Source organism: Triticum aestivum, chromosome 4A, assembly GCF_018294505.1.
Source record: "Triticum aestivum cultivar Chinese Spring chromosome 4A, IWGSC CS RefSeq v2.1, whole genome shotgun sequence".
Taxonomy (NCBI): Eukaryota; Viridiplantae; Streptophyta; class Magnoliopsida; order Poales; family Poaceae; genus Triticum; species Triticum aestivum.
The window spans coordinates 58494642-58565067 of record NC_057803.1 but is presented as its reverse complement, the minus strand read 5'-3'; the positions used below and the strand labels follow the sequence as shown (position 1 = coordinate 58565067).

Sequence of the window (70426 nt, the reverse complement as noted above, 5' to 3'; positions counted from 1 at the left end):
ATGAAAATTCTTGTGCTCATGTAACCAAGTATGAATCTTGGCCCAAAATGTTGCGCCCTTTTTCTCCATGCCATGGATCATAACAATGCTAGTGGCCTACCACACATCGCAAAACAATTCATTATCCATCATGTTGAAACTTTCTTCTCTACCCTTCTTCTTTGGATCGACCGGCCATTCCTCCAGACCAAGGTCGTCGTCGTCCTGCTTTGGCTAGCTGATGCACTAATGGCCTGTGAGTGCATATGATTTAGTTGTAGCCTTTTCGAAGTAAGAGTATCAATTCTACGGGGAGCACGAGAATTGGACTTTGTCTCTTATAGAGGCTTACGATATACTATATGCAAGTTAGTTGTAGGGACGGAGCAAAATGAAGGCGATAAGTTATAATGTAAATTAGATTGAGTGTGATATATATGTCATAGCATAGTTCTAAGTTGTATACTTGAGCCACTCTTGATGTTTGTGATTTGGTAGATCCGGATGCAGAATACGTTCTACTTGGGGTAGATTTCATACCACACACGCCACTACCATAGGTTCCCCGCCCCGGTTCTCAATGCGATAATTAAGGGTTTATCCGTGGACGCGGCCTCTCCAAGAGTTCTTTGTTATTCCCCTATCAATTGTAAGGGCGTGAAATTGAGGATTTTACTACCACCTCAAATTACCTCGATATCTTAACCTTTACAACGACGGTAACATGCTTCGTGGCCTTGTGGCAAAAATGTTGTGTGGAGCCCCTTCACAACATTCACAAAGGCTATTAAACCAAATATTCAATAGAGAATTTCATATCCTTATTAACGTTTTAGCTCCAATACATACCAAGGTTCATTCATGTCCTCGAGGACTAGGGGGTATACTCGCACATGGAGACAATAACCACCATATGAATAGTTGTGGTAAACATCAAAAGAACAAACGAGTAATACATGTAATGATCCATGAGTGGTTCAGTATTACAACAAGATGGAGATAGATGATGGTGAAGATGATTGATGCCAACGTCCCCTTGCACGAGGTGGGGAGATGACAATCTCCTCCCTGCTAATTCCCTCTCCTGATGCCTTCAGGAGGCTAGGGTTCTGTGTTCTGGATTAGGTTTTAGAGTCAGTGTGTGTATGATCTCAGATCCAATTGCATGAAGGAGTAGTCGACTACGAGGCGTTGGCGGCAGGTGCTTCAACCAGTGGTATGAGTACTTGCGCTTGCACCAAAGGCCATCGAGCGCTCCATTGCCCTGCACAGCCCCCAACTTCTCCCAAACACTTTTTCTTTTATGGTAATCATTTATCATGTTGATTGACGTGATTTCATCACCCTTTCTTGACATTTTTTCATAATTCCAAAAGCGTCCAAAACCCACATCCTGGGGAAAACAAACAAAAAGAAGTGCGCAGACGCGATAAAAACCAACAAAGCCTACCGTGTAGACACAAAATAAAGGGCAACACACTACTAGGGGAAAGCTTATAGGCAGACGCTTACTAGTACCGAGGGTTTATAACCCTCGCTACTGCTACTTACTAGTAGCGCGGGTTTTTACCCCTCGCTACTACTAAGTTGATACTAGTAGCGCGGGTTTTTAACCCTCGCTACTACTAAGCGGTCTCTACCGTGCCCTCCCGGGACATGCCATAGTAGTACTGAGGGGTACAAACCCGCGCTACTACTAAGTTGATAGTAGTAGCGCGGTTTTATACCCCTCGCTACTACTAAGTACGAGGTAGGTGAAATCCCCGTATCCTCAGCCGAATCCCTCCTCTCTCCCTCACTTTCCCCCTCTCTCACTTTCCTCGTCTCTCCCTCATACTCCAGCGGTGGCCGCCGCTGGTACACTCTGCTTTCTTCCCCCTTCCCCTCTCCGAGATCCCTCCGATGGGCGGTCGCCGGAGCTCCTCGCCGCCGCCAAGATGCGGAAGCGCAACCTCGGCATCCTCCTCCTCGTCGCCTTCACTGTCTTCTTCTTGCTCCAGGTCAGCCCTCCTCCTCCCCCCTCTCCGATTCGATCCGGAACGCTAGCTGAGCCATCCCCCTCCTCCTCTGGCAGCACGAGGGCGACTTCTTGTTCCGGGAAGCGTGGTACCAGCTGTCGGACGACGGGTTCCCGATCAAGCACGATGTGGACCGCCTCCCGCCGCCGCTCGTCACCGACCTCAACGGTGACGGTCGCCGCAAGGTGTTGCTCCCCACGCATGATGCCAAGATGCAGGTCCTCCAGCTCCCAGCCCACGCCGGGCTGGCCTCCGCGGCCGCCCTCGACGGATTCCACGAGGCACGCGTCATGGCTGAGATCTCCCTGCTCTCGGCCAACGTGCGTGCATCATGGGGTCGAGAATTTTTTTGGGGGGTTTTCAAATTAATAGTAGTAGTGTGGGTCACAGACACGTGCTACAGATAGTTAGTAGTAGCGCCTGTCGAACTCGCACTACTACTAACACCTGTACTAGTAGCGCGGGATGCACCACGCTACTACTACTAGTTAGTTGTAGCGCCGTAGTAGTAGCGCAGGCACCCGCACTACTACTAGCTTTTAACCCGCGCTACTACTAGGCTTTTTCCTAGTAGTGACAACATCACATAGTTTTGACTCGTCATGTACGAATAGAGTTGCTGGGTGTACGGGTCTAGCTGGGTGTAGGTTCCCGACTTCTAGGCGTGCACCTCCGGCTTCGAGTCATCCACTTGCCCGTCCTCGAAGCAGCCTCCATGTCCGTCGTGGATCAGCTCAAACATCTGCATGTCTGCGTCCTCATACGTCGGCTCTCCCAATTGAGACATAGCGGCGAAAAGAGAGCGGGCACCATGCTGATCCACGCCCAACGTCCACGAGCAGAAAAGTTGTTGCGATGCCGACTCGGTGAAATGGGACGTCATCGCATTGGCATCGACGTAACACGACACATGCCCGGAGGCAGAGACCAGGACCGTCGCCCGAGCTACTTGGCGGCAAAGAAGTAGCGAGGTTGATATTGCTCAGGCTAGGACGGCGTGTGCGTGTACGACGATGGCGGTGTTGTCCCGCTTCCGAGGCCACGCTCGCCTCACCCGCCACCCTTCTTTTTTGCATGCCGCCACGTTATTTACCTTCGCTTTGAGGTGGCAGGTTTGTCGTGTTGCCTAGTTGATGTTTAGGGCGGCCACCTTCTTAGGATCCTCCACCTATGTCGTCTCCGGTAGCTTTTCGTACGGGTCCATGCATTAACGGTGGCGACGAAAAAGGCGGGAATCGGGGTCGAGAGCGGCATGATTGTATCAGAGAGGGTGGAGAAAGGGGATTTTGCCGTGAAAACAGTGTGGATCGCTCCAATTGCGCGGGCTCCGCCTTGCTTTTGGGTAGCCCAGGGGTCTCAGGGTCCTTCGTAGCGGGTGTCCAGCCTCCCGTAAAGTCCCCTCGTTTGCTTCCGGTTTGCAGGAAAATGGACACCTAGTCTGGTCCGCGAACAAATGCGGGACAATATTGGATGGCTTGTGGTGGCCGGACAGCTCGGTCCGAACGTTTGCGGGCGATTTGAGGGTCTACCCTGAAGATGCTCTTATCACTGATAGCATCACCAGCATTTGTTGCGCCTTTCGAAATACATCCGGATCTCATAAATCCTTCTCAAACGTTAAGATGGACACCCCTCAAATCCTTCCCAGACGACTGGATAAAAAACGGCATCCAACCGAACCCTCAAAGCCATCCCAAACAACATCCTTTGGCCACTTCTGTCCTCGAAATTGCCTTGTGGTAGCCTCTTGTTGGCTGGCTGGAGGCGATGGGATCTCTAGGTTGTGCCCCACTCCTCCCCTGGCCTCCCTCCTTCCCTCCTCATGTAACTCCCAGACCCGAAGCCTAGTGACGGGTTGCTGCGGCGCGCGTCCCTGCTGACTGAGCAATGTCATACAACGTCTGCTACTGCCTGACGGCACATAGCAAATGAACCCATGCTTCAGTTCCCCCCCATGTCGTATCTCCAGGAATCAAAGGCATGATGTTCATCGTGTCTCTTTTTGGACGCCGACGTACGACAGTTGCGTGGAAAATGAGTTCCAACCATCCCACCTAAGGCTACAAGCCATCTCCTATCGCTCACCTTGTGCTGATCCAGGTCGGACAATCGGCGGCCTCGCTGGGTTGCGGTGGCCACCGAAAGTTCTTCATGAGTGTCCCCCCCCCCCCCCCCCCTCGAGAATCGTTAATGCAGTGAAATGCAAAATGTTGACGACGACTTGACGTAGAGGGATGGTTGTGCAACAACGGCAATCACATCACCTGAGCTACTATGTCACGGAAAAGTGGTGGTGACAACACGTGAGTGACTTCATTGGTGGTGCTACTCAATCACCCGGTCTCGAGCTCCGGGGTGAAAGCCTAGGTCTAACCCGAGGTGGTTATACCTGACAATGATGATGCTTTTATGTCGTACCTTGTTGTAGGAATAGCTTGGACATGCTCGGACTGGTTATTGAGGGTGAAAACTCTGATTCCGGCCTTCAGTGGTTGGATCCGGTGACTGGCGGCGCTTCAAGGTCTCGCTCCGTTTCTAAAAGCATTGTCACTCAAAAAACTCATCGTCTTTGTGGTTTCATAAGATGATTGGTGTTGATATGGTCACTGTGTAGTTTGCCGATCACGGATCTAATTGATTTAGGGTTTTTATTTCCTCGCCTACACATAGCTTTGGTCGTGTATGATTTTGCTTTGTGAGTATGTTCATTTATGCGTGTGATGATATTAGTTGTGTGCATCCTAATTATGCAAATGCAGGGTGTGTATTTATTATATGTTTGTGATGCTTCATTTTAAGCCTTTTTAGGGATGCTTCATTTTAAGTTAATGAAAATTCACCATTATTAAAAAACAGCTTAAACATTGAGATTGTCTGGCACACCTGATAGCCAGCCCTGTCTGGGGCGGACACGCCAAGGCACGTCCAGTTCACCCCGACCCACGTATATCTCGTTCCTATGGGTACCCAGGATCAGATCCTAGGTACGAGTGGCAACTACAGGTGCTATGCACGTTTGCTTTGATCTTTTGCTTTCGACGTGTTAACAAAAACGTGCAAAAAACGTGCACGAACTCGTGAATCTGGCCGAGTCCTCAATCTTGACAAGGGTGCAACGCTTTCGTGGCCGAACCACGACACCAGGACTGAGACCAACCTTTTTAGCCATATCGATACAGCGCGCGCCGGCGTGGCACACGACGGAATACGACACATGAAGCATGGCCAGGGCCGCGGCGTCGCATGCAGGGCCAATTACAGCTGTTTTTGGCGGGATGATCATGATCTGTCCACAATTGGCTAGTACAATAATGGATGTGTGCAATCTTCTTGGGACCATCAGTTTTGTGGGAGCACCCATGCGTGAGTTATATGATATGATTTTTTTTCCAGTTCAGTCGGACTAATCTGAACCGTTGGATAGGGAATGGAGGGCCTTCAGATCGCCTGCTCAGCGAAAATTGCGATGCATTTCAGGAGTTTTGTCATGCTATAACAAAGATAATTGACATGCGTTTCACGGTTTTGCTATGCTGCAACAGCGAGAATTGCCGAAATAAAAAATTAAAAAAAGGGGGGGAAGTAGCCCACATGTTGAAGATTTGTCATGCTACATCAGGTTGAATTTCCATGCTACCCAAATTAGTTGTCATATATGCTTCCAGTAATTACCAAGCTAGATCTAGGGGTTGTCGTGCTAGAGCATCTCTAGCATATCCCTTAAAGTGATCAAACCCGTAAAAAAGAGGTATGTACAGTTTCGAACGAAAAAACGACACCTAGCAGATCCCGTGAAATTCGTTCGGCCCTTAAACTTTTTAAAGGGCATTGAAAATCCATCCGCGAGAACATCATATGTATAGTTTCGAAGGCAGTATACATTTCAATTTGTAAACCGGTCAAACCTCGTCGGAGCAGAAACGTCGCCGCGGAACTCGCCGGAATATGCCGCAACACGTCGGAAGAAGCCGCCGCACGACGGAATTTGTTGCTGCCGGTCCGGATTGCGGCCGGCTCGACATCCACTGCCGAGGCGAGGCCGTCCATGGAGCGGAGCAGGCCACCGACGGCCTGAATCGGGGCGGGCCGGCGCCGGAGAAGGGCGGGGGGAGGGGGGAGGGGGCGCAGGGGAGCTTGCGTGGCGGCGGGCGGTGCCGGACTCAATGGGGACGGGCACGCGAGCCAGGTAGCACGCGGGGTGAGGCACGCCGTGGCCGAAGGCGGGCTTTGCCGGGACGGTAGGAAAAGAAGAATATAGTGGGATACAATTTTATTTACGGGGCCTGCTTTGCCTGGGGCAATTTCACACCTAAAAATGGTTTATAGTGCACCTTATACACGTTTTTAAGGGTCAATTTTTAAAGAATCTGCTAGAGATGCTCTTACACACGGGAAACGTTCCCCCGGAAGGGTATATAGCTGCGAGTGATTGCCCCGTTCTTTATGAGGGTGCATGGGAGCGAACAATGTGCCCCACGTCACTATTTTAATATTCGAGTGTGGAATCTGACGCATCATGGAATGTCTATTCTATAACATTATCATAAATTATGGGGCAATTTTTAGGAGAAGTTAGTTTTAACCAATAAAAATAACACATGCATACATTAAGTCCATATAAAAAACGTCCCTATGGGTCTGCGTGGTTCAATGTTTTAAGTCCCCAAATCAGCTCCTTTCACGGCCCGCTCACGTCGAGCCCAGATATGGGTCCAGCTGACCATTGGGGCAATCGGATAAACAGCCCACCTCTGCCACTGGAAATTTCTAGTCAGCGGGCCGTGAAAGGAGCTGCATTCTGGAGTTTTGATCTGGTAGTCTAGACTAACCTCTAAAGTGGACGCGCTTTGCATCAAACTGTGGACGCTTCGCACAGGGAGACAGAGCAGTGGGCAGGCCCAGCTTTTGCGTAGACAGTGCACTGGCCAGCCGGTTTTGGGAACCTTCTAGAAGGTTCCTTGAACCGGGTTTTCTGTTTTTTTTTTCGTTTTTTTATTTCTGTTTCTTTTTCTTCTTTCTTCTTTCTTTTCCTTTTTTCATTTTATGTTTCTTTTTTATTTTCTACTTTTCAAGGTTATTTTATCTTTTTCAAACTAAGTTCATATTCGAAAATTATTCCAAAATTTTAAAAATGTTCGACATTCCAAAAAATGGCTCTTTTCAAAAAAATGTTTGTCAATTCAAAAAATGTACATGATTTCAACAAAGTTCTTGTTTTTCAGAAAATGTTGTGAATGCTTTTGTTTAAAATTTTCACAACTTTTTAAAAAAATGTTCGGGTGCTAAAAAGTGTTCCTGTTTTTTTTAAATGTTTGCAATTGCAAAAAAAATGATCGTATTTACAGAAAGTGTTTGCTTTTAAAAAGTACGTAATTTTTGAAAAATGTTCGGTTTTTCAATTCTGTTTTGCTTTTGCAAAAAGCGTTCGCAAATCCGTTTTTTTCTGGTATTCATTTTCTTAAAATGTTTGAAATTACTAAATCTATTTTTTAAAAAAATTAACCAATTTGGAAGTGTTCGCATTTAAAAACAAATTGTTCGCAATTTTAATTTTGTTCCTTTTTATTCCTATTTTTTTTTGCGTTTTCATACAATGTTCTAGTTTTTTTTTAAAAAAATCACAAATTATAAAATGGTTGCGTTTCAAAAAATATTTACTTTTTTCAAAAAGGAAGTCACGTTTGATTTTTTTTTAAATACGGTCTTTGTTGCGGCTTATAGTTCATATATGCCAGGCTACCTTTTATGACATGAAATCTTAGAAACTATAGTGGCTAGGTACTTGTGTTGACTGATGCGAGGTGCCGTGTTCGATCGCTCGCAACGAGCGGCATATAGGAGGTCCCCTCTAAAGTAGAGTTCCCTTTATAGACTAAGGGCATGTTCGGCGACTCTCCAGCGCCTAGAAATCCTCAAATCCGGCTACAGGATCTCACTTCCAGCTTCCCAACGAAAAACACGGATTCGCTGGTGCTGGGCTTGTAGCTGGCCGGCCCATTAAGCTTGTTTCTGGCCTAGTAGGGAGGGAAGGGAGTCGCTCATGTTTTTTATTCGCTGGACGTAACGTTTTCTTTCACTTCGCGGTGGCAGCTCGTCTTAAATAAGTCAAACTCCAAGTTTTATGAATTTTGGGATCCATGAACCACCAGCTCCCCGTTTTTGTACTACGACCCGTCTCAGATCCAGGAGCTAGCCTCCTGGAGCCAGGTCGTTCGGGACAGATCCGCTCGCGGATTCAAAGAAGCTGGGAGTTGGGCAGTTGCCGAACAGGCCCTAACTAATAACCTTTAAAGTAGAGTTCCTCAAGATTTCTCAAAAAAAAAAGTAGAGTTCCTCAAACAAACAAAAAACTCTGAAGTACTATTTCTAAAAAAAAAACTCTGAAGAACGGGGTAAACCTCATGCACAATTTGTTCCTTTATTGAATGTTCATTTTACAATAGGCGTCAGTACACATAAACACACAATACAAACACAACACGGTGGATGAGCTACTCGGAGGGCTTCATCTCTTGTTTGATGGCCGCGACCAGTTGGTCGTAGGCCTCGCCCCACGCGTTCCTCATCTCCGGCCCCCACATGTCCGCCGGAAGCGCCTCCTTGATCGTCTCGAGCAGAGCGAACCGCGTCACCTGTGACCAGAAGAAGAAGCGTGTGAGCGGACAAGTTGAAATGCAATGCAAAATCAAACACGAACCCTGTTAGACTATGTATAACTTCTGTAACTATATACGTATTGTAACACGATCATTATATATAATGAGATAAGCCACCCCTAGAGGGTTGTGCTGGTTTACAAAACTTATTGTCTTACATGGTATCACGCTACGTTACGATCGCTTCCGCTTCTAAACCCTAATACCCGCACCGCCGCCGCAGCCGCCGCCGCCTTCACCGCCGCCGCCGCGCCACCGATCGCGCCGCCGCCATGTCGAGCGCCGCCACCACCGGTTCCACTGCTGCGGGCTTCCTCCCGGCCTCTCTTGCGGCTCTGCTCAACCTCCCGCTCGATGCCGTCTCCGTTCCGGCTCCGATCGGGACAAGGAGCATCGGCTCCGTCTTCTCCACGCCGCCGGTGCCCTCGCTCGGGCGTGACCTCGTGGTCCACACCGCGGTGCCGCCGTCCGCTGCGGATTCCGCAGGCGTCGTCCCGCCGCTCCTGCCGCGAGCGGATCACACCGCCCCGCTGGCGGGGTTGGCGGCGTCCGCCCCGGCCGCGGGCCTTGCGGCGTCCGCACCGGCCGCGAGCTTTGCGGCGCCCGCCCTGGCTGCGGTCCCGCCTCCTCCCGCATCGGCTTCGGTGCCTCCGGCTGCCTCCATGGTGTTTGCACCCCAGGCAGCCTCCTCGATGGGATCGTCTTCGCCGTCGCCTTTTCACTTCGGTCATCTCATCACCATCAAGCTCTCCGCAGACAACTACATCTTCTGGCGTGCGCAGGTTCTCCCGCTCTTGGGGAGTCACTACCTGCTAGGCTACGTCGACGGATCGCTTCCCTGCCCACCCGCGCTGGTAGACAGCGTGCACGGTCCGGTCTACAATCCGGCCCATCGCGTCTGGACGGGGCAGGACCAGGCGAACCTCTCCTCCATCCAGGGGTCGCTCTCGCCGGCAGTTGTCGGCCTTGTTGTCTTCGCGAAGACGTCTCATGAGGCCTGGACCATCCTTGAGCGCACCTTTGCAGCGCAGTCCCAGGCTCGTGTCTCTGCACTCCGTCGTCAGCTTGGAGAATGTTAGAAGCTTGACTCCACGGTCACTGAGTTCTACAACAAGGTCAAGGGCCTTGCCGACACATTGGCCTCCATTGGACAGCCCCTCACCGACTCCGAGTTCAACTCGTTTATTGTCAATGGTCTTGATGAGGAGTATGATGCCTTAGTCGAGATCATCAATGAGCGGGGTAACTCGACACCCATGTTGGCACACGAGGTTTTCTCTCGGCTTCTTCTCACTGAGCAACGGGTCGAGACTCGCTGCACCAGGGGCACTGGCTCTCTCTCGGCCAACGTCGCCACCAAGGGTGGCCGCTCTTCTTCATCACCCCGGTCTCCCTTGGGGCTGCCACCGTCGCCCGCCTCGGCCCTCCCACCTACTGCGACCTTATCGGGGGCTGGCGGTCCACGTGTGTGTCAGCTTTGTGGCCGCGATGGGCACTGGGCCTCCAAGTGTCATAAGCGCTTCCAGCGAAGCTTCCTTAGTCTTGGCAATGACGGCAAAGATACACGCAACAATGCCCGTCAGGTCGCCATGGCTGATCGTCCCGCGCCGCAGAAGCACCAGGGACACACTCAGTCCTACTCCATCGATCCACACTGGTACATGGACTCTGGGGCGACAGAGCATCTGACCAGCGAGATGGGGAAGCTTCACACTCGTGAACCCTATCATGGCTCCGACAAGATCCACACCGCCAATGGAGCAGGTATGCACATCTCTCATATTGGTCAAGCATCTCTTCTCACTAGACATGCCAATAGGAGTCTTCAGCTTCGCAATGTTCTTCGCGTTCCATCTGTGACCCGCAATCTTCTTTCAGTTCCTAAACTCACACGTGATAATAATGTACTTTGTGAATTTCACCCTTTTGATCTTTTTATTAAGGATCGGGGCACGAGGGACATTCTTCTTAGTGGGCGGTTGTGCCAGGGCCTCTACCGTCTGGAGCATCCTGGCGTCGCTCGCGTTTTCAGTGGAGTTCGGGTCTCTCCGTCACAGTGGCATGCTCGTCTTGGTCACCCGGCCACACCTATTGTCCGTCATATTTTGCGTCGTCATGAGCTTCCTAGTTTGTCTAGTAATAAAGATGTAGCAGTGTGTGATGCTTGTCAGCAGGGGAAGAGTCATCAACTTCCTTTTTCGGAGTCCAGTCGTGAGGTGAAACATCCGTTAGAACTTGTGTTTTCAAATGTATGGGGTCCTGCTCAGACTTCTGTCAGTGGTCATAATTACTATATCAGTTTCGTTGATGCTTATAGTCGCTTTACCTGGCTTTACCTTATTAAACGCAAATCTGATGTGTTTGATATTTTTGTTCAGTTTCAAAAACATGTTGAACGTCTTCTCAAGCACAAAATTGTTCATGTCCAGTCGGACTGGGGGGGCGAGTATCGCAACCTCAACTCCTTCTTTCAGTCGCTTGGGATAGCTCATCGTTTAGCATGTCCACATACACATCAGCAGAATGGTTCAGTCGAACGTAAGCATCGTCATATTGTTGAAGCTGGTCTTACTCTTTTGGCCCATGCATCTGTTCCGTTTTGGTTTTGGAGTGATGCTTTCACCACTGCATGCTTTCTCATCAACCGTACTCCTACTCGTGTTTTAAACATGAAGACTCCCATTGAGGTTCTCCTTAATGAACAACCTGATTATACCTTTCTCAAGGTATTTGGGTGTGCTTGCTGGCCGCATCTTCGTCCATATAACAAGCGCAAGCTTGAGTTTCGTTCTAAGAAGTGTGTTTTCCTTGGCTATAGCTCTCTTCATAAAGGTTACAAATGTCTTCATGTTCCCACTAATCGTGTCTATATATCTCGGGACGTCGTGTTTGATGAGCATGTTTTTCCCTTTGCCAACCTTCCTGTGTCCACTGTCGAACCACCATCCCTGCATTCATCCTCTGTTGCTTCTGACCAATTTGATGATGTTGCATACTCTCCTTTGCTGTTACCTAACCATGGTGCAGGAACCGGACGTGGAGCTCGTTTGGAGCTGTTGGAGGATTCACCATCATCATCGTCGTCTTCTAGTGGGCACGTCGATCGCCCTATGTTGCATGGCATCGATTCGCGTGCCCATGCATGGTCACCCGACGAGCCCGTCACGCCGAGCATCTCCACTGCTCGGTCTGCTACGCCAGTGATCGCCGAGTCTCCAGCGGCTCGGCCTTTTTCACCAGCGGCCGCCGAGTCGCCCGTGGCTCGGCCCGTCACGCCGTCTTCGCCCGCGGCTCGGGTCCTCACGTCGCCTTCATCAGCGGATCGGCCCGCGACACCGGCCGTGCCACGGCCCACTATGCCGAGCTCGCCATCGGCCCGGTCTGGGATGTCGGAGTCGTCAGCTGCTTCGTCTGCTCTGCCGGTTTCGCCGGTGGGCCGGCCTTCTTCGCCGACTGAGTCCGAGGCTACCGTGCCTGGCTCCTCGTCACCGGCTGACTCATCAACGTCGCCGTCCTCCAGCCCGTTGCAGGCTGCTCCGTCGACCTCGGTGGTTCCTGTGTCTCGACCACATACACGCAGTCGCAGTGACATTTTCAAACCTAAGGAACGTACGGATGGTACGGTTGCTTGGTTGGCTGCTGCTGTTGCGGATCCATCTTCTGAGCCTCGCTCATATCAGGCTGCCCTGCGCATTCCACATTGGCGAGAGGCTATGGAGCAGGAGTTTCATGCTCTTCTTCGTAACAAGACATGGACTCTCGTTCCTCCACCACCACGGGTAAATGTTATTGACTCAAAATGGGTATTCAAAGTGAAGAAGCATTCGGATGGATCTATTGAGCGTTACAAAGCGCGACTTGTTGCTCGCGGTTTTCGGCAGCGTCATGGTCTTGACTATGAGGACACCTTCAGTCCTGTCGTCAAGCCTACCACTATTCGGCTTCTTCTCTCCATTGCTGTTTCTCGTGGTTGGTCACTTCGTCAACTTGTTGTGCAGAATGCCTTTCTACATGGATTTTTGGAGGAAGAGGTTTATATGAAACAGCCGCCTGGTTTCTCTGATCCTGATCGTCCTGGCTATATCTGTCGTCTTTCCAAAGCACTATATGGTTTGAAGCAAGCTCCTCGTGCCTGGCATGCCCGCCTTGCCTCTGCCCTTCGTGCTCATGGGTTTGTGCCGTCCACTGCTGACACTTCATTATTTCTTCTACAGAAGCCAGAAGTCACTATGTATCTTTTGGTATATGTCGATGATATTATCCTTGTCAGCTCTTCTCAGTATGCTGCTGATGCTCTTGTCTGCTCTCTTGGTGCTGATTTTGCGGTCAAAGATCTTGGGAAGCTTCACTACTTTCTTGGAGTTGAGGTCACTTCTCGTGCTACTGGTCTTGTCCTTACGCAGAAGAAGTACTCCTTGGAGTTGTTACAAAAAGCCGGCATGCTGAAGTGCAAACCGACCACCACACCCATGTCGTCTACCGACAAGATAACAGCTGTTGATGGTGAGCTTTTGTCTCCTGTGGATGCCACAGAGTACAGAAGCATTGTTGATGGACTTCAGTACTTGACGATCACGAGACCAGATATCTCTTATGCTGTTAACAGGGTTTGTCAGTATCTTCAGGCTCCCAGAGATACTCATTGGGCTGCTGTTAAACGCATTCTTCGTTATGTTCAGTTCACTCTGACTTTTGGTATACATATTCGGCCGACTTCCTCTCGGGTCCTTTCGGCCTTCTCTGATGCAGATTGGGCTGGTAACCCAGATGACAGGCGGTCCACGGGGGGTTATGCAGTATTCTTTGGCTCTAATTTGATCGCCTGGAGTGCTCGGAAACAGGCTACTGTGTCACGTAGCAGTACTGAAGCTGAGTACAAGGCTGTGGCTAATGCTACTGCAGAGATTATTTGGGTGCAGTTTTTGCTTCAGGAGTTGGGTTTGTCTCAACCACAGCCTCCTATTCTTTGGTGTGATAACATCGGTGCTACATACCTTTCTGCAAATCCAGTATTTCATGCCCGAACGAAACACATTGAAGTTGACTATCACTTTGTACGGGAACGTGTATCACAGAAGCAACTCCAGATCAAGTTTATCTCGTCTAAGGATCAACTTGCAGACATCTTCACTAAGCCTTTACCACTGCCACAGTTTGAGGCTTGTAGGCGCAACCTTACCCTTCTCAGTTTTTTAAAAAGTGGCTAAGATTAAGGGAGGGTGTTAGACTATGTATAACTTCTGTACCTATGTACGTATTGTAACACAACCATTATATATAATGAGATAAGTCACCCCTAAAGGGTTGTGCTGGTTTCCAAAACTTATTGTCTTACAAACCCCATGCTATAACAAGTCACGAGGCTGACGGTGCAAGTGAACATACCTCAAAGTGGCCATCTGCCACGCCGTATTTCAAGTGCGTGCCGCCCAGCCTCTTCAGGGTGATCTCCCTCACCGTGATCTTCCCGGCTTTCCGCAGCTGCGCAGCCGCCTCGCACGTCTGCGCGATTCATCGCAACACATGGATGCACATACACATTGGTCAGCCATGGAAGCATATGTAAATATAGTAAGTAGGAGTAGATCGTTGGGAGATCCATGGTGTATTACCATGACGAAGACGGACACGGCGTGGGTCTTGAGCTTGGGGTTGGTCTCCAGCGGCACGTCGGAGTCGCGCAGGAACGGGAACATCTGCCTCGCCGACGGCGCGATCTCAAAGATCCTGGAGGCACCGGCACGCAGCATGTCAAGGAGATGCATCGGGGCTTCATTGTGCCTCTACATGTAATGTAAGAAATGGCAGGGTACGTACTTGAGGAAGAAGCGGAGCCCGAGGTTGGCGGAATCCTTCTTCATGATGGCCCATGACTTGAGCACCAGCGCCTCCTTCTCCTCGCTGAACACGACGGCTCCCTCCGCGGCGGACATGGCTTCCTCCCTTCCCTCCTTCCCGCTTAACTTGGCTATGATCCGTGAGTGGTCAAGATCCAGTGCGTGTTGGTCGTGATTTGATCCCAAGCTGGAGCGGAGGCGCTTATATAGGTCGACTTGCGCGACCTTTGGAGCCCCTGACGAGACAGAAACGGACGCCGTAGCCATGTTGTGTTGGTCCGCTTAGCTCATCGATGATCTAATATATACATACGGAGCACTGAACAGGCATGGAGGTGGCGGATGGTTGGGTTGAATTCAAGGCGAAAACTATGTGCGGCGGCAACAAAAGGGAAGCGGGTGGTTTCGTGCGCACTGCGCGACGACGTCTTAGCTCCGAGGTCTCAAGCGGGTCAATAACGTGGGCGGCTCGGCGCGCGCAAAACAGCAGCCGGGTTTAAAAATCCAAGTCAAACCAAGCGAAGCTCGTTTCTTTCTTGGACGCCAAGAGGCAAACAAAAAACAGTCATGGCCGTTTGCGTCCGCAATCCTTTTCCCGGCGTGGATGATGTGGATGTAAAAAGAAAAACTGATTTTAACATCACCGAGACATGAAAACGATGCTCCAACAAATGACGTAGATGCAAATTTTACTCGGAATTTGCTCATGATGTAAAATAGGGCATCAAGTGCAACAGTTGGGCCACTCAAGCAAAACACGCGCAACCCCAATTGCTTCCTGAAACTTCCCACGCCACGCCTGCTCCTCTACCCACCTACTGCCGTCGGAGATTTCGTTCGGAAAATCTTCCGCCGCCGCTCATTCGTCCACCCCTGACCCCGCCACTATCCAGCCACCTAGCCCAGCCGCCCGGACGCTCGCCACACCAATTTGGATCCGTCACCGCACCATGATTCGGCTGTTGGCCAGAGCGCCGGCGCCCGTGATGGCTCCCCCAGCTCGTGGCCGTCGTCCAGAGTAGGGCTACGGGCGGCCAGAGCTACCGCGGGTAGTGCCGTGACCACCATGATCGAGCTGAGCGGCCACTGCTTCGGTCGGTGTCGCCGCCGTTGCATTGTCGAAATTAGGGTCAGCCACCAGCCGGCAGGGGTAGAGGAGGCGCGGGAGGGCTTTCGCGAGCCGCTCGTCACCGACGCGACTGCCATCTACACTCCAACATGCAGCCACCTGGTTTCTTCCCACCTCGCACACAAGGTGTTCGACAAAAATTGCACAAGGTATTGTACATCATCTATTGGAGTGGTTGTCATGCGGTTGCCCTATTCTACACCATCTGTTCGAGTTGGATGTTTTTGGTGATGTGAAAAAACCACGTCTTAATGATGTAAATTCTATTTGAACCACTTTTTGATGATTTATTTTACATCATATGTTGAAGTGCTCCAACGCAGGGTGCTGAGCAAACGCGCACGCCTGTGCTTACATGGTCGGCTCACGACTATTTTCCCTTCCGATTTTAGGAAGGTCGAGGAAGGGGCTGCTCACAGTGGCGGAGCCGGGAAAACTTAATGCGGGGGGGGGGGGGGGGGGGCAAGTACTGTTAAACATGTTGGGGAGAGCCAAAGCCAACCAAACCATGGCAATACGCCATATTACTACCAAGTAATCACTGATGTAGTGGGAAAATCTTAATGTTGGCCGGGGTCGGGGCCCCTGACAACCCCCCCCCCCCCCCCCCCGCGCGCCCCTCTGTTACTGGCTGCTCTTCGAGACAGAAACTTTGGAGGTCGTGGTCATGATCACGCAAATGTCTACTAACCAGTCGTCAGTTCTGATTCAGGTTAATTAATGAAAGTTCGTTTCCCCTCCAAAAGAAAACTCATATACCCAAGAAATGTAGGCTGATTTTCGAAAATGTTCAGGAAATAGAAAAAAATGTTGTTAATTGGAAAATTGTTAACAAATTTGAACAAATACTCGGAAATTTAAAAAAAATTGTTAGTTTAAAAAAATTCACGAATTTTAAAAAAATCGTAATTTTAAAAAATGTTCAATGATTTAAAAAAATGTTCTCAAATATGAAAAATGTTCCCGAGTTGATAAAATAAAATTTTCATAAATTGATAATAAAACTACAAATGTTAATAAATTGATTAAAAATTAATAAATAATAAAGTAAAAAGAAGGACAAGCCTAATTAAATAAATAAATAAGGCCGAGAATTTCTATAAGCTTCGCAAAATCGGTTGAAAGGAACAGTATGAGCCGGCCAACTTAAGGATATGACAACTGGAGCAGTGTACACTATGTACCAATAAGCACCAAATAGTATTGTCCCCCGCAAGGTTCCAGTTTGTTTGTTTTTCTACTGGTCTTCTTTTGTTTTCTTCTTTCCGCATTTTTTTATTTGCTTTCAAATAATTGAATATTAGAAATATTTCTAAAATTTCAAGAAAATTTTTAAACTTCAGATATTTTTAAATTTCAGAACAATCAATAAATTCCCAGCAATTTGTTAAAATAATATCATTTTCTAAAGTATTATATATTTTTCTGAATTTCCAAATATTAACATTAATGAACACTTTCCAAAATTTGTTGGCATCTTTTTAATTTTTAAAACTTTTTAAATGCATGAACATTTTTTTAATTCACAAACCATTTGATATTCCTGAATATATATTTTTGAAATTTAGAGACATTTTTAAATTCTGGAACATTGCTTTTAATTATGGGACATTTTTTAGAACTCACAAACATTTTTCATTTCCGCAAAAAGTGATATTGTTTTCCTATTATTGCCAATTATTTATATTTTTTCCCTCCTTTTTCTAGTTTCCCTTTTGTGTGTTTTCCCTTCTCTACTCCGTATGGACCAAGGCCCACATAGATAGACCGGCGAGCTGTCGAAGGGACGCCTGGAGGCGTGCGCATTTGTTCGCCATCACGTGCTCTATGCGCTAACAAGGAGCTCTAATGTCCACCTGAAGGCTGAGTGGCCGACGATGGAACATTCCATGGCAGGAAGACAAAAAAGGTCCGGTCTATTTAGTCAAGGTTCACTAAGTTATGAGGCTAGACATGCCATGTTTTTTGACATAAAAACTGATCCAACTCAACCAGATTAGATAGAACTAGCCTCTTTCGAAATAGGCTTTTGGCCCGCTCTTTAGGGAAAACACCAACATGCTTGTGAAATTTTGTTAGTTTTTTGGCCGAGTGCCGAGGGGAGCTCGTGGGACATTCGAATATGTAGATCCAGAGTAAGGCATCTTCTCTCTTTCTCGTGAGCTTCATACATTGCAGCTTTGTTTAGTTTCTTTTGGAAATTGAATTGTTAAACTTATATACACGTCTTTTTATTGTTTTGATGAGCAGGCACTATATGTCTGGCCAGCTAAGTGAGAAGAGTAGCATTTATTGTTCAATACAAGTAAAAGCAAGATTGGGGTCCTCTGTCCTCTGCCGATGTGGCCGGTTCAGTCTTTCAAAGGTGCACATAGGGATATGATGTGTGTTCATAGAGGTGAGTGCGCGTGCGTGTATGTGAGTGTCTGCATCTCTTGACATAAAAAAGGATATCAAAATCGGTGCATATATTTTATGTATGATATATTATCAAATCTAATTGAGCACTTACGTGTTTGCATGTGAAAAGCCTAATGTATTTTCACGTGATTTTAATTTCATCGGTGTTTCACAAATTTAAAAGCCCGGTGTTTCTACTCTTTTCTTTTACCCCAAAAGAATGTAAGGTATATGGTCCACCTCGTCCTTCACCCAACCTTAGGTACTTTCGGCCCTCTCTCTTTTTTGGTTTTTTTCCTCATATATCTGGGTCGTTTCATCGATTTTCCTTAAAACAAAACTACCAAATAAAGTTATAGTGTATTTAGTAAGCTAATAAGTGTTAATCACGAGCAGGATTCGATAAACATATATTTACATAATCATATTAATATAGGCAAATAATGTTGGAAATATGCCCTAGAAGCAATAATAAAATGTTATTATTATATTTCCTTATTCATGATAATTGTCTATTGTTCATGCTATAATTGTGTTATCCGGAAATCGTAATACATGTGTGAATGCACAGACCACAGCATGTCCCTAGTGAGCCTCTAGTTGACTAGCTCGTTGATCAATAGATGGTTACGGTTTCCTGACCATGGACATTGGATGTCGTTGATAACGGGATCACATCATTAGGAAACCCCTAAGTGGGCTGGGCGCCACCCCCCTAGGGCCCATGCGCCTAGGGTTGGGGGGGACCCTAAAGGGGGAGCCCCCCTTGGCTTGAGGGGCAAGCCCCTCCCTTTTGAAGGAAATATGCCCTAGAGGCAATAATAAAGTTATTATTTTTTTCCTTATTTCATGATAAATGTTTATTATTCAAGCTAGAATTGTATTAACCGGAAACATAATACATGTGTGAATACATAGACAAACAGAGTGTCACTAGTATGCCTCTACTTGACTAGCTCGTTGATCAAAGATGGTTAAGTTTCCTAACCATATACATGAGTTGTCATTTGATTAACGGGATCACATCATTAGGATAATGATGTGATTGACTTGACCCATTCCGTTAGCTTAGCACTTGATCGTTTAGTTTGTTGCTATTGCTTTCTTCATGACTTATACATGTTCCTATGACTATGAGATTATGCAACTCCCATTTACCGGAGGAACACTTTGTGTGCCACCAAACGTCACAACGTAACTGGGTGATTATAAAGGTGCTCTACAGGTGTCTCCAAAGGTACTTGTTGGGTTGGCGTATTTCGAGATTATGATTTGTCACTCCAATTGTCGGAGAGGTATCTCTGGGCCCACTCGGTAATACACATCACTATAAGCCTTGCAAGAATTGCAACTAATGAGTTAGTTGCGGGATGATGTATTACGGAACGAGTAAAGAGACTTGCCGGTAACGAGATTGAACTAGGTATTGAGATACCGACGATCGAATCTCGGGCAAGTAACATACCGATGACAAAGGGAACAACGTATGTTGTTATGCGGTCTGACCGATAAAGATCTTCGTAGAATATGTAGGAGCCAATATGGGCATCCAGGTCCCGCTATTGGTTATTGACCAGAAAGGTGTCTCGGTCATGTCTACATAGTTCTCGAACCTGTAGGGTCCGCACGCTTAACGTTCGTTGACGATATAGTACTATATGAGTTATGTATGTTGATGACCGAATGTTGTTCGGAGTCCGAGATGAGATCACGGACATGACGAGGAACTCCGGAATGGTCCGGAGATAAAGTTTGATATATGGGATAGTAGTGTTTGATCTCCGGAAGGGGTTCCGGATGTTTCCCGAAATGTTTGGGCATGAGAACACTTTATCTGGGCCAAAGGGGAAAGCCCACGAGGCTTTTGGAAAGTGCAAAAGGAAGTTTCGCAGAGACCAGAGGCTAGACGCCAGGAACCCTGGCGTCTAGGGGGTAGACGCCGGGAACCCTGGCGTCTAGCCCTGGAGTCCGAGAAGGACTCTTGCCTTTCGGGTGAAACCGACTTTGAGGAGGCTTTTACTCCAAGTTTCGACCCCAGGGCTCAACATATAAATAGAGGGGTAGGGCTAGCACCAAAGACACATCAAGAAACACCAAGCCGTGTGCCGGCAACCCCGTCCCCTCTAGTTTATCCTCCGTCATAGTTTTCGTAGTGCTTAGGCGAAGCCCTGCGGAGATTGTTCTTCACCAACACCGTCACCACGCCGTCGTGCTGCCGAAACTCATCTACTACTTCGCCCCTCTTGCTGGATCGAGAAGGCGAGGACGTCACCGAGCCGAACGTGTGCAGAACTCGGAGGTGTCGTGCTTTCGGTACTTGGATCGGTCGGACGTGAAGACGTACGACTACATCAACCGCGTTGATATAACGCTTCCGTGAACGGTCTACAAGGGTACGTAGACAACACTCTCCCCTCTCGTTGCTATGCATCACCATGATCTTGCATGTGTGTAGGAATTTTTTTGAAATTACTACGTTCCCCAACAGTGGCATTCGAGCCTAGGTTTTATGCGTTGATGTTGTGCATGAGTAGAACACAAGTGAGTTGTGGGCGATATATGTCATACTGCTTACCAACATGTCATACTTTGGTTCGGCGGTATTGTTGGATGAAGCGGCCCGGACCGACATTACGCGTACGCTTACGCGAGACTGGTTCTACCGACGTGCTTTGCACACAGGTGGCTGACGGGTGTCAGTTTCTCCAACTTTAGTTGAACCAAGTATGGCCAAGCCCGGTCCTTGCGAAGGTTAAAACAACACCAAGTTGACAAACTATCGTTGTGGTTTTGAAGCGTAGGTAAGAACAGTTCTTGCTTAAGCCCGTAGCAGCCACGTAAAACTTGCAACAACAAAGTAGAGGTCGTCTAACTTGTTTTTGCAGGGCATGTTGTGATATGATATGGTCAAGACATGATGCTAAATTTTATTGTATGAGATGATCATGTTTTGTAACCGAGTTATCGGCAACTGGCAGGAGCCATATGGTTGTCACTTTATTGTATGCAATGCAATTGCGCTGTAATGCTTTACTTTATCACTAAGCGGTAGCGATAGTCGTGGAAGCATAAGATTGGCGAGACAACAATGATGCTACGATGGAGATCAATGTGTCGCGCCGGTGACGATGGTGATCATGACGTTGCTTTGGAGATGGAGATCACAAGCACAAGATGATGATGGCCATATCATATCACTTATATTGATTGCATGTGATGTTTATCTTTTATGCATCTTATCTTGCTTTGATTGACGGTAGCATTATAAGATGATCTCTCACTAAATTTCAAGATAAAAGTGTTTTCCCTGAGTATGCACTGTTGCCAAAGTTCGTCGTGCCCAGACACCACGTGATGATCGGGTGTGATAAGCTCTACGTCCATCTACAACGGGTGCAAGCCAATTTTTGCATATGCAAAATACTCAGGTTAAACTTGACGAGCCTAGCATATGCAGATATGGCCTCGGAACACTGAGACCAAAAGGTCAAGCATGAATCATATAGTAGATATGATCAACATATTGATGTTCACCATTGAAAGCTACTCCATTTCACGTGATGATCGGTTATGGTTTAGTTGATTTGGATCACGTGGTCACTTAGAAGATTAGAGGGATGTCTTTCTAAGTGGGAGTTCTTAAGTAATATGATTAATTGAACTTAAATTTATCATGAACTTAGTACCTGATAGTATTTTGCTTGTCTATGTTGATTGTAGATAGATGGCACGTGCTGTTGTTCCGTTGAATTTTAATGCGTTCCTTGAGAAAGCAAAGTTGAAAGATGATGGTAGTAATTACACGGACTGGGTCCGTAACTTGAAGATTATCCTCATTGCTGCACAGAAGAATTACGTCCTGGAAGCACCGCGAAGTGCCAAGCCTGCTGCAGGAGCAACACCAGATGTTATGAACGTTTGGCAGAGCAAAGCTGATGACTACTCAATAGTTCAGTGTGTCATGCTTTACGGCTTAGAACCGGGTCTTCAACGACGTTTTGAACGTCATGGAGCATATGAGATGTTTCAGGAGTTGAAGTTAATATTTCAAGCAAATGCCCGAATTGAGAGATATGAAGTCTCCAATAAGTTCTATAGCTGCAAGATGGAGGAGAATAGTTCTGTCAGTGAACATATACTAAAAATGTCTGGGTATCATAATCACTTGACTCAACTGGGAGTTAATCTTCCTGTTGATAGTGTCATTGACAGAGTTCTTCAATCACTGCCACCAAGCTACAAGAGCTACGTGATGAACTATAACATGCAAGGGATGGATAAGACAATTCCCGAGCTCTTCGCAATGCTAAAGGCTGCGGAGGTAGAAATCAAGAAGGAGCATCAAGTGTTGATGGTCAATAAGACCGCCAGTTTCAAGAAAAAGGGCAAAGGGAAGAAGAAGGGGAACTTCAAGAAGAACAGCAAACAAGTTGCTGCTCAGGAGAAGAAACCCAAATCTGGACCTAAGCCTGAAACTGAGTGCTTCTACTGCAAGTAGACTGGACACTGGAAGCGGAACTGCCCCAAGTATTTAGCGGATAAGAAGGATGGCAAGATGAACAAAGGTATATGTGATATACATGTTATTGATGTGTACCTTACTAGAGCTCGCAGTAGCACCTGGGTATTTGATACTGGTTCTGTTGCTAATATTTGCAACTCGAAATAGGGACTACGGATTAAGCGAACACTGGCAAAGGACGAGGTGACGATGCGCGTGGGAAATGGTTCCAAAGTCGATGTGATCGCGGTCTAGATTAGTTTTAGAGCTAAATAATTGTTATTTGGTGCCAGCGTTGAGCATGAACATTATATTTGGATCTTGTTTGATGCGAGACGGTTATTCATTTAAATCAGAGAATAATGGTTGTTCTATTTATATGAGTAATATCTTTTATGGTCATGCACCCTTGAAGAGTGGTCTATTTTTGATGAATCTCGATAGTAGTGATACACATATTCATAATGTTGAAGCCAAAAGATGCAGAGTTGATAATGATAGTGCAACTTATTTTTGGCACTGTCGTTTAGGTCATATCGGTGTAAAGCGCATGAAGAAACTCCATACTGATGGACTTTTGGAATCACTTGATTATGAATCACTTGGTACTTGCGAACCGTGTCTCATGGGCAAGATGACCAAAACGCCGTTCTCCGGTACTATGGAGAGAGCAACGGATTTGTTGGGAATCATACATACAGATGTATGTGGTCCGATGAATGTTGAGGCTCGTGGCGGATATCGTTATTTTCTCACCTTCACAGATGATTTAAGCAGATATGGGTATATCTACTCGATGAAACATAAGTCTAAAACATTTGAAAAGTTCAAAGAATATCAGAGTGAAGTGGAAAATCATCGTAACAAGAAAATTAAGTTTCTACAATCTGATCGTGGAGGTGAATATTTGAGTTATGGGTTTGGTCTTCATTTGAAACAATGTGGAATAGTTTCGCAACTCGCGCCACCTGGAACACCACAACGTAATGGTGTGTCCGAACATCGTAACCACACTTTATTAGATATGGTGTGATCTATGATGGCTCTCACTGACTTACCGCTATCTTTTGGGGTTATGCTTTAGAGACGGCTGCATTCACGTTAAATAGGGCACCATCAAAATCCATTGAGACGACACCTTATGAATTGTGGTTTGGCAAGAAACCCAAGTTGTCGTTTCTTAAAGTTTGGGGCTACGATGCGTATGTGAAAAAGCTTCAACCTGATAAGCTCGAACCCAAATCGGAGAAATGTGTCTTCATAGGATACCCAAAGGAGACTGTTGGGTACACCTTCTATCACAGATCCGAAGGCAAGACATTCGTTGCCAAGAATGGATCCTTTCTAGAGAAGGAGTTTCTCTCGAAAGAAGTGAGTGGGAGGAGAGTAGAACTTGATGAGGTAACTCTACCTGCTCCCTTATTGGAAAGTAGTTCATCACAGAAACCGGTTTCTGTGACACCTACACCAATTAGTGAGGAAGTTAATGATGATGATCATGGAACTTCAGATCAAGTTATTACTGAACCTCGTAGATCAACCAGAGTAAGATCCGCACCAGAGTGGTACGGTAATCCTGTTCTAGAAGTCATGCTACTAGATCATGATGAACCTACGAACTATGAAGAAGCGATGGTGAGCCCAGATTCCGCAAAATGGCTAGAAGCCATGAAATCTGAGATGGGATCCATGTATGAGAACAAAGTGTGGACTTTGGTTGACTTGGCCGTTGATCGGCAAGCACTTGAGAATAAATGGATCTTCAAGATGAAGACCGACGCTGACGGTAATGTTACTGTCTACAAAGCTCGACTTGTTACAAAAGGTTTTCGACAAGTTCAAGGGATTGACTACGATGAGACCTTCTCACCCGTAGCGATGCTTAAGTCTGTCCGAATCATGTTAGCGATTGCCGCATTTCATGATTATGAAATTTGGCAGATGGATGTCAAAACTGCATTCCTGAATGGATTTCTGGAAGAAGAGTTGTATATGATGCAACCAGAAGGTTTTGTCGATCCAAAGGAAGCTAACAAAGTGTGCAAGCTCCAGCGATCCATTTATGGACTGGTGCAAGCTTCTCGGAGTTGGAATAAACGCTTTGATAGTGTGATCAAAGCATTTGGTTTTGTATAGACTTTTGGAGAAGCCTGTATTTACAAGAAAGTGAGTGGGAGCTCTGTAGCATTTCTGATATTATGTGTGGATGACATATTACTAATCTGATATAGAATTTCTGGATAGCATAAAGGGGTACTTGAATAAAAGTTTTTCTATGAAAGACCTCGGTGAAGCTGCTTACATATTGGGCATCAAGATCTATAGAGATAGATCAAGATGCTTAATTGGACTTTCACAAAGCACATACCTTGACAAAGTTTTGAAAAGGTTCAAAATGGATCAAGCAAAGAAAGGGTTCTTGCCTGTGTTACAAGGTGTGAAGTTGAGTAAGACTCAATGCCCGACCACTTCAGAAGATAGAGAGAAGATGAAAGATGTTCCCTATGCTTCAGCCATAGGCTCTATCATGTATGCAATGCTGTGTACCAAACCTGATGTGTGCCTTGCTATAAGTCTAGCAGGGAGGTACCAAAGTAATCCATGAATGGATCACTGGACAGCGGTCAAGAACATACTGAAATACCTGAAAAGGACTAAGGATATGTTTCTCGTATATGGAGGTGACAAAGAGCTCATCGAAAATGGTTACGTTGACGCAAGCTTTGACACTGATCCGGACGATTCTAAATCGCAAACCGGATACGTGTTTATATTAAACGGTGGAGTTGTCAGTTGGTGCAGTTCTAAACAAAGCGTCGTGGCGGGATCTACGTGTGAAGCGGAGTACATAGCTGCTTCGGAAGCAGCAAATGAAGGAGTCTGGATGAAGGAGTTCATATCCGTTCTAGGTGTCATACCTAGTGCATCGGGTCCAATGAAAATCTTTTGTGACAATACTGGTGCAATTGCCTTGGCAAAGGAATCCAGATTTCACAAGAGAACCAAGCACATCAAGAGACGCTTCAATTCCATCTGGGATTTAGTCCAGGTGGGAGACATTGAAATTTGCAAGATACATACAGATCTGAATGTTGCAGACCCGTTGACTAAGCCTCTTCCACGAGCAAAACATGATCAGCACCAAGGCTCCATGGGTGTTAGAATCATTACTATGTAATCTAGATTATTGACTCTAGTGCAAGTGGGAGACTGAAGGAAATATGCCCTAGAGGCAATAATAAAGTTATTATTTATTTCCTTATTTCATGATAAATGTTTATTATTCATGCTAGAATTGTATTAACCGGAAACATAATACATGTGTGAATACATAGACAAACAGAGTGTCACTAGTATGCCTCTACTTGACTAGCTCGTTGATCAAAGATGGTTAAGTTTCCTAACCATATACATGAGTTGTCATTTGATTAACGGGATCACATCATTAGGAGAATGATGTGATTGACTTGACCCATTCCGTTAGCTTAGCACTTGATCGTTTAGTTTGTTGCTATTGCTTTCTTCATGACTTATACATGTTCCTATGACTATGAGATTATGCAACTCCCGTTTACCGGAGGAACACTTTGTGTGCCACCAAACGTCACAACGTAACTGGGTGATTATAAAGGTGCTCTACAGGTGTCTCCAAAGGTACTTGTTGGGTTGGCGTATTTCGAGATTAGGATTTGTCACTCCGATTGTCGGAGAGGTATCTCTGGGCCCACTCGGTAATGCACATCACTATAAGCCTTGCAAGCATTGCAACTAATGAGTTAGTTGCGGGATGATGTATTACAGAACGAGTAAAGAGACTTGCCGGTAACGAGATTGAACTAGGTATTGAGATACCGACGATCGAATCTCGGGCAAGTAACATACCGATGACAAAGGGAACAACGTATGTTGTTATGCGGTCTGACCGATAAAGATCTTCGTAGAATATGTAGGAGCCAATATGGACATCCAGGTCCCGCTATTGGTTATTGACCAGAGAGGTGTCTCGCTCATGTCTACATAGTTCTCGAACCCGTAGGGTCCGCACGCTTAACGTTCGTTGACGATATAATACTATATGAGTTATGTATGTTGATGACCGAATATTGTTCGGAGTCCGAGATGAGATCACGGACATGACGAGGAACTCCGGAATAGCCGGAGATAAAGTTTGATATATGGGATAGTAGTGTTTAATCTCCGGAAGGGTTCCGGAATTCACCGGAAGGGGTTCCGGATATTTCCCGAAATGTTTGGGCACGAGAACACTTTATCTGGGCCAAAGGGGAAAGCCCACGAGGCTTTTGGAAAGTGCAAAAGGAAGTTTTGCGGAGACCAGAGGCTAGACGCCAGGAACCCTGGCGTCTAGGGGGTAGACGCCGGGAACCCTGGCGTCTAGCCCTGGAGTCCGAGAAGGACTCTTGCCTTTCGGGTGAAACCGACTTTGAGGAGGCTTTTACTCCAAGTTTCGACCCCAGGGCTCAACATATAAATAGAGGGGTAGGACTAGCACCAAAGACACATCAAGAAACACCAAGCCGTGTGCCGGCAACCCCGTCCCCTCTAGTTTATCCTCCGTCATAGTTTTCGTAGTGCTTAGGCGAAACCCTGCGGAGATTGTTCTTCACCAACACCGTCACCACGCTGTCGTGCTGCCGGAACTCATCTACTACTTCGCCCCTCTTGCTGGATCGAGAAGGCGAGGACGTCACCGAGCCGAACGTGTGCAGAACTCGGAGGTGCCGTGATTTCGGTACTTGGATCGGCCGGACGTGAAGACGTACGACTACATCAACCGCGTTGATATAACGCTTCCGCGAACGGTCTACGAGGGTACGTAGACAACACTCTCCCCTTTCATTGCTATGCATCACCATGATCTTGCGTGTGCGTAGGAATTTTTTTGAAATTACTACGTTCCCCAACACCCTTGGCCGCCGCCCCCCTCTAGATCTCATCTAGAGGGGCCGGCCCCCTCCCCCCTTCACCCTATAAATAGAGGGGTAGAGGGAGGGCAGCAACACCACTTCCAAGGCGCAGCCCTCCCTCTCCCAACACCTTCTCCTCCTCCGTTGAGCTTGGCGAAGCCCTGCCGAAGAACTGCGAGCTCCACCACCACGCCGTCGTGCTTCCGGAGTTATTTCCCAACTTCTCCTTCCCTCTTGCTGGATCAAGAAGGAGGAGACGTCTGCGGACTGTACGTGTGTTGAACGCGGAGGCGCCGTTGTTCGGCGTTTAGATTGGAATCAACCGCGATCTGAATCGCTGTGAGTACGACTCCTTCATCCGCGTTCTTATAACGCTTCCGTTTCGTGATCTTCAAGGGTATGAAGATACACTTCCCTCTCTCTCGTTGCTAGTCTCTCCATAAATTGATCTGGATGATGCGTAGAATTTTTTTAATTTCTGTAACGATCCCCAACAAATAAATCGTAGACTAACATATTAGAATATTAATATTCATACCCGTCGCAGCAGGCAATTATCTAGTTTACACTAAAATGCTGAAAGAGGTGGCACTCACATACACATACGCGTCGACAAGAACAACCTGTCATCGAAGAGGAAGCCTTGGTTCACGAACCGGCAGAAGGAGATGTTCGTCCGTGACGGCCTGAACTGGGTGAGAACTCGACCGTGGACTATGGTCGTTCATTTTGAAGGCTGGCTGGTGTGTCGGCTGCTGGCTTTGTTGCCGACTGCTAGCTTTGTTGCCGGCGTCAAAAACTTGTTCATTTTGAAAGCTGCCTGGTGTGCCGACTGCTGACTTTGTTGCCGGCACCAAAAACTTGTTCATTTTGAAAGCTGGCTCGTGTACCCCTGACCTTGTTGCCGGTGTCAAAAACCATATCCATTTTGAAGGCTGGCTAGTGTGCCGCTTGTTGGCTTTGTTGCCGGCGTGAAAATGAAAGATGATCATTTTGCATGCCACTGCCTTTGTTGTCGGCCGGCATGAACTGGTGTGAACCGCTGCCGCTGGCGTGAATTATGACCGCTGTCATTTAGCTACATCTTTTATTGTTTTCAAATTTACATGCACACGGACCAGATGCGGCCGCGTATTGGGCGCACGTCCGGCATATCCACAAATTCAATAGGGACACAACCTCATTGTCATCCGAACTAATGAAATTCAGACAAAATGGACGTCCGTTTAGGATGTGTGTTGGAGGGGGGGGGGGGGGGTGCAGCGCACAAAAGTTGAGGGAGGAGTCATGCAGAGAGGCTCCCCCTGCTGGAAATCGAGTTTTCTCCCCGAACATGTTGTACATTGCCGTGCGAGCGCGAGCGCGTGTCGACGAATGACATCGCAACAGACATACGCGTCGACACGCACGCATGCAGTCCTCGCGCCTTGGCCGTATGCCCCGTATGGCCGTATCCAACCATTCTCCCTGTACATCCAACAGGATCGCGCCCAGAAGATGACCGCAGATCTGAATCTCCCTCCCGGTGCATCTCTTGGACTCTTGCACGGAGCAAGCAGCCAAGCACCACGCCGTACCACCATCATCATCATGGCTCATGGGATCGTGCAACCAAAGGCGTCACCGCCTGCGGCACGCCGGCCGGGGACCCGACCGCCACCAGCTCCCGCGCCAGCGCGTACCTGAAGGCCATGTTGTGGGGCCTCCACTCCACGCCGCCGCCGCCGCCGCCGCGCGGCCTCCCCTGCTGCCGCACCGCCGCCCGGAGGCCCTCCGGGAGGCACGGCTCCACCACGCGCAGCAGCTCCTGCGCGGCCAGCCCGGCGTCCCGAGCGTACGACTCGAGCACCTTGGGCAGGATCACCCTGCTCCTGCCGCGCCCCGACCCGCGCACGCCCACGTTGCCCCGGATGAACTCCTCCTTGGCCGCCTCCAGCTGCTGGAACACCCGCTTCGGGCTGTACAGCCGCACCTGACCACGATCAACACGAGACGACGCGATCCGTCAGCTCCATGCGCTGTTGCAGACAAGAAATCATGCGCGCACGTACGTACCACTGGATCCGAGTGGCTCCCGGAGGACAGCGCGAAGTGCACCAGAGGCTCCGGCCGGTCGACGGCGAACCCCTGCAGCTCGTCCTTGTCCCTGGGCTTCCATCTCGGGTACAGGAGCAGCCTGAACCACTGCAGAATTTCAAAAGGGAAGCAGAGCTAATCAGAACCATTATTTGCAATGCCAACTAGCAAAAGAAAATGGAGTTTGGGAATTGAGAAGAGGAGGTAGAATTCTGGACCTGTCCGGAAGAGTGTACTCGGCAGCACAAGATCTGGTACTCGATCAACTCTGCGTTCACCCGCTGGCCATTGATGATGTAGGATACCTGTGGTGCAAAAATGTTTGCCAGGTTAAAATTTTGAGATGGCATGAGCAGGTGCTGTTATATCTAAGGAGGTTCCTGTTAGATGTGGGTATGACCTTGGTAAGCAGCATTCTCTTGCTGTTGCTCTGCGGGATCCCGTATTCAACATGAGCCTGAAAAAATAACCATGTTAGGACTAAGAATATGGTCAGATATATGAGTACAGGCTAAGGAACTATAGTTGCATTACATGCATCATCATGGCATTGTGCACATTGATCCAGAAAGCGAGCTTTTCTTCATTCTTCATTCCACCGAGATCAACCGTTTCTAGCAGCTGAACAAGTGATCTGCAGAGTGACAACACGACAGTCAGTCAAATACAAACAGATGTATGGATAATTTGCTCAATATATGGACTGAAACACATCGATATGGCATGAAAAAAAATACTCACTTGTATTTACACAACATGTCTTTCACATCGGCAGACCTCTGAGCCCCCTTGCAGAGAGCAGACACCTCAATTACAGAATCACATTGCTGGCCCAAATCACTTGAACTGAATGAGCTGTCCTGCCATGCCTCGATGAAGCTCTCTTTCCTGCATCTGGGGCTCCATATATCCCCAGTAAATTTGGAAGAGATCCCACTCGCCGATGAAAAGGACGAGCATGGTGAGGGGAAGAAGGAGCGTTGCACGGCGCTAACATCTCTGAGCCTGATGTATATGCCAGCAATGCATTTGATCATGTCCTCGGATATCTTGTTAGGTGTTTGAGGGACATGATCTGCAATCCTGGTACCCAGGATATCTGCTAAGCTCACAACACTGGTATCCATGCACTTGCCCTCCTGCATCATAAAAGCGATGTTTAGTATCAACATTGCTACAAGATCATATAAGCTGGTTACACATGACGAGAGTTTTCAGGCATTGTTATGTACCTCAACGAACGTTAGAGGCGAGGTATGACATGGTTTAAGAGCTCTAGCGAGATTGTTCGCTGAAGGAGATACTCTAGCCGAGCAGATGGAACACGGCAGGAGCGAGGAATGGCTGCGCCCGATAATGGTCTTGCTGTCATTGTGCCGTGAAATGCCGGGTTCAGTATTAAGCGCTGCCGTTGTCGACCTGCGTGCCTGAACCATGCGGCTGGACTGCACCAACTGTTGCTTCTTTGGGGTTGAGAAATCGTGCGCCGAAGTTTCAGAGAGTGTGCCGGAAAACGACCTTGTCGATTGCCTGTTTCTTCTCTCCATGTCACAAGCAGAAACCGTGCTGCACAATTGTTGGTCAAAGGCCTGCCGGTAGAGCGTCAGGAGATGCTGCTCCAAGCATATGACTTCTAGCTCCAGTACCGCAATCTCCTTTATGAGCTTCTCGGCTGGCTGGCATGACATGAAAGATAGTTTTTTCGAATCAAGAATTCAAACATACTGCCCTCCAAAAAGAGGTGCATACAACATTAACTCTGAACTTTCTGATTCTTCCGGCATCACTATATCAGGAAAAAAAATACCTTTGGAATGTAGCAGTCTCTCGATAAATTGATAGCACAGGGCTTGTGACCTAATGCTTTCTCTAGAGCGCGCCGCATGGCAAATTGATCATTTAGTCGCTTCTCAAGGTGCTGGACCTGCAGGAGTAGCATCATCATGAGTTTCTGAACCGAATTGAAGTACAACCATATATGTCAACAAACATACAGTCCAACTGATTCTCTGGTCCTATACTGTACTGGGATAACGAGCTTGTGTGCACCTTAAATTTCTCAAATTTGGAATTCATTTTTTACTCGCCGCAACTGAGTAATTTTTTTCATGTAATATTGTCTACCAAGTATGGACACAAGTGATGAACAAGAACTGAATCTCAAAATTTGTATAATTGACATTTTCCTACAGAAATTCGTATAATTGGCCAAATTAGCCCATGGATATGGCATTTAAGAGAAGAGGGACAAGTCAGAATCACGAGCAACTAAGAAACAATCAAGCAAGTCGAAAGCAATTAATAAGAGAGGTCCGGCATGGGCCATATGCCATGGAAATGCAGTAGTAGTGAGCCAAAATGGGATTTTTGTTGATTTCAATCATTTACCTCTTGTACCAAAGAGCATGGAATCTCAGTGCTGTGTGACTGCCTTTTACTGGTGCTCTTATGGTCCTTCGGTTCCCCATCATTCTTGCAAAAAAGGAAAGAAAAAAACACACAAAAAATGGTGAGGCAGGGAGAAGTATGAGATATTTGCAGTAAAAAACACATGTACCCCGAGCTCAAGGTATCTACTCCCTCCGTTCTGAATTACTTGTCTTGGATTTGTCTAGATACAGAGGTATCTAGCACTAAAATGAGTCTAGATACATCCGTATCTAGACAAATCCAAGACAAGTAATTCGGAACGGAGGGAGTAGCAAATACAGTACCAAGACGGTCCTGATCCTTGACAGAACAAAGTGGCTCAGAGATGGAGAAATTGTACAGGAAGGAAAAATGATAGATAGAGAAAAATATCCCAGGATTAGCTGCTGCCACAATTTGACAGGGAAACTGACTCTGCGTATGCACATTAATAAGAGGAAAAACAATGGCGCAAGAATTAAGGGCGCATTTCATCTCTGGATACCTGTTGATGCTGAGCATAGCACCTCGGAGAGGGCGAATCCACGCTCTCCATTCTGAGCATTATTAATTCTCCTAGAACAAAACCAGCGCTGATGCGAGTTCGGCAACGGGTGCTTCTTCTACCTAAGAAATGCAGAATCATATCATCCAGAATCCAACACAGGGTGCTGTAAAGAAACCGCAAGCATGTTTCAGACGCATAATGCCACATGGTGCGAACCTCTTGGAGCAGCTGCGACTCATTGCTGAGCCACTCCACTGCAGCAGGCCGGCGCAGCCGAGCTCAAGAACGGCTCCTCTCCTCCGGCCTGATCTCGCAGGCGAACCCAGCCAAGCTAAAACCTGAAAGAAATCTGCAGCCACATCACACACAGGCCAGAAACCCACAGGAAAGAGAGGGGGGTAATGAGGGACGCTCTCCTATAATGGAGAGGAAGAGGAATCTCACCTGACGCAAAAATCGTCCACAAGGAGGCAGGGTTTCTCGGAGTTGTTGCCGAGGAGCTGATCACCTAACCGACGGAACCACCGGGCCGGGCTGCCTTGTGAATGTCCCCCTTCCCTTGTCCCGGAGCTGCTTCTGCTTCTCTCGGTGGCCGCGTGCGTGCGTGGAGCGTGAGGGCGACGGATGAACTTGAGGGAGGTGCGGTGAGGGCAAGTGCTACCGGAGGGAGAGGGTACTGCTGCCTATGGGAAATCGTACGCCTATTCCGATCGACGATCGGTCGGTCCTCTGCCCTGTCCGGCTGTTCCGATGCTTTGTTTATGGTGGCGACGTATGTTTATGCCTGGCCAAAAACTTACCAACCTCGCTCCTTTTCTATGCAAAGTTTTTATTATCATTATTATTACTCTCTTCTATCCAGATCTGGAAACTCTTTTCTTCTTTATTTATCCCCACATGCTATGTTGCTCCGAGTGCAAGGCTGCTTGCCTTTTTACTCTCTTGTTACGTCAGGTGTTCAGATCAAATGCTGATGGGTTAACTGAGTCCTTCCTACCACCTTAATCGGACGCACCTTCCATGCCTTAAAGGCACCTGCCTTTGGGTCATTGACATGTGGACCAACCACCTGTTGGACACATATGTCATAGACACAAAGATAGATACCTTAAGGCACCGAAGCATCGTCCACCTTAATCATGTGCCACCTAGCTTGGGTTATCTAATAGTAACTCAAGGAGTTTTGCTCTCGGTGAAAAGGAGGATACGGTTGCATTTTCGCACGCATTATGCAGGTTTTGCGGTGGTAATGATGAGCTGATATGGCAGGGGAGGTAAAAAACAGCGCTGCAAGTCAGCATGCAGGCAGGCACAGTAACATGCATGGCTCCGTTCTTTGACCTGCCTGTGAATGTGAAGACTCTGCTGCGCTACGCTGCTCGCTGCCGAGGCAATTGATGGAAGTCGTCCTGTGTGTCTACGCACCGGACACGAGCGAGCAGGGGGCGTGGACGGTGGAGATCGCAGAGAGGGAGGGAGGGAGTCCAAAACCCCGGAGAAAGCGGCCAAGGAAATGGGCAGGCACAGGCACACGTCCACTGTTGACTGCGGTGAATCTGTCCTCTTTTCACCTCGAAACAGGCGCTCCTTTGCCCTCATGCGCTACCTCCGCTGCTGCGGCTTGACCTCCGTGAGAAACAACTTTGGCAGGTCATGTGACACGCTCACCACATGTGCTACTGTATCTTACTACTCGCTGACACCAGTAGTACCCCGCGGTCAGGCTCACAAGATATCCACAGCGACCGGGACCGTGTCCCGCTAGACCTATCCTACGTGCACACGCAAAAATAGTTGGTTCAACTCCAATGTAGTTTTTACCACTCTCTGTTCACAAATATAAGATGTTTTTTTTTACATCCAGCAAATTGTTGGCTTCAATTAAATTTAACAGAAAGCAGCGGAAGAACAACATCTTCCCCCTCCCCCGGTTCGCTCGCTCGCCACCCCTGGGCGACGGGCGAACCCCTCCCCTCTCCTCAAGTCCGTCTCCCCTGCCACCATCATCGGAGTGGACCGTCAGGCCTTGCCCGCGCGGTGCTGGTGGTGGCGGACCGGTCTTTCCTGATCGCGTGGAAGGGGGCGAGTGGTCTCCTGATGGCGGCAGTGCGGCTCGCGGCGAGGATCCCGCGAGCCTCGGGTGCCCTCAGTGCGGTGGTGCGATTGTTGGTCGTGGGGCGGCGTGGTGGTGCGGGTTCAGCGGCGCCCGCTCGGCCCATATCTAGGCCCCTTTGGGCCCTATATGGGTTGGGGCGGGTTGCTGGTCTTTGCACGGCGGCTCAGCTCCCTGGAGGTGGAGGTGGTGCGTCAGTGGCTCCGGGTGGCGGCTCCGGACGATGATGACAAGTGTAGTTTTGTTATGCAGCCAATAGTGTTGTTGTTTCTCTTTTTTCTTTCATCTTCGGATCCTCCCCATGTCGTTCTGACGATAAGAGGTTTCCCTGTTTTATATTATAAAGCAATCGCATCATACAACAAGCATGCAGCCCAACCCCAAAGAAGTGCGACGCACGTCGTCATCATCTTCCGATTCCATTACACACGGAGTGAAATGAATGAATCAACACTAAAACGCGCTTATATGGTACTCCCTCCGTCTCATATCACTAGTGTAAAAAAACGCTCTTATATTACATTTCCGATTTAGAAAAGAAAAGTTTAGAAGATATTGCTGCACGTACATTGATGGTCTAACTCCATATGTGAGCGCTTACGTTACATGGATGCATACACTTGGTTGGATCGTGTCAATTGTCCCAGAGCTGGGAGTAAATTGCACAGAAGTACCACAATTGGGGCATTGGAAGTAGATTGGTACCAAGTTTGGTAATTTTTACATGTCAGTACCAAGTCTGGGGCTATACGTTACAAAAAGGTCAAAATCGCGTATAAACGCGTATTGACAGTGTATCTGACCGGCGGGGCCCGCCTCTCAGCTGCCGACGTGGCATTTTTTTGCAGAAACCCCCCCCCCCCCCCCCCCCCGCACCTCCTTCGTCCTCACGCACGGCGGCGCTCGATCTGGATCGAGGGGAGGAGCCCCTCGAGCCCCTCATGCCCGCTGTTGCGCCTTCTTCCTGGACGCCATCGGCGGCAAGGCGCTCACCCGCGTCGCCTGCGCGCTCGTCATCCTCGGCGGCTGCATGGCGAGACGGACCGGACGACGACGGCGGTCAAGCGGGAGGCGACGGACATGGACTCGTCGCAGCAGCAGCAGGGAGCGGAGGCGTCGCGGCGGACGCAGCTGCAGGAGTCGGCGGAGACGCGCGCAGCCGCGGCGCCGCTGCCGTGCCCGCGGTGCCGGAGCCGGGAGACCAAGTTCTGCTACTGGACGGCCGGTGGCGCGCTCCGCAACGTGCCCATCGGCGTCGGCCGCTGCAAGAACCACCCGCTCGGCCCCATCGCCACCGTCGTCGGCCACCACCACCACCACCACCGCGCCGCCGCCGGCTTCGTCCTCGGCTTCCCCAGCCCCTCCTCCTCCCCCACCTCCCCACCGCCCATGTACGCCGACCGGTGGCAGCTCGGGCCGGATGGCCGGTTCTGATCCCATCCCACCGACACAGCCATTGATCGGCTCTTCGCCTGCTGCAACGGAGGGGGGAGAGGCCACGGCGCGAGCAAAGGCCGCGGCGGCGCGAGCAGGGGCAGCTCCGGCGCGAGCGGGGGCGGCGGTGATGCGAGAGGAGCTCGGGCTCGAGGGGATCCTCCCCTCGATCCAGACCGGGCGCCGCCGTGCGGGGGGTATCTGCAAAAAAAATGCCACGTCGGCAGCTGACAGGCGGGCCCCGCCGGTCAGATACACTGTCAATACGCGTTTATACGCGATTTAGACCTTTTTGTAACGTATAGCCCCAGATTTGGTACTGACATGTAAAAATTACCAAATTTGGTACCAATCTGCTTCCAATGCCCCAATTGTGGTACTTCTGTGCAATTTACTCCAGAGCTGGTTTTGCCTTGGGGCAAGCAGCATACACGCCAAACGCTACATGGGATGGGATGGGATGGGATAGGAGGCGTGCACCGGCTGGATTCGGTGGATGCCGTGCCCAGCCCCATCCCTCATGTACCCTAACCGGGCGTCCGGGCCCCAAATGTCATGTAGCTGCTTGTCACGGAATCCCACTGCAGTTTTAGCTGTGGGTTTGGTCGCGCCCCTCACTCAACTGTTCCTCAAGCATGATCCGGCCCGGCGCCCCCACGTCGCAATCGCACGCGCCCTCCACCACGGTGCACGTAGTACGTACCTAGAGAGCATTATTAGCCCAGGGCATTTTTTTCCTTGCACGACTATTCGTTCTGCTGGACCAATCTTTTGTGCATCGTGCTATATATGTGTATGATAAGAGACGGTACTTGCTTCTGCACTGGCAGTATTTATCGCATCGCACAACAGAGACTTGATGGCTAACGGAAAAGGTACGTTCGGTATATATGCTCCTGCTGGTAGTAAGTTTTGCACTCTCTGGTTTTTTGCTATGTGTTGGCAAATGAAGGGCTTCTGGATATCTGTTACTCCCTCCGTCCAAAATTATTTGTCGCATAAATGGACGTATCTGTCGGAACTGAGGAAGAGTAAGAAGAAAGGAGACGTTCCTTGTCCCACTTGGTTCACAATGATCATTAGCATGAGCAGTAAGATAAGATACACTCCCCGTCTATCCCCAATGATGCTGTCAATGACAACCTAGGGGAGCTGCGCCCGTACGTAATAACGACAAAGCGGCCTCGATTAAGAGAAGCTATTCGAATCTCAGTGGAGTGATTAAAGAACCGTCCCGGCGACAGACATGCCGGGGGTCTCATGTGCTCTTGGACCGGTGCCGAGTGGTAGAATAGCCGCTGGAAAGAGCAGGTGAAGCAAGGAAAGGAACCACACCGATGCAGCGTGATGTGCAAGCGCGCATAGGAAACCAGCTCCGGCGGCATTTGATTACTGAAGCCTCCTCAGTTCGAGATCCGGGAAAGATTCTTCTCATCGGTCTTCCAAGCTGCCAGAGAGCGCGCTAAACGCCTAGCTGAGTTTACCAACTGCTACGACCGTGGCAATGGTGTCCTATCTGGAAGTCAATGGGCGTGCGGAGCTCGAGCATTTTCCATTAGATAGCTAATACCTAGCGAATAGAGATGGGGGACAACACAAATCCAAAGGAAAGCACGGGAGAGGACAACATGGAGTGTTCTTTCACGCACCGGTAGATTCTCAGGTGATGCGCGTGGTACAAGCGCATCCTCGGTACCATCGGGTCGCCATATGCGGCAAATTTTCATGTTTTGATCCTTTTTCGTTACCTATTCGAGATCTAATCTTAGTTTGAATTTTTTTTTTGAAATCTGATCCTTTTGCTACCGCGAGGGTCCATAACGGTAGGGTATAACTGCCTACCGCCAAGATCCCCTACCGCAAAAATTTGCTAAGTATTGAACATAGTGCGTGTTCGTGCCTATCGCCGAATACCTTGACGATAGGGTTGTACATGCTACCGTCATTCTGTTTAGCGGTAGGCTATGGACCCTGACGGTAGCAAAAGGGCCAGATTTGCCCCATATGCAGCCTGTCCCTTTGCATGAGCAGCCAAGGGGCTACGTTTCAACACGTAATCCAAAGCTTGACTTCCAAGGCAGCATGTTCGAAGCTAGCAGAGCTGACAAAATCTCGGGGTAAAACATGCCTCAACGACAGACATGCTGATGTGCATCTCGCACCGCAATCCTCCACAGGCAGCATCTTGCATTTCTCAGCGGGAACGCATTCCCAGGATTCAAACTTTTGCGAGCTTGGATGGGAATCAATCAGCTGACCTAAAGAACCTCATCTGGTTGACTACCACCACAAGACGGAGTCCCAACTTTTAACCAGCTGGTAGTATTCAGTTTGCAATTTTAGAAAGTCAGCGTCCCAAAGAGCTTGAAGCAGTTACTTCTACAATAAATTGCAATTTGCAGCACAAACATAGTAAAACATGTCTAGAGTTCTCTCCCAAAAAAAGTTATCTTCTTGCTCAACAGGTAGATTTAGCATTATAGGAGCTATGCACAACGGGATCATGTCATGTCATGATATACAAGAGGATAAGTTGAAAGTTTGCTTGCTCTATTGGTCGGGTCGGGATCACAGCCCCAGGGCGGGGGAGGTTGCGGCGCATGCAAGCGCCCCAGGGCAACAAAAGAGAACACAAATTCCTTTATGTAGCTGAAGAAACACAGGTCAGCTGTACAGTTGCAGCGGAATGTTCCGTCAGATACTGGAGCTTCAGATCTTGTCCGCCACTTCGGCTGGCATGTTGAGATCGAAAAGAGCACCGCCGCCATGAGCGTCTCTTCTCTCTCTCTTGTGAGACGGGCGTCCACTGTTGTCGGAACTTGACCCGTGCATCTGAAGAATAGGTCGCTTTCCCGTAAGAGATGAGCCTAGGGCGGATGGTAAAATATGCATCAGCAACCAGAAGCAGCTAATCTCAATTAAAATATAAGCAATCAGAAACAGCTAATAACTAACTTCTACTCCCTGAATTACTTGTCTCGAAAATGGATGTATCTAGAACTAAAACACATCTAGATACATTCATTTCTGCGACAAGTAATTCCGAACGGGGGGAGTAGTATGGACATGGTGATGCTTATCATATGAATTTAAGCCTTGGTATGAAGGAAATATTGCAAGTTAAATACCTGGTTCGCTACATAAACCAGGTTGACTCTTGTGTTCATCCTGACTACACTTCGTAGATGGTGAACTTTGTTCAGCAGAGTCCAAACAAATATGGAGCTCTGAGGCTCTATCAAGACCCTTGGATTTGTATGGGGCAATATTATGAGGCGTGCGGAGAGGGTATAACAAATCATTCTCGATGCACTGATACCTGCAAAGCAATACACAGTTAGTACAAAACACTGGCCAAACATTTTTATTTCAAGGTAACTGACAGGGACTTTGTTGAGCAGAGTTCTTACATTTGCTTGCAGAGCCTATCTACCACATTGGAAAGATTGATAACATGCTTCATTGTATCCATAACCTCCTCATCACTAAAATTTTGAAAATCCTTCTCAAGGAAACCAGATAACCTTTCAACATTGAACTCTAATTGCTGTTGCTGATCCTCAAACAGATTCTGCTTGAGTTCTCTTTCCTCAGGAGTCATCTCATCCTTGAAGATCTCATCACCAAACATGTAGAATGCAAAAGGATAAGAATATGAAAGAACACGCCTTGATCTGAAAAGCCTGTTCAGTCCATTTATCACCCAAGAGTAATCTTTTATCTTGGATTCCTTATTTTCAGAAATGGATATCTTCCACTGGATGTCACGCTTAAGCTTTGCTTCCTGCTTAAGAGAATCAGTATGTGCCTTGTATCTGTTGTGGTAGTGCATATATCGATAGAGGTCTCGCCTTGCTTGTTCTGTTCTCGTTGACTGATCTTCTGTGAATCGGCCACAACTGTGGCCGCTAATGCTTGACCATGTGTGATCTCTACCAGTAGCACCACCACATAACCAACTGCATCCGAAATACATAAAATCAGCAAAATAAAACTCAAACTTAAGAACAAGTGGGGCGAAGAGGGAAAAACCTAGAAAGAAAAACAAGAGAGGAGAACATCTTAGTCAGCATAGCATGTAAGTTGTGGTGCAGCGTGAATGACACACCAAACTTAAAATATTTTTTATATCCTGTCAGGCACATGCTAATAAAGGCCTGTAATGATCCTTGACAGTACAATTGACTCTTGTATTACCCTACTACGATATCTAGATTTCCGATCAGATACGTGCCAGACTGCCAGCATTACCTCTAGCAGTGAGCATTCTTGAATAGGAAACAATAATACTCTGTCTCGTTACACAATTGGCAGAGTACAGCTTTTGCTATTATATCCACACACCATAAGTCTGTATGTAGCATACGTGATCAGGGCAGGAGCTATGGATGATGGATAGAATACTTCCGCACTAAGGTTAGATAAGCTATACGCCTATACCATTACAAGACTTTCCTCCATATGCTATGAATTACTGGTAAAAGCATGATACCAAACTATTATTTCCAACTACCAACAAATTTTTATTAACAATCTAGGTGGTTGTATCTTTATAGAAAGAAGAATTACTGGTAAAAGCATGATACCAAACTATTATTTCCAACTACCAACAAATTTTCATTAACAATCTAGGTGGTTGTATCTTTATAGAAAAATTATGGGGCTATAAATATGTCATAAAACCTGTCCTTACAAAAGAGCAATCGGTATCAAAGAGAGAACAGTATGTACTTCACCAGCATCAAAGTACTATCTGCCCACCATACAATTATATCACAATAGTATCCTAGTAGTAGTATACTACTGACCGAGCTGAATTGGTAACTCGGTATATCTGAATACTCTACAAATACAATTGAAGCATTTGAGGCCGCATCAATCAAGGATACACGATATAAGGAATCATTAGATCTCCAAACTGAACTTCGCCTTACCCAAGGTGGGTTTCACTGGTTCTGAGTCCTAACTAACATGTGCCAAGCGATCTCCTATTCTGCATCCCGAAGATCAAGGACCAGGGCAATCATTCAAGCAAGTTTGCTCAAGGGTTGAGAGCGGGAGTTCAACTCTGGAGTTCGAACCCCCCTTGTTCCTCAGTAGCTCAGTGGTAGAGTAGTCAACTGTTAACTGACTGGTCGTACGTTCCAATACTACTTGGGGAGATATGATTAATTCTTTAATGTAAGAATAACAAGCTGAACTGAAGGCTTGCTTTGACCCTTAGGGGTAGGTAATCTGCTCCCTATTTTTGTTTCTATTTCTGCTGCATTCTATCTCATCGTACCACATTCTGTTCTACGATTCATTTGAACATCATTACTCATTGGAAAGTATGCTCACGCTTACATAAAACAGGAAAGTGAGAAGAAGACAAGACATGTGGTGCTTTCAGTTTGTATGGACAAATATCAAGTAAGATAAAAGAAGGTACCAATATAACAAATAAAAGAAGGCATCAATATAACAACAGTGCATCATTAGCTGCCAACAAATGGAATGGTATGCAATAAAACATAAATGTTCAAGAGGAATACGAAATCTCACCAGAATGCTTGTCCACATATACATGCAACCAGGTTGCAGCCACCATTCTTCTCAACGGGTTTGTGACACTTGGGACAGGGCTTAGTATTTACTGTTATCCAATTCACAGTCTCTGATTCATCACGACATTTCTTGATCCAGAGCTCCCACATCACGCAGGAACAAGGGGAATGTGCTTCTGAGGAGCAATTAAAACAAAACTGGCGTCCACATGTACATTCCACTTCGCAATGAATATCACCTTTGACACGTATAGCATTTCCACAATGTGGTGTGCTGGGGCACCACTTGACTGTATCATTGTCCTCGATATAAGATTCCAGTAAAAACCTTTCAAAGCGCTCAGCAATATCTGGGCGCTTTGCACTTACTAACTTCCGGACTAATGCTTCATCACAGATGGCATTGCACTTTGGAGCCATGCACTTGACACGCCGACTCTGCCCCTCATTTATTTTCACAATGAAATATTCTGTCCAACCTGATGAAACGCACATATTAGTGGCTATTCAGGAATAAATGATATAGCAATGCTAATTCAAGGGTGCGGTTGGCATGGAGGTAGAGAGTATAAAAAACTTGCGTAGTTGATATATTCTTCGCTGGTACTTAGAGCCAAAATTCGTAATAATAGACTAGTAGATTAGATGAAGTAACATAATGATTATTCTTGCGACTAGGAAGTGATATCCCCTGCTTCCCTAGGTTAATTTTGTGCATGAAGTACAAGTACAGATGGTCTACAATGATACAGAGATAAATGAAGATGATAAGTTGCTCCATTTTCTTCGTAAGTAGGATAATAAGATGTTTGTTGATTTGTCATTCCTAATACACGAATATCACACTGCTGATCAGCACGGTGGTCAAAAAGCAAAGTATTCATCCGAAAATGCCATCATACGATCGTTCTACCGGCATATAAAAGCTATAGCTAATACATACATATGCAAAGCTTCATATACATAATAAGCACTTCTGTGTTCTCAACGACCAGTACTCACATTCATTGCAGTAGTTGTGGCCGCAGTCCATATGGGAAGCGGCCGAGAGGGGCACATCATCGTAGCAAACATTGCAGGTGACCTCCGTCGCAGAGGGCGAGCCAGCATTATTGGCGGTTCCGAGAGGAATACCAGCCTCGGAGAAGAGCTTATCCCTCCCCTTCTGATCGAGCAGCTCGAATATCCTCTCCACATCCCAGCGGTAGTGGATCAGAAGCGTCCTTGCGTGGTGCTCCTTTAACCCTAGCAGCTCCATCACCTTCCTCAGATCCTCCCTCTACAGACCCCAATCAGCCAGAATAAATTTACAAAACAAACGTCAGCATCCGGAAATCGCTTACAGCCTGGAAACAGAATGGGAGGAGCCCTCGGGCCACATAGTCACCTGCGCCGCCAAGAGGTATTCCTTGGTGATCACCTGCAAGCAAGCACAAGCAAGGGGGGGAAAATCCGTCAGTAAGGGAAGCAATCGGGGGCGCCAATGGGCGGAGAGGGCCCGGAGGAACACGGGCAAGCGAGGCGCGTACGGAGGAGGAGGACCAATGGCAGTCCTCGAGGTTGCCGTCCTCGAGGACCTGGAGGACGGACTCCTCTAGGGCATCGTCCTCCTGATCGCTCAGGTAGCAGTCCTCCTCGTCGTCGTCCTGCTCGTACTCCGGCGACGACGCCGGCTGGGACGCTTCCTCGGCGTCGCGGCCCATCGGCTCAGCGACCGATCAGATCGGCCGAATCAAAGCGGGCGGCGGTGGCGCAACAAATAGGGGTTTCTTTCTAGATTGGCGGATGGAGTTGGTGGAAGAGGCGGCGGCGCTGGGGAAGGGGGCTAGGGAGGAAGCGCGCGGCTGGATATTGGGCCGGCGGGGGGCGGCGGAGGAGACGGGGACGGGGGCGGCGGAGGAGCTGGGAGGGGAGTGAAGGGGGGGAGGCGGAGGCGCTGGGGCGTGGCCGGAATTGGGGAAGGGCTGCGCCTTTCGGCTGCTGCTGGCAAGGGTGAAGGGGGTAAGTGAAAAAATGCCAGGCACCGTTTTGATTTTTTTAATGGGGAAAGCTGGCAGTTGGCAGACACCTACGCTGGCTGCGGTACCACACCGTAGCCATCCTGCTTCGGCCCAGCTGTGACTTTGGGCCTGTGTAGCAGGCTGGGCTTGGAAGGCAAGGTAAGAGACCCCTCAAGGACAGCGAGAGTTTACGCACATGGGCGAATGTCTCCATTGAACTCCATTCTTAGTTTACACTGCTTAGTGTGCTGATTGTGCCGTGCAATCTTCACTTAAGACACCACACGCAATGGTTTGTATAAAAAAACTCTAACGTTATTGGGCATGCATTAGCCAATTGGTGAACAACCGATGCTCGGGTCTGATCCTAAGATTGTTGGTTGCCGGACCCATTTCGCTGCAAGTTTGAGGCCTCTTTTGGTTCATAGGATAGGATTATCATAGGAATAGGAATCTTGTAGGAAATGAGATGACATGTATCTCAAATCCTATGAGTAGGAATAGGAAACAAGATGTCATTTGATTGACACCAAAGGAATTTTTTCATTGAGTCTAGGCTCTTTTTTATTTTCCTATGAAATGTGAAGGATAGGAACCAATCCTATGTAGGAATAGGAATCCATTCCTATGAACCAAAGGGCTCTAAAGGAAAAATTCCTATAAGAATCCTATCCTCTAGAATTCCTATGAAATTCCTCTAAACCAAAGGAAGCTTGAGATCCCATCCATACCGTTGGTTACGCTTCTACATGCGTGTTTCATTTGTGATGGCGATGGCTCTGATCGCATTTCTCAACATCTGAGATAAAGCACCATCTGCATCGATGTTGATCCACATTGTGCTCCTTGTAGACTCAGAAATATTATCGTCCAATCAATCCATCGTGCATGCTTAAAATTCATGGAGTTCACTTTGTTCTTAGAGAGTGCTTGGATACGTTTTAGTCTCATGACTAAAAGTAGTGGGACTAAAACTTGCTAGCCTCATCCATGCTTGGATCCAAATACTAAAAAGACTAAAATCAAGTTAATAAGCATTTACTATCCTCCAAACCCTTTAATCTAGAACTCGCACGTGTTAAAGGAGAGGAGTTAAATAAGGAGAGAGAGGACTAATCCACATTTTAGTAGGGATACCCCTGACTAAAAAAATTTAGTCTCAAGACTAGTTTTAGCCCCTCTTTAATCAGGAGTGCTTGGAACTTTAACCTCTTAAAAAGACTATTTTTAGTAAGACTAAAATAAACCCCTTGAATCTAAGCATCCTCTTAATTTTTGTATCTGTGGAGGGGTGGACATTTGTCTTTTGTGGCAAACTGGTGTGGGCATGCGGCCATTATGCCCGCTTTGTCAATCTTCTTGTGAATTTCCTAGGCCCAGTAGAACTTTGCTAGCCCGTGTGTTGTCTATAGGTCTAACAAAGAACTCAAATATTAGAGGGCCTGTGGTTGGATGGTTAGAGAGACTGTGGTATTCCTAGTCCATCAGGGTTTAAATCTTGGTGCTCGCATTTATTCGTGGATTTATTTTAGGATTTCTGGCGATGCATATTCAGTGGGAGCAGACGTTCTGTCGACAACGAGATGCCTACGATGACTTTGTAAATCTCAAGATGACATGCCGGCTCAGTCTTTCGACGCTCATAAGGATGAGTGTATGCGCGTATATATGAGCACTTGTGTCTGTACTGATGTTAAAAAAACAAAGAACTCAAATATTATTTATTTTTTTGGGACAGTCGAGTGTTCTTATGTTGACTGTGACAATATGAAGGGTAAGCTTCTCAAGAAAATAAATAATGGCGAAGTATAAGCCTAGAATGTTCTTGACTGAGATTTTTCTATATATCTAAGTTGATTCTTAGACGAACCGATTTAAAGATAAGAAATCTCAGATGACTTAGGATTAGCAAGACCATACAAAAAAGGTGAGCCAAAGGTGAGTATTAAAATGATTGAGATCAATCATATCCACCAAAGAGACAAAACAAATCATTCGCAAAGTGCCACACGATAATTTTTAACAACAGAGTGAACTTTCTGCTCAAGCCGAAACGAGCAAGACAAAAAAGAGGCGGCCAATTAGCTCATGATCCTCTGGCATGCATATATTTTTGTTGCCATTTTTTGTCCAATCATGAGGCATACTCATTTGGCCAACCATATGTCAATTCCATGGACATTTTGTTTCGTTCTTGTTGTCATGAGTGACATACCTATGTTTATTTTTCCCAAACATTGTTGTGTTCGATTTGAACAAAATCTTGCATGTGATCTGTTGGTGTGGTGTCAAACTCATTCTTATTTTCTTTAGGTTATTGTTTCATTTAGGAGCATCAGGGAAGGTGCAAACATACACACATCACCGCACGCATGAACGGAAATACTCACGAAACTATTGGACCCATTGAGCCTGAACATTGTACATTTCACTGTTGCTCGTTGTGGACCAGCATGCCACTTACAACCGAAAGAGTTTTTTTGCAAAAAGGTGAACATCGTGGCTTCAAAATCTGAGATTTAAACCCGGATCCCATATTGGATTTTTATCTACGACACTATGCATCGGTTGGGTCGCCGCGTGGCTGGGATCTGTCGCCTCTATGCATTGTACATTTTTGCACGTGTTTTGTTGGACCGGGGAGGAAATGTTCGCAACAATGTAGCATACACACAACAAAAAAAATTGCGAAAAGGGAATGCTCTAAAGTTATCACTCAAGTCAAAGATGCAACACCTCAAAGATTGACATGCAACAAACCCAAATTCTTGTGTGCAAAAAATATGGTTACTTTCGCGACCTTCTTCATCCAGGGCAAAGAGGAGGTCCCTTAGCGAGGAGGAGGGGGGGCTCAAAGATGACAAACCTAGCCTTGAGCAGCCCACACTTGAAAACCTGATGTTTGGCTAGTTCGAGGTCTAGTATTTTGCCAAATGCCCGTTCGAAAAGCCAAAAAAATGCATGGATAATGTTTTTATAATTAGTTGCAATAATTAATTTTTATGGCAGTGATTAAATTACATTTACAAATACTTAAGCAATGTTTTGAGGTGCTTGAACCATGCCAAGCCTAGTTAAGGAGATGGAGGACGATTTTTTATTTATGAATATGCCCACAAAATTGGAATGTGTTGTTTTGTGGTACTTTTCTTACAGATCCTAAGTGAGTAAGATTTATAATCTTCTATATCTAAATTGCTAGTCTCCACTAATGTATTTCTCTCAACATGTGCCGACACATGTCACCTCTAGATGTTAAAAAAAATTCTTGTTGTTGGAGGCTAGTACCTCTGGTGGATCCGAAAAGAGATCACACACAATGGATCGCCAACACGGCCCTCGAGATGGCCCATGTCGGTGTTGGCTATTGCAAACAACTTCCACCGAGCAAATCTGATGAATCATGATGCCCAAGAGCAAAGATGGTTAAAGCCCAACCCTAAATTTGTGACGCTAAATGTTGATGCCTTTTCCATGTAGATGAAGGGACCGGAGCGACGGCGGTAGTCATTAGAGATGAGAAAGGTAATCTTTTGGCGGCCCAATGCAAACACTTAGCACATGCTGCAGATGTGGTTACTTCTGAAGTTGTGCCAATGAGAGATGGCCTCTCTTTTGCAAATTATCTTGGTTTCCCTAGAGTGCAGGCAGAATCAGATTCGGCAACAGTGATTAAATATTGTTCAGGTCAAAACAGATGGTGGGATGTTGATGCAACCATATTCGTGGAGTGTGTTTATGTGTCATCACTTATTAGGAAGGTTGTCTTTAAACATTGTGTTCGTTCTTCGAATCAAGCGGCGCATGTGCTAACTAGTTATAGTTTCTGTAATAACATTAATAGTAGTTGGGTTAATGAGCATCCGGCTTATGTAATCCCCAATCTTTTGGACGATGTAATTCTGATTTAAGATCCAATAAAGCTAGCCATGATATCTTCCTTAAAAAAACATGATGGTAACGCCCACCTCAACTTGCAAATCTTGCATATCTAAATTGCCAATCTCCACTTATGTATTTTTCTCAACATACACACATGTCATCTCATGATACAAACATGAAAGGCTAAGGTCCATCTCAACATGCAAATATGAATGAAAAAACTCAACTCGATAATTCTTATTTCTCTTAACGTGCACATATGCCACCTCAGCACGCAAATAAGCATCGAAAATGTCTACTTCAACATGCAAATACGCACCGGAAAAGGTACAACTCAATAATTAAATGCAGTAAATAATATGTGTACCTCAAATTCTAGTTTCATATTATGAGTTTAAAATTCCTAGTCCATACAACCAAATACAATCGAAGTATATTTCTACAAATTTCCGCAGCAATGTACGCCGTATCGTCTAGCTGGGGAATAGATAAAGAAGATAGAGCTATTTCTTCTCTTTGTGAAAGGGCTGGTTTCTTTCCCGTTTAATAGACGTTTGTAGACTCCAGTGAAAACAAGGGTAACCTGAATCACTTGCGGCGCTTTGGACAGAGCCCATGGGATCATACGGTCTTCCGGCGGCGATACCAGGACTAATTTATCAGCGCAGCAGCAGTGGTGCCGGACAAGTTGATCAACTCGGCAGGCACCCTACACGCTGTATCTGTACTGTATATGATTAGTGGGTATTACAGTTTGCTGCTAAAAGATGGCACAGGGCGTATGAATAACGTGTTGGTTAGCGTGTATACTCCCTCTAATGTCAAAAACAAAGACAGAGGGAGTAGCTTATTGTATAATCCTGGTTTTTTCCTCTGAAAACGATACCGTGGGCATTATCATCTGGCATGCACTTTCTCCAATCAAGGAGACGGCGGACCCGTTCCGCCGCTCCCACTGCAAATGCAATCAATCACACACGAAAGCTACCGCCTCCAGTTAACAAAATAATCAAACATGGCTGCCTGCAGAATATAGCAGCCCGCCACATACATTAGCTGAAGACGCTACCTGCAGTCTATAGCTGCCTCATCAGTCGTCATCGTTCGCCATCGTAAATCAAACAGGCCGGTGTTTTAATACGCAGGATCAAATCATCCCTGCCTGCAAAACTAATCGGATATAATCTCTACTCCTAATGAAACAGTTGGTAGTCTCGCTTTCAGGTTTTTTTTTCGTCCCACCTACCATGGTTTTTTTGGTACCTCCTCCCACCTTCGCTGGTTTTTTTCATAGATTTTTTTTCGTTCCCTCCCCCACTTCATCGGTTTATTTTCGCTTCACCCTCTCACACACCGAAAAAAACTGAACGGATCAGAACTTTCCATACTGACACAAATTATTTAGTAATGTCTTTATATAAAAGAATCAATCACAATCAATTTCTAAAGATCAAATCTAAATTAATTAATCTTCATAACGTTTGTTTCCTTCCGAATCAGGTCCATAACTTTCCTTCCTTGTTTGGGGAGAAACTGTTTGGTAGCAGAGATTAGGAAGCTTCCTATGAGCGTAGTAATAGGAAGTATTTTTTTTATGATTCGTTTCCATGCATGATGATAGTAAATTAGGCCAACATTCACCACTATTTATCAACGTCATCAATCGTGTCCATTCCTACCAGTTTTAAGGAAATCCACTCGCTACGTCTTTTTTATGGGGATCCGCTCGCTACATCGTTGTGGCACGTTATTTTCACAAGCAATTCCCCTAAAAAAACACAGCGCCCTACCTCGACTTCCCTACCTGGACGCCGCCGCCCACCGATCTCGCCGCCTCCCGGCGATCCCCTCCTCCCTCCCGCAGCTCGAACGACCCACTATTTTGGCCACGAGTACCGCCTGCCTCTTCGCCCATGCGTCGCCCCTCCTCTTCACCATAGCCACGAGCACCATCCGAGGCGGAGCCGCGGCGCCTCCACAGATGCGGCGGAGACACCATATCCAGTGGAGACGGCGGTGTAAATCTTCTCCCACTCTGCTTCTTCCCCTGGTTACCGGCCTGCTCCACCTCCCCTCTGCTTCGTGTGGATCTGCTCATGTGCAGCAGTAAACTTTATTTAGGTAGAACTATTCTTCTAGGCTTTTTTTGTTACTTACAAATTAACTTTTTGAGCCAATGCATACGGCATGAAGTATTACCTAGAGTTCCTTAATCAATCTGCTTGTCCATCGTTTCATTTGGTTCAATTACTATCAGCAAGAACGCATTGTGAAACAGTTAGCTTATGAATGTGTGCTCTTCCTGCATGAAGTATGGGAGGTTTTTTTCGTCCCACCTCCCATGGTTTTTTGGTACCTCCTCCCACCTTCGCTGGGTTTTTTCGTAGATTTTTTCCGTCCCCTCCCCCCACTTCATCGGTTTATTTTCGCGTCACCCTCTCACACAACAAAAGAAATCTGAACAAATCAGAACTTTCCATACTGGCGCAAGTTATTTAGTAATGTAGAATCAATCACGAACAATCTCTAAAGATCAAATCTAAATTAATTAACCTTACCTTAAATCGCTCAATCACATTAATTAGAAAACAAATAATTGATTTTCAGAAAAAATCGCTCAATCACATTAACCTTACCTTAACTCATGGATGGTAATCAATCTCCAAACAAGGGAAACAATACATCGAGGGAGCGGTAAATAAACTCCCTTTCTTATGACATGTATATGATCTTCCCTTCCCTCTCCGTTGTCGAGCGTTCTTGATTCTCAAGCCCCATGCTTGGGCTACGTCACTGGGTCGTGACGGTGCCGGAGGACGAGAACGGCGAGGCCGGGTGCCGCGGCACCGCCTTGGCCGCGGTCAGTGAAGGGGGCGAAGAAGGGCGGCTTCCCTGGCCCTGGGAGTTGGTGCGGTGGAAGCGGCACTTGAAGGACCCGGCGTGGGTGGCCGGCGCGCAGACGCACTTGGAAGCGAGCCACATCCTTCGCGTATTCTTGGAGCTGTGGCTAGCCGATTTACATGAAATTAATTTCCTCAGTTGTGGTGGCAAATATAATACACATAATCCATATTGTTATGCACTAGCGTGTGTGTGAAATAGATTGATTATGGTCCGTACCCAATAATATGAATATGTGTGTGTTAGAGAGAGGGGGGAGAGAGAGTGAGGAAAAGGAAAGCAGAGTGTGTGTGTGAAGATTTGATGGTAAAAAAGATGTCAATGTCACTTATATGTATGAGAATATTAGTATTGAACTCTTAAAGTTAATGTGGCCCCGTTGCAACGCACGGGCGTTGTTCGAGTGGACACAGGAGAGGGGACGGCATCTGAGTCGCTCAGCGGGAATTGGCGAGCCGAATCAAAAACCCCAGAGCCGCGACAAAAGCCCACCGCGGTTTTTTGACCCGAACAACCCGAGCCAGCCGCCGCCCTGCACGCCGCTAGCTACGCATACTAAAACCGAGCCCACACCCCCTTGGCCACTTCCACCACCGCATTCCCACTCCGCGCGGCTCACGACACGAACCAACCCTGGCCGCGACACGGAGCGCGCCAAATGGACCCCCGCCGCTTCCTCTGCTGCCTCCTGCTCGCCCTCGCCCTCGCCTCCCGCCGCTGCGCCGCGCAGGGCGGCGCCGGGCGCTTCGCGTGCCTCGTGCCGGCCCCGTGCGACACGTTCGTCCTGTACCGCACGCAGGCCCCGGGGTCCCTCGACCTCGGCGCCGTCTCGGACCTCTTCGGCGTGAGCCGGGCCATCATCGCCAGCGCCAACGGCTTCGGCCTCGACGCCGAGGGCGCGGCGCTGCTGCCCGACCAGCCGCTGCTCGTGCCCGTCCGCTGCGGCTGCACCGGCGGCCGCTCCTTCGTCAACGTCACCTACCCCATCCGCTCCGGCGACACCTTCTACGCGCTCGCGCTCACCGGCTTCGAGAACCTCACCACCCCCGACGTCATCCAGGAGCTCAACCCGCAGGCGGTCTTCAACAAGCTCAATGTCTCGCAGCTCGTCACCGTGCCGCTCTTCTGCCGCTGCCCCACGCCGGCCGAGCGGGCCGCCGGGGCGCAGCTGCTCGTCACCTACATGTGGCGCCCTGTCGACACCATGCCCGAGGTGAGCAACCTGATGGGCTCCGACGTCGGCGCCATCGCTGCGGTGAACAACGTCAGCGCCGACTTCACCTCCACGACGATGCTGCCGATGCTGGTCCCGGTGGCGCGGCCGCCGGTGCTTCCTCCGCTGCAATATGGCGCGAGCCCGAGCACCGGCGATCCCGGAGCCAGCAAGGGCTTCTCGGGCGCCACCGTCGCGGCGAGCATCGCGGGGTCTCTCGTCGCCGTCGCTGCCCTGTGCACGGCGATCTTCGCGTACCGGAGGTACCGCGAGAAGAAGGCCACGGTGCACTCGGCGTCCAGGTTCGCGAGCCCGAGGTTTTGCTTCAACCAGAACGCTTACGGGATTCAGAACAGCAGTTCCATCGCTCGCATGATCAACGGAGGGGACAAGCTGCTCACCAGCGTGTCGCAGTTCATCAACAAGCCTATCATCTTCGGTACAGAGGAGATCATGGAGGCGACGATGAACTTGGACGAACGGTGCAGGATCGGCAGCTCCTACTACCGGGCCAAGCTGGAAGGCGAGGTGTTCGCGGTGAAGCCGGCGAAAGGCGACGTGTCGGCGGAGCTGAGGATGATGCAGATGGTCAACCACGCCAACCTCATCAGGCTGGCCGGCATATCCATCGGCGCAGACGGGGACTACACCTTCCTCGTGTACGAGTTCGCCGAGAAGGGCTCGCTCGACAAGTGGCTGTACCAGAAGCCTCCGTCCTCGCTGCCGTCGTCGAGCTCATCGGCGGACACGCTCTCGTGGAACCAGAGGCTGGGCATCGCGTTCGACGTCGCCAACGGCCTGCTCTACATGCACGAGCACACTCAGCCGAGCATGGTGCACGGCGACGTCCGCGCACGGAACATCCTCCTCACCGCGGACTTCAGGGTCAGGATATCTAACTTCTCCGTGGCCACGCCGGCGATGGCCGACGCCGCGGCGACGAGCAGCGACGTGTTCGCCTTCGGCCTGCTGGTCCTCGAGCTTCTCTCCGGCAGGACGGCCATGGAGGCGCGCGTCGGCGCGGAGATCGGCATGCTGTGGAGGGACATCCGGGCGGTGCTGGAGGCCGGGGACAAGAGGGACGCCAAGCTGAGGAAGTGGATGGACCCCGCCCTTGGGGACGAGTACTACTTGGATGCGGCACTCAGCCTGGCCGGCATGGCGAGGGCCTGCACGGAGGAGGACGCGGCGCGGCGGCCGAAGATGGCCGACGTCGTGTTCAGCCTTTCAATGCTGGTGCAGCCGTCACCGGTGGGCGACGCGTTCGAGAAGCTATGGCAGCCCAGCTCGGAGGAGAACATTAGGATTGTCAATGAAGTGGCAGCCAGATGATATGGAAACAGAACAGAATTTAGAGACTGATCTAGGAAGTTCTTAGTTTGGGTATTGCGTGCAGTGATTTATTTGGTTCGTTTTGTGAATGTGTGTCTGTTGAAAATCATCTGAGATTTGAGGGATTTGAGCTAGGGATTGGAGGAAGTGTGAAGAGCATTTGGAGAATTTCTGGATCGTTCCACCACGATCCATTCTCTCTGCTGATTTATATATTGTTTGTACAATTTACATTTTAGACCCTATAGACTCACCTAATTACATCATCTACACACCAACACTCCCCCTCAAGATGGGGTGAATATGTCGTACAAAACCATCTTGCTACAAAACATGGAAAAAGTCTTTTCTGAGAGTCCTTTTGTAAGTACATCTGCTACTTGACTTGATGAAGTTACATATGGTAGGCAAATTATCCCTCTATCAAGCTTCTCCTTGATGAAATGACGATCAATTTTTATGTGCTTGGTACGGTCATGTTGAACGGGGTTATTTGCAATGTCAATAGCAGCTTTGTTGTCACAGTACAACATCAAAGGTTTGTACTTATACAGCCGCAGCTCTGTTAGGAGAATCTGCAACCATAATAACTCACATATGCCGTGAGCCATAGACCTAAACTCGGCCTCTGCAGTAGACCGAGCCACCACACTTTGTTTCTTACTTCGCCATGAAACTAGGTTTCCTCCAATAAATGTACAGTAACCAGATGTTGAGCGCCTGTCATCTAGGGAACCAGCCCAATCAGCATCAGTGTAGCACTCAACTTGCAAGTCCCCTTGTTTGGTATATAAGAGGCCTTTTCCTGGGCACCCTTTAAGATACCGTAGGATCCTATTTACAGCTTCCATATGAACTGATTTTGGGTCATGCATGTATTGGCTAACTACACTCACAGCAAAGGCAATATCTGGACGGGTATGAGATAAATATATTAACCTTCCAACTAGTCTCTGGTAGCGTTCTCGATCCACTGGTGTACCAGCATCACTACATAACCGATGATTTTGCTCAATAGGTGTAGCAGCAGGTCGACAACCAAGCATACCTGTTTCCTTGAGCAGATCCAAGATATATTTTCGCTGTGAGAGAAAAATACCTTTTGACCCTCGTGAGACCTCTATACCAAGAAAATATCTTAGTTGTCCCAAGTCCTTCACTTCAAACTCATGTGCAAGATGACACTTCAGATCTGCAACTTCCTTGGAATCATCTCCAGTAATCACAATGTCATCGACATACACTATCAAGATTGCAACCTTGCCATTAGTATGCTTGTAAAATAGCGTATGGTCAGCATTACTTTGAAGATAACCCCTCTTTAGCATAGCATGTCTAAACCGATCAAACCAAGCACGTGGTGATTGCTTTAAGCCATATAAAGAACGATGTAGGCGCAATACCTTTCCAACAGTTTGACTTGACTCAAATCCAGGTGGTATATGCATGTATACTTCTTCTTGGAGATCACCATGAAGGAAAGCATTCTTCACATCCATCTGGTAAATATCCCAATCAAGGTTTACAGCACATGATATAAGTGTCCTTACTGAATTCATCTTTGCCACCGGTGCAAAGGTCTCTTCATAATCGATTCCATATGTTTGCGTGTAGCCTTTTGCTACAAGGCGGGCTTTGTACCTCTCCACCTTGCCCTCAGGGGTGTGTTTAATAGTGAAGACCCACTTACAACCTACAGGTTGCTTACCTGGTGGTAGATCCACAAGCTCCCAAGTCTCATTCTTCTCCAAGGCTTTCATCTCATCAAGCATTGCTTCCTTCCAATTTGGGTCCTCTATAGCTATTTTCCAGTTTGATGGTATGGAGATAGAATCTAAAGATGCAATAAAGCTTTTGAAGGGTGGAGTACAATATTTATAGGAAATGAAATTGGCTATATCATGTTTAAAATCCTTGAGGTGTCCTGGAATATTTCGATTTCTAGTAGGTTTCCTCACAGCAATAGGCAGGTCATTTTCAGGAGCAAGGATAGATAATTGGTTATCACTCTGCCTTGTGGTGCTAATAGGAGCGACTGGACTAGAGGGATTATTGTTAGTACCTGGGTCCTCATGCCTGTGAAGCTCACCATCTTGTGAAGGAAGTGAAGAGTTTCCTGTTGCATCTTGTATGTCTCCATGACCAGAACCATGATTACACCCATCACTATTTGTGTCCTCCCCCTGATTTTGAGCATTATCTAGAGTAGGTAAACCATCCGAAGTGGAAACAAGAATAGGGCTTAATGGAGAGCCTTCATTATCCCCCTCCCCTTCTTGTTGCACTTCAGGTGGAGATAGGGCAATGCCAGTGTCACTGGTTAAGCCATAATATGATTCATGTTCACGGAATGTCACATCCATGCTCACAAAAAAACGGTGCTCCGAAGGGCACCAACACCTATAACCCTTTTGAGAGGGAGAATAACCCATGAAAACACATTTGAGAGCACGGGGATCTAATTTTCCAACAGAGTTCCTATAATCATGCACAAAGCAAACACACCCAAAGACCTTTGGAGGAACTACAAAATCAGACACTCAGCAGGAGTCTTATGGCCAAGAACCCGAAGAGGCATACAGTTTATCAAATATGTTGCAGTTTTTATTGCTTCCCCCCAAAGAAATTTAGGCACGTTCATTGTAAACATAAGTGAGCGTGCAACCTCAAGCAAATGTCTATTTTTACGCTCTGCAACACCATTTTGTTCTGGAGTGTTAACACAGGTAGTTTGATGTTCAATGCCGTTTGAGACAAGGAACTGTTCAAACTCCTGGTTCATGTATTCTGTACCATTGTCTGAACGTAAGGTTTTAATAGTTGCCCCATGTTGATTTTTAATGAGAGCATATAGATCTTTAAAAACTGAGCACACATCACTCTTATGCTTCAAGAGATAGAGCCAAGTGTAACGACTAAAGCAATCGATAAAAGTTACAAACCATGATGCCCAGAAATCGAACGAACCTCACAGGGTCCCCAAACATCTGAGTGAATTATTTCAAATGGTTTGGCACTTCTTAATCCTATACTAGGATATGAACCTCTTGTATGTTTAGCCAATTCACAAGCATCACATACAAGCAATTCCCTAGGGCACAACTTGAAAAGAGAGGGGTAAATACGAAACAATGCGGCAAAAGAGAGATGCCCAAGCCTGCGATGGTGTAGTAGTAGTTCTTGACTAGGAGACAAGCATGATGCAAAAGCAACTTCATCACTCCCTTCATCAAGATAGTAGAGTCCATCATGCACGGTCCCAGTCCCCAACAGTCTCCCTGTCTCTAGCTCCTGAAAAGCACACCAGGTAGGATAAAACAAACCTCTACAATTGAGAGATTCAGTAATAGAGCTAACTGACAAGAGATTGACTGGAAATTTAGGAACATGTAAGACATGAGGTAAGGACAATGTCTTAGTGCACCTAACAGATCCACGTCCTGTGATAGGTGCCATGGATCCATCAGCTACACGTACTTTGTCCTTACCTGAACAAGGTGTATAGGAAGTGAATATATTTGAAGCTCCTGTCATGTGATTGGTAGCTCCTGTATCAATAATCCAAGATTTTGATTGCATTGTAGAATTGTGGGTCTGGTGAGGTGTTATACCTTGGAGTGAAGTGGCATGCAAACTAGTTTCAGCTTTAGAGGAATCCTGGAAGGAAGACAAGTCTTCTGAGAGTCTAATCTTGGAGGTGAAATCCTCAAGAGCTCGCACATCTACTACCGGTAGCTCCCTCTTGGATGTAGTGAGATTCGCCTGTCTTTTATGAGCTCCTTGACCTCCCCCTGGCTGAGATTTTCCTTTTTCCCACCAAGTTGGATAACCATGCAGCTCAAAGCATGAATCCTTTGTGTGTCCAGGCCTTTTGCAGTGGTTACAAAATAGTTTGCTTTTATCTATTTTAGCAAAGGTCTTAGGAGCACGACGAGCTTGTATGGATAGGGCTGCACGTGCATCTGATTTTTCTTGAACATGCTCATTGGGTTGAGCAAGACGAGTCTCCTCCTCAATCACACTGGAAATGATATCATCAAGGCTTAGCCATTCAGTTTTGGAGAATATTAGCTGGCGGCGGAGATCAAACTCCTGATTTAGGCCATCAAGAAAGAGCTTGCCCACAAATGGTTCAAACCAGGTATGGTGAACAGCCACATCATTCTTGTCAACAGGTTGAAAAGGATGGTAATAATGCAACTCCCTATACAATCTCTTCATCTCACCTGCATACTCAGTCACTGATTTTGAGCCTTGCTTCAAGTTAGTCAACTCGTGCATGATGCGAGTAGCCTGCATCTTATTTGATTTTCCTGAAAATTGCTTCTCCAAAGCTTTCCACACTTCAAATACAGTGGTCAAAGTCTCAACTTGTTCTCGTATCGGTGGTTCCATGCTTCCTAATAACCACACCAAAACTCTATCATTGATCTGTTTGGTGATAGTACCACTTTTCAGTTTCTCTTCATCGGCACTAAGCAATTCTTCATAGCCATGAGAACTCAGAATTAACTGGGCATGCCGTGCCCAGCTGATGTAATTGCCGGGTCCAGCCAACTTCACTGGATTGGGCTCAAGTGCATACTTGACAGCTTCAGGAACCACTTTGAGTTGTTGCTGTTGCTGCTCAAATACTTTGCTTAAAATTTCATACAACTTATCCACACTAGTATCCCCTGATTTCCCCTTTGTTGGATCTGCCATGATTTACCACCACACAAAGAAAAAACCAGACACACAGGACTTGGTTTTTGCAGATCTCCACTAACAACAACACACAGGCAGTACAAGCAGAGTAAGAGTTACTAGCCAAGCAGATATACTAGTGCAGGTTGCTCTCAAATGCACACAGACTGCACAAGTATTTTAATCCGGCCACTAGGCAAAGATGAGCTATCCAGCTGCACTAATCACGGTTCTCCAACGGCAGCCACAAGTACTAGTACCGGCTGCACTAATCAATTAACTACAGAAGACAGCTTACTGCTTGGAGAGACGGCACAACGGCAACCAGCAATTTTTCCGCGGCAGCACAACATCCACTTCTCAGCACAGGGAGTAAGCACAGATGCACCGGGAGGCAGTCAACAGGCTACCTTAGATTGGGCGCAGCACTCGGTGCCGTAGCTTGGAGATGATGTCGCAGGTCTCGGCGGCAGCTCGTGAACGATGCAGCTCGAGTGCCCACAGCCGTAAATCATGGCGACACAGCACCGCAATTAGCCGTCACCAAGGTCGAAATCACACAGGATTAACCTGCTCCGATGCCATGTTGAAAATCATCTGAGATTTGAGGGATTTGAGCTAGGGATTGGAGGGAGTGTGAAGAGCATTTGGGGAATTTCTGGATCGTTCCACCACGATCCATTCTCTCTGCTGATTTATATATTGTTTGTACAATTTACATTTTAGACCCTATAGACTCACCTAATTACATTATCTACACACCAACAATGTCACTGTAATTTACTGCAATGCTTTGCATTACTATGTAGACCAAAGATGACGTTTTGTTGCAGTTTCCAGCTGCGATGGATAATACTAGCATGAGACGCTACAGTCCTTTGTGTTATCTTTTCGCTCTACTTCTATATACCGGGCTTGCCAAAAGCCTAGAATTCAGTAGACTGAGATTTAATCAAGTGAGCATGGAGCGTTGACTCGTTGGCTGGGCAGCTGGGGTAGCTGCCAAGCCCACCTGGGTTCGAGCCTTGGCTCTAACACAAGGTGCACACGGAGTTTCTCCTATAAATAAAAGCCAACGAGGGTTGTATCATCGGTCCTCGCCGTTCGTGGCATGTCGTCTCACCGGTCGCAACATCCCTCATTGACGGTTGTATCATTTAGTCACATAGATTGCAGTGTCACTTGTCATTGACTGGAAAACTATCGCAACACTTTTCGTCACCGATTGCACCATCTAGCCGTGCCGCTTGTAGCAAAACAACTACGCCGTTGTCACTCTTGATATATCAGTAGCCTATATTGCTTATAGTATGCCTAGGTGAATTCCAAAGGATTGCACCACTTGTCTAGCACTGCTTGTTTGTACAAGCTGTTGTTTGTAGCGTCTTTTGTTCTTTTTATTTTCTACTCCTAGCCATTGGCTTCTGAGCTTTCTTGTTATTTTTTCAACAAAAAGAGGCTAGATTGGTTCAAAGGGCATCTATAATTGGGCCTCATAAGTTAACTATGATTGTTTACTAATTATATTAAACAAGTAAAAATATAATAATAAAATCCATCGAATTGATCAGATGATCTTTGTGTTTGCCCTCATTCTCCTATCTTGTTGCTCACTTTGATTTTCAACCTTGGTTTCATTGATTCTCCTCTCAAGTTTGTTGTTCTTCATCGCAAGATCCCGTATTACATCTTTTGCACCGTCTTGCAATTCACTAGACAACTCGTTTCACATATTTGCATCTTTGTAGCCATTCAAAGGGCAACCTGCTACTCCCGTTGAGGGAGTCCAGGATTATGGGGTCCTCGGGCGTCCGGGCTATGTGATATGGGCCGGACTAATGGGTCGTGGAAATACAAGACGGAAGACTTTCCCCGTGTCCGGATGGGACTCTCCTTGGCGTGGAAGGCAAGCTTAGCGTGCGTATGAAGATTCCTTTCTCTGTAAACCGACTCTGTACAAGCCCTAGCCCCCTCCGATGTCTATATAAACCGGAGGGTTTAGTCCGTAGAGGCAATCATAATCATACATGCTAGACAATTAGGGTTTAGCCATTATGATCTCGTGGTAGATCAACTCTTGTAACCCCTATACCCATCAAAGTCAATCAATCGGGAAGTAGGGTATTACCTCCATCAAGAGGGCCCGAACCTGGATAAACACTGTGTCCCCTGCCTCCTGTTACCTTCGATCCTTAGACGCACAGTTCGGGACCCCCTAACTGAGATCTGCCGGTTTTGACACCGGCATTGGTGCCTTCATTGAGAGTTCCATTGTGCCGTCGTCGAAACGTTCGATGGTTCCATCAATGTGAAGGAAATATGCCCTAGAGGCAATAATAAAGTTGCTTTTGTATTTCCTTATATCATGATAAATGTTTATTATTCATGCTAGAATTGTATTAACCGGAAACTTAGTACATGTGTGAATACATAGACAAACAGAGTGTCACTAGTATGCCTCTACCTGACTAGCTCATTGATCAAAGATGGTTAATTTTCCTAGCCATGGACAAAGAGTTGTCATTTGATAAACCGGATCACATCATTAGAGAATGATGTGATTGACTTGACCCATCTATTAGCTTAGCATGATGATCGTTTAGTTTACTGCTATTGCTTTCTCCATAACTTATACATGTTCCTATGACTATGAGATTATGCAACTCCCGAATATCGGAGGAACACTTAGTGTGCTATCAAACGTCACAACGTAACTGGGTGACTATAAAGAAGCTCTACAGGTGTCTTCGATGATGTTTGTTGAGTTGGCATAGATCGAGATTAGGATTTGTCATTCAGTGTATCGGAGAGGTATCTCTGGGCCCTCTCGGTAATGCACATCACTATAAGCCTTGCAAGCAATGTGACTAATGAGTTAGTTATGGGATGATGCATTACGGAACGAGTAAAGAGACTTGCCGGTAACGAGATTGAACTAGGTATTGAGATACCGGCGATCGAATCTTGGGCAAGTAACATACCGATGACAAAGGGAACAACGTATGTTGTTATGCCGTTTGACCGATAAAGATCTTCGTAGAATATGTAGGAACCAATATGAGCATCCAGGTTCCGCTATTGGTTATTGACTGGAGATGAGTCTCGGTCATGTCTACATAGTTCTCGAACCCACAAGGTCTGCACGCTTAACGTTCAATGACGATCGATATTATGAGTTTATGTGTTTTGATGTATCGAAGGTGGTTCAGAGTCCCGGATGTGATCACAGACATGACGAGGAGTCTCGAAATGGTCGAGACATAAAGATTGATATATTCGACAGCTATATTTGGACACCAGAAGTGTTCCGGGTGGCTTCGGATAAAACTGTAGTGTTAGGGGGTTACCGGACCCCCCCCCGGGGAACTAATGGGCCTAGATGGGCCTTAGTGGAGAGAGAGAGGGGCTGCCAGGGCAGGCTGCATGGCCCCTCCCCCTTGAGTCCGAATTGGACTAGGAGGGGGCGGTGCCCCCCTTTTCCTTCCCCTCTCCCACTCCTTCCTCCCCCCTCCTAGTAGGACTAGAAAAGGATGAATCCTACTCCTACTAGGAGGAGGATTCCTCCCCTCCTTGGGCACCCCAAGGGCCGGCCGGCCTCCCCCCTTGCTCCTTTATATACGGGGGCAGGGGGCACCCTAGAACACACAAGTTGACATTGTTTAGCCGTGTGCGGTGCCCCCCTCCACCATAATCCACCTCGGTCATATGTTGCAGTGCTTAGGTGAAGCCCTGTGCTGATAGCTTCATCATCACCGTCATTGTCGGTGTCAAAACCGACGGATCTCGGGTAGGGGGTCCCGAACTGTGTGTCTAGGCCTGATGGTAACAGGAGACAAGGGACACAATGTTTTACCCAGGTTCGGGCCCTCTTGATGGAGGTAAAACCCTACGTCCTGCTTGATTAATATTGATGATATGGGTAGTACAAGAGTAGATCTACCAGAAGATCGGAGAGGCTAAACCCTAGAAGCTAGCCTATGGTATGATTGTATGTTGTCCTATGGACTAAAACCCTCCGGTTTATATAGACACAGGAGAGGGCTAGGGTTACACAGAGTCGGTTACAATGGGAGGAGATCTACATATCCATATTGCCAAGCTTGCCTTCCACGCCAAGGAAAGTCCCATCCGGACATGGGACGAAGTCTTCAATCTTGTATCTTCATAGTCCAAGAGTCCAGCCAAAGATTATAGTCCGGCTATCCGGACACCAGCTAATCTAGGACTCCCTCAGTAGCCCCTGAACCAGGCTTCAATGACGACGAGTCTGACGCGCAGATTGTCTTCGGCATTGCAAGGCGGGTTCCTCCTCCGAATACTTCATAGAAGATTTTGAACACAAGGACAGTGTACGGCTCTGCAAAATAAGTTCCACATACCACCGTAGAGAGAATAATATTTACACAAATCTTAATCTGCTGACATGTTTTGGCAACATGACATTATGCCATGGCCCGGTGCTTATTTGAACCATTTTTCTTCAACCAGCTCCACACATAACGCGAGGCGGTTTCTTGACACGTCTTGTCAAAGCAGAGATCGTGTTCCCCCAATTACGGGATTTTCATTAATACGGTCGTGGGTAACCCAACCGTGTCTAGGACTCCTAGATTATAGGTAAGTCCCAAATGGCTACGGAGAGGACGCTTGATATTCACCCTCTTTATAAAGGGACAAGGTTTTCGCTTTTTCCCTCTCGTGCTTAATCGAACCCCTCCCCCGCCTCGAGTTCTAACACCCAAAGCCCAGGTCAGGTGCTCCAGATCTTCAATCATGTCCGGATCCAGCCTTCAAGGCCGATGGATGCCCTCCTCCGTCACGGAAGAGGATATCAAGAAGTTAAGGGAGGCCAGATACCTGACCGCCGAGGTTTCGCATCGGCTGCCTGCTCGAGGGCAGGTCGTCCCCACTCCCGAACCCAACGAGAACGTCGTGTTCGTCTCCCACTTCCTCCGAGGCCTAGGCCTCACTCTGGATCCCTTCGTCAGGGGTTTGATGTTCTATTAAAGGCTAGATTTCCACGATCTAGCTCCGGACTCCCTTCTCCATATCTCGACATTTATTGTCGTGTGTGAGGCCTTCCTCCGCATTACCCCTCACTTCGGCCTGTGGCTCAAGACCTTTGAAGTGAAGCCGAGGATGATCGAGGGGCAACATGCAGCGTGTGGAGGCGCGTCAATAAGCAAGATGGCAGGAGCTCCGTGGCCGAAAGGTTCCTTTCCAGAGGTGTCCAGATTATGGCAATGGGAGTGGTTTTACATCACGGCTCCCAGAAGTGCCAAGTGGGCAGCTGTCCCCGCTTTCCGCTCGGGCCCCCCACCACAACTGATGTCATGGATTAGCAGAGGATTGAGCTGGGGTCCAGCCAAGGACGTGCCTATACTGCAAAGCCGCATTCAAGATCTCTTCCAGGGAGATTTTAATTTGGTTGTGGTAGTGCAAGTTATGCTGGTTCGTCGAGTCCAGCCCTGCAAATGCCGTCCCCTTCGCTTGTGGGAGTTCAACCCAGAAGGACCGCGTGCCATTCAAAGTTTCCTTGGCCTGACGCACGAGGAGATGTACAAGTCATTCTTCGGACCTCAAATAGAGTGTCCGGATACTACCGAGGATGTGGGCCTGAGCAGTAACCGCGCCGCCGAACAAGTAAGTAATCCTCTAGCCGAACACACCGTCTTTTATTCATCATGAAGTTATTTCTGAGAGATCGCTCTTTGACCAGGACTGGCTAACAAAGGCGAAGATGATTCGGTGTTCGGCCCCCCTTCCTGAGGGTTTGGAAAATCCGGTATTGGAAAAGATGCTCGAGCTCACACCTTGCCTGGAGCCCTCGAGGGAAGATACAGGGGGGACAACATGGGCGGAAGCGGGCCCCCATCGCTGCCAGTTCCAACCGAGGGAATGAGCGCCTCCATAAAGGAGGATAACCGGGGGAGGAAGAGGACTGCTTCCAAGGATCCGGAAGCCGAGGCCTCCAAACGGGAGAAGAAGTCTCCAACAGAGGGTCCTGCCTCGGGAGGTGCTCTTGCCGCACAAAGTCCACGGGGGGATCAGCCCTCCAACGAGTCGTAAGTGATCCAAAAAATACTTTAATAGTGAAGGTATGCTAACTTTCTTCTGAGAAAATAACCGCCGCATATATCTTGTAGTTCGGGTCTTAGCCCTTCTCAGCTGAGCTCATCTTCGGGGGATCTTCTTCCGGAGATGATGGAGAGCGAAACGCCTCCCCCAGACTCCTCCGCTCAAGAAGCGGGCGACCCTGAAGTGTCGTCACAGAGGGCCTCTCCGGATCCGGTGAGGCCAAAAGATAATCCCATAGACCCCCGAAGTCCCCAGCGTCCGGCTCTCAAGAGAGCAAACAAAAGAGTCCGGCATCGTCTGGTATTCAGTCGGACGTTCTGAGGGAGCTATTGGGGTGAGCGGCCATCTCAGAAGAAAACCGTACGCTGATGGGTACGGTGATGGAAAGAATTTCGTCCACCGAAAGCGGATTACACGAAGCCTTTATGAGTCTACTAACAGGCTTTGAGGTACATGAAATAATATGTGATAGTACCACACATGTTAGGTGTGCCTTGTGTAGATAGTAGCCCCTGAGACTCTAGTTGTTATCGAGAACGGCGGCGAACAGAGGATCATAGTCCCATGCAATAACCAGACTGCCTTTATGTGCAGGTGGTGGAAGCTCCGGTGGCTAGCCGGACTAGTGAGTTTGCCGAATTAAAACGGCAACTGGATGCGGCAGACGCCGACATCGAGCTTGTTAACAAGCGGCTTGATGAATCACAGGGTAAGTAATGTTTTCTGGTGAATGTCACACAATAAGAGCAGCATGATGCCAGTATCTTTAATATGTTGTGACTGCAGATGGAGCTGCCATCGTGGAGACCCTTCGGGCGGAACTCGCCTGAGCCAAGGAACAAGCGAGGGTTAGTAATGCAGCTGCTTTGAAGGCGGCCGAAGAGTTAAGAGCCGAGAAGGCCGCCCATTGCGAAAGCAAAGAAAAGATGGCCAAGATGGTCGTAGAATTAAAAGGCACTGCCGACCATTGCCAGTTCCTTGAAGAAGAGAACCGAGTGAAGGCAGCAGACCTTGAGAAGGCCACTATGGCAACCAAAGACAGTCGCTCTGCTATGAGGGCGAAGAAGGAGGAGCTGCGCGAAGCCGGGGATATTGCGGCTGGGAAGCCCTTTCTGCTGCGGAGGAGGTTCGGAGATCCGCGGTATGCCCCTCTGGATCAGTTGTGGAGTTCGGTAGACGCATATATGGACTTGGCGGCGAGCGCTGTCGATGCGGTCGAATACTTCCAAGATCAATCAGATCGTGAAGTGGACAAGCTATTCTGGTCGCAATTCAACGTTCCAGAGCGTCCGCTTCCCTTGACTGATCAGCTAGCCGAATGGGCCGAACTTAATAGGCTGTCCGGACTCGCCATGAGGTCTGTTGTAGATCATTTGTGGCCGGAGAAGCTGAAGCCGAACAACTATTTCAGCTTAGTGCAACGGTTCCTTGGTGCGGTGCCGCACATCAACGCGATGAAGAGGTCGGCGTGCATAGAAGGCTCGTGGATGGCCTTTGCCCGTGTCAAGGCATACTGGGCGGAGATGGATGCTACCACTGTTGCAGCGCAAGGTTCGGCCATAGGCCGAGTAGCTGTCGAGTGCTATTTTGAAGAGGTTCTTGAGGGTGCTCGTTTGATAGAGTCCCAATGCTCGAAGAATATTATGTTTGAATGACATGTATTCCCATTGTAAACACAATGTTTTTATGAAATATAGTAAGGCTGTATTTATACTTTTGCCGGAAAGTAATGTGATGCCTCCTATGCGGCCATTTGTGTATATATGTATATAACCTGAAAGACTGCAGTCGTCGGCTTCAACCCCCACGCATATAATGCGGAGGTGCTCACAAAAATGCGTGTTCACACTTAACCCAACGTCTTGGTCCTATTAAGGAGGTGATAGCGCATCGAACGAGGCAACTGGACTATAATGCTTTAATACTTTCATTTAGCCATAGGAGTTTGACAGTGGGGCTACTAGATAGCCCCTGGTGGCTCCGCACTCTCTCGATCTCGGTGTGCGTACATGCCTGGCCGGAAAATGGCCCTTCGTTAAGGCGGAGGAATTCTAACATTCCGATAGGTCATCGAGTGGTTGACCAGTCTCACGCTATATCATGACAGTCAGTTTTCGGCTTTCTCTACTGAGGTGCTCGTCCGGATGAACCAGGGAACAATCACAGTAGTTCTCCTGGTGCTGCCTTAGCCGATAAAGCGGAACGTAAGGCACCAAAACATAGGAGCCGGGCAAACCCAACATTTGACCAAAGACAATGATTCAGAGCTGATGCATATAAGGCCAAACTCGCGACGCCGAACACTCCCTAAGGTATTCGGTCTTTATGGTATAAACCGGGCCTAAATAGTGCCCTTTGTAAGAAGCCCCATGTGTCCAGGTACGTGCATTATTCTGACATGGCCACATGCCAAGACGTCAGCATCCTTCTCAATTGTACTGAGAATTCGAGGGATGTGTATCAACAAGAGACAGTAAAAAAGGTTTACGCAGGGTCTTAATCTAAAAAGAATCCTTGGAGCGGGTCCCTGCTGCACGTCTGCACATGTGTCTCTGTTGTGCCGTATCCTGGACGGGTGTAGCACGATGATCATCTGTAAAAGAGAGGAACTTAGGTGAAAAATTTGTCGTGCAAAAAAATAGTTTTTAAAGAAACCATGTATAACTAAAAATGAGTAGAAATTGCCACTTGTCTGCGCGCGTTGAGCCCCTTGTATTTGTAATAGGGGTGTGGTCATCAATCCGGTACAAATTACATATAGCAGCGCCGGACTCGTCTAACCGCGTCCGTGGTCTTGACGACCTATCAAATGCTTTAGTTGGTGAGGCCATTTTTAGTTTGCGGCTGCCAAGGCAGTCGCATTCTCTTCGGCGCGCAAAGATCGCTTAATATTTCCATTCACTGTAATGATGCCACGTGGACCAGGCATCTTGAGCATGAGGGAAGCATAATGCGGTATTGCATTAAAGCAAGCAAAAGCTTCGCGTCCAAGTAGTGCTTGATAACTGAGTGGGTTTCTCCTTGGCGTGGAAGGCAAGCTTAGCGTGCGTATGAAGATTCCTTTCTCTGTAAACCGACTCTGTACAAGCCCTAGCCCCCTCCGATGTCTATATAAACCGGAGGGTTTAGTCCGTAGAGGCAATCATAATCATACATGCTAGACAATTAGGGTTTAGCCATTATGATCTCGTGGTAGATCAACTCCTGTAACCCCTATACCCATCAAAGTCAATCAATCGGGAAGTAGGGTATTACCTCCATCAAGAGGGCCCGAACCTGGATAAACACTGTGTCCCCTGCCTCCTGTTACCTTCGATCCTTAGACGCACAGTTCGGGACCCCCTAACTGAGATCTGCCGGTTTTGACACCGGCATTGGTGCCTTCATTGAGAGTTCCATTGTGCCGTCGTCGAAACGTTCGATGGTTCCATCAATGTGAAGGAAATATGCCCTAGAGGCAATAATAAAGTTGTTATTTATATTTCCTTATATCATGATAAATGTTTATTATTCATGCTAGAATTGTATTAACCGGAAACTTAGTACATGTGTGAATACATAGACAAACAGAGTGTCACTAGTATGCCTCTACCTGACTAGCTCATTGATCAAAGATGGTTAATTTTCCTAGCCATGGACAAAGAGTTGTCATTTGATAAACCGGATCACATCATTAGAGAATGATGTGATTGACTTGACCCATCCGTTAGCTTAGCACGATGATCGTTTAGTTTACTGCTATTGCTTTCTCCATAACTTATACATGTTCCTATGACTATGAGATTATGCAACTCCCAAATATCGGAGGAACACTTAGTGTGCTATCAAACGTCACAACGTAACTGGGTGACTATAAAGATGCTCTACAGGTGTCTTCGATGATGTTTGTTGAGTTGGCATAGATCGAGATTAGGATTTGTCACTCCGTGTATCGGAGAGGTATCTCTGGGCCCTCTCGGTAATGCACATCACTATAAGCCTTGCAAGCAATGTGACTAATGAGTTAGTTATGGGATGATGCATTACGGAACGAGTAAAGAGACTTGCCGGTAACGAGATTGAACTAGGTATTGAGATACCGGCGATCGAATCTTGGGCAAGTAACATACCGATGACAAAGGGAACAACGTATGTTGTTATGCCGTTTGACCGATAAAGATCTTCGTAGAATATGTAGGAACCAATATGAGCATCCAGGTTCCGCTATTGGTTATTGACTGGAGATGAGTCTCGATCATGTCTACATAGTTCTCGAACCCACAAGGTCTGCACGCTTAACGTTCGATGACGATCGATATTATGAGTTTATGTGTTTTGATGTATCGAAGGTGGTTCAGAGTCCCGGATGTGATCACAGACATGACGACGAGTCTCGAAATGGTCGAGACATAAAGATCGATATATTCGACAGCTATATTTGGACACCAGAAGTGTTCCGGGTGGCTTCGGATAGAACTGGAGTGTTAGGGGGTTACCGGACCCCCCCGGGGAACTAATGGGCCTAGATGGGCCTTAGTGGAGAGAGAGAGGGGCTGCCAGGGCAGGCCGCATGGCCCCTCCCCCTTGAGTCCGAATTGGACTAGGAGGGGGCGGTGCCCCCCTTTTCCTTCCCCTCTCCCACTCCTTCCTCCCCCCTCCTAGTAGGACTAGAAAAGGATGAATCCTACTCCTACTAGGAGGAGGATTCCTCCCCTCCTTGGGCGCCCCAAGGGCCGGCCGGCCTCCCCCCTTGCTCCTTTATATACGGGGGCAGGGGGCACCCTAGAACACACAAGTTGACATTGTTTAGCCGTGTGCGGTGCCCCCCTCCACCATAATCCACCTCGGTCATATGTTGCAGTGCTTAGGTGAAGCCCTGTGCTGATAGCTTCATCATCACCGTCATTGTCGGTGTCAAAACCGGCGGATCTCGGGTAGGGGGTCCCGAACTGTGTGTCTAGGCCTGATGGTAACAGGAGACAAGGGACACAATGTTTTACCCAGGTTCGGGCCCTCTTGATGGAGGTAAAACCCTACGTCCTGCTTGATTAATATTGATGATATGGGTAGTACAAGAGTAGATCTACCACGAGATCGGAGAGGCTAAACCCTAGAAGCTAGCCTATGGTATGATTGTATGTTGTCCTACGGACTAAAACCCTCCGGTTTATATAGACACAGGAGAGGGCTAGGGTTACACAGAGTCGGTTACAATGGGAGGAGATCTACATATCCATATTGCCAAGCTTGCCTTCCACGCCAAGGAAAGTCCCATCCGGACATGGGACGAAGTCTTCAATCTTGTATCTTCATAGTCCAAGAGTCCAACCAAAGATTATAGTCCGGCTATCCGGACACCAGCTAATCTAGGACTCCCTCAGTAGCCCCTGAACCAGGCTTCAATGACGACGAGTCCGACACGCAGATTGTCTTCGGCATTGCAAGGCGGGTTCCTCCTCCGAATACTTCATAGAAGATTTTGAACACAAGGACAGTGTCCGGCTCTGCAAAATAAGTTCCACATACCACCGTAGAGAGAATAATATTTACACAAATCTTAATCTGCTGACACGTTTTGGCAACATGACATTATGCCATGGCCCGGTGCTTATTTGAACCGTTTTTCTTCAACCAGCTCCACACATAACGCGAGGCGGTTTCTTGACACGTCTTGTCAAAGCAGAGATCGTGTTCCCCCAATTACGGGATTTTCATTAATACGGTCGTGGGTAACCCAACCGTGTCTAGGACTCCTAGATTATAGGTAAGTCCCAAACGGCTACGGAGAGGACGCTTGATATTCACCCTCTTTATAAAGGGACAAGGTTTTCGCTTTTTCCCTCTCGTGCTTAATCGAACCCCTCCCCCGCCTCGAGTTCTAACACCCAAAGCCCAGGTCAGGTGCTCCAGATCTTCAATCATGTCCGGATCCAGCCTTCAAGGCCGATGGATGCCCTCCTCCGTCACGGAAGAGGATATCAAGAAGTTAAGGGAGGCCAGATACCTGACCGCCGAGGTTTCGCATCGGCTGCCTGCTCGAGGGCAGGTCGTCCCCACTCCCGAACCCAACGAGAACGTCGTGTTCGTCTCCCACTTCCTCCGAGGCCTAGGCCTCACTCTGGATCCCTTCGTCAGGGGTTTGATGTTCTATTACGGGCTAGATTTCCACGATCTAGCTCCGGACTCCCTTCTCCACATCTCGACATTTATTGTCGTGTGTGAGGCCTTCCTCCGCATTACCCCTCACTTCGGCCTGTGGCTCAAGACCTTTGAAGTGAAGCCGAGGATGATCGAGGGGCAACATGCAGCGTGCGGAGGCGCGTCAATAAGCAAGATGGCAGGAGCTCCGTGGCCGAAAGGTTCCTTTCCAGAGGTGTCCAGATTATGGCAACGGGAGTGGTTTTACATCATGGCTCCCAGAAGTGCCAAGTGGGCAGCTGCCCCCGCTTTCCGCTCGGGCCCCCCACCACAACTGATGTCATGGATTAGCAGAGGACTGAGCTGGGGTCCAGCCAAGGACGTGCCTATACTGCAAAGCCGCATTCAAGATCTCTTCCAGGGAGATTTTAATTTGGTTGTGGTAGTGCAAGTTATGCTGGTTCGTCGAGTCCAGCCCTGCAAATGCCGTCCCCTTCGCTTGTGGGAGTTCAACCCAGAAGGACCGCGTGCCATTCAAAGTTTCCTTGGCCTGACGCACGAGGAGATGTACAAGTCATTCTTCGGACCTCAAATAGAGTGTCCGGATACTACCGAGGACGTGGGCCTGAGCAGTAACCGCGCCGCCGAACAAGTAAGTAATCCTCTAGCCGAACACACCGTCTTTT

At 47.7% G+C, this 70426-nt stretch overlaps 5 protein-coding genes across 6 annotated transcripts; 2 read left to right on the top strand and 3 right to left on the bottom strand.

Annotated features, from left to right (window-relative positions):
• Positions 1-8390: 8390 nt before the first annotated feature.
• LOC123081749 (non-symbiotic hemoglobin) lies at positions 8391-14656 on the bottom strand. The gene is made up of 4 exons (XM_044504284.1): positions 14471-14656; positions 14266-14380; positions 14039-14155; positions 8391-8629 (listed from the first exon to the last, which is right to left on the bottom strand). Exons 1-4 carry the CDS (start codon positions 14584-14586, stop codon positions 8489-8491), a joined length of 489 nt encoding a protein of 162 aa, XP_044360219.1. The 5' UTR covers positions 14587-14656; the 3' UTR covers positions 8391-8488.
• Positions 14657-28718: 14062 nt separating this feature from the next.
• Positions 28719-33225, bottom strand: LOC123085111 (uncharacterized). Of its 2 annotated transcripts, none has more exons than XM_044506703.1 (12): positions 32883-33225; positions 32655-32787; positions 32436-32557; positions 31910-31993; positions 31329-31445; positions 30754-31197; positions 30263-30660; positions 30056-30155; positions 29922-29978; positions 29740-29826; positions 29501-29629; positions 28719-29417 (listed from the first exon to the last, which is right to left on the bottom strand). In XM_044506703.1, the coding sequence occupies exons 3-12, from the start codon at positions 32493-32495 to the stop codon at positions 29034-29036; spliced, it is 1860 nt and encodes a 619-aa protein (XP_044362638.1). In that variant the 5' UTR covers positions 32496-32557; positions 32655-32787; positions 32883-33225; the 3' UTR covers positions 28719-29033. The 2 variants fall into 2 exon arrangements, with proteins under 2 accessions (XP_044362638.1, XP_044362637.1); XM_044506702.1 differs by having other exon boundaries at positions 32655-32776.
• A 1455-nt stretch (positions 33226-34680) lies between these two features.
• LOC123083724 (dof zinc finger protein 5-like) lies at positions 34681-35985 on the top strand. Its single transcript, XM_044505673.1, has 2 exons — positions 34681-34786; positions 35537-35985. Exons 1-2 carry the CDS (start codon positions 34681-34683, stop codon positions 35983-35985), a joined length of 555 nt encoding a protein of 184 aa, XP_044361608.1.
• A 2429-nt stretch (positions 35986-38414) lies between these two features.
• Positions 38415-43521, bottom strand: LOC123085110 (probable E3 ubiquitin-protein ligase ARI2). Its single transcript, XM_044506701.1, has 7 exons — positions 43061-43521; positions 42919-42951; positions 42534-42810; positions 41530-42010; positions 39396-39944; positions 39114-39304; positions 38415-38852 (listed from the first exon to the last, which is right to left on the bottom strand). Exons 1-7 carry the CDS (start codon positions 43232-43234, stop codon positions 38695-38697), a joined length of 1863 nt encoding a protein of 620 aa, XP_044362636.1. The 5' UTR covers positions 43235-43521; the 3' UTR covers positions 38415-38694.
• A 7314-nt stretch (positions 43522-50835) lies between these two features.
• Positions 50836-53126, top strand: LOC123081748 (serine/threonine receptor-like kinase NFP). Its single transcript, XM_044504283.1, has one exon. The coding sequence runs from the start codon at positions 50973-50975 to the stop codon at positions 52857-52859; it is 1887 nt and encodes a 628-aa protein (XP_044360218.1). The 5' UTR covers positions 50836-50972; the 3' UTR covers positions 52860-53126.
• The last annotated feature ends 17300 nt before the right edge of the window (positions 53127-70426 follow it).

Excerpts from the sequence above, each read along its gene's own strand:
- LOC123083724 (XM_044505673.1), top strand. The coding sequence starts at position 34,681 with ATGGGTTGGGGCGGGTTGCTGGTCTTTGCACGGCGGCTCAGCTCCCTG. Across the intron at positions 34,787-35,536 it reads TCCGGACGATGATGACAAGT|GCGCTCACCCGCGTCGCCTG; the intron begins GTAGTTTTGTTA and ends ATCGGCGGCAAG.
- LOC123085110 (XM_044506701.1), bottom strand. The coding sequence starts at position 43,234 with ATGGGCCGCGACGCCGAGGAAGCGTCCCAGCCGGCGTCGTCGCCGGAG. Across the intron at positions 42,952-43,060 it reads GCCATTGGTCCTCCTCCTCC|GTGATCACCAAGGAATACCT; the intron begins GTACGCGCCTCG and ends GCTTGCTTGCAG. Across the intron at positions 39,945-41,529 it reads ATATGTGGACAAGCATTCTG|TTGGTTATGTGGTGGTGCTA; the intron begins GTGAGATTTCGT and ends TTTCGGATGCAG.
- LOC123081748 (XM_044504283.1), top strand. The coding sequence starts at position 50,973 with ATGGACCCCCGCCGCTTCCTCTGCTGCCTCCTGCTCGCCCTCGCCCTC.
- LOC123085111 (XM_044506703.1), bottom strand. The coding sequence starts at position 32,495 with ATGCTCAGAATGGAGAGCGTGGATTCGCCCTCTCCGAGGTGCTATGCT. Across the intron at positions 30,661-30,753 it reads CGCCTCTAACGTTCGTTGAG|GAGGGCAAGTGCATGGATAC; the intron begins GTACATAACAAT and ends TTTATGATGCAG. Across the intron at positions 29,979-30,055 it reads ACAATGCCATGATGATGCAT|GCTCATGTTGAATACGGGAT; the intron begins GTAATGCAACTA and ends TTATTTTTTCAG.
- LOC123081749 (XM_044504284.1), bottom strand. The coding sequence starts at position 14,586 with ATGTCCGCCGCGGAGGGAGCCGTCGTGTTCAGCGAGGAGAAGGAGGCG. Across the intron at positions 14,381-14,470 it reads GGGCTCCGCTTCTTCCTCAA|GATCTTTGAGATCGCGCCGT; the intron begins GTACGTACCCTG and ends CGGTGCCTCCAG. Across the intron at positions 14,156-14,265 it reads CCGTGTCCGTCTTCGTCATG|ACGTGCGAGGCGGCTGCGCA; the intron begins GTAATACACCAT and ends TGAATCGCGCAG.